Source organism: Macadamia integrifolia, chromosome 3 (genome assembly GCF_013358625.1).
Source record: "Macadamia integrifolia cultivar HAES 741 chromosome 3, SCU_Mint_v3, whole genome shotgun sequence".
Taxonomy (NCBI): Eukaryota; Viridiplantae; Streptophyta; class Magnoliopsida; order Proteales; family Proteaceae; genus Macadamia; species Macadamia integrifolia.
In genome coordinates, this window is record NC_056559.1 from 15,261,685 (window position 1) to 15,325,839 (window position 64,155).

Genomic DNA, 64,155 nt, shown 5'->3' on the forward strand with positions numbered 1-64,155 from the left:
CATCCACAAGGAGTGTGGTGGGTTTGAATTATGTATATGAATCATGTCCCATGACTGTTAATGGACATGACTTGAATGCACACTTGATTAAGTCAGACATGACCGACTTTGATATGATTTAGTTAATGGGCTGGTTGTCCGTTTACAGAGCCATCGTGCTATGTGCAGAGAAGATGATAATCTTCAAATTTCATGACGAGGGAGAATTCACCATTGTAGGGGACAAACACAAGAAGCCCAAGATGATTATTGTATCAACCCTCTAGATGAAGAAACTATTGGATAAGGGAAGTCAAGGCTACTTAGCATTTGTGACGGATGCTAAGTTAGAGATCAAGCTATTAACCAAATTGGATGTGGTAAGGGGAATTCCCCGATGTGTTTTTAGATGACTTGACAAGATTGCCCCCGGATCGAGAAATAGAGTTTGCGATAGACTTACTCCCAATGTCGTCACATGTGTTAAAAACCCCTTACGGCATGGCTCCTACAGAATTGAAAGAATTACAAGTACAACTTCAAGACCTTCTAAAGAAGGGATTCATCAGACTTAGTGTGTCGCTGTTGGGAGCACTGATATTATTTGTCAAGAAGAGGGACAGAAGTATGAGATTATGCATCGATTACTGAGAGCTTAACAAGCTAACAATCAAGAACCGGTATCCTTTACCAAAGATTGATGATTTGTTCAATTAGTTATAGGGTGCTAAAGTATTTTCCAAGATTGACCTTAGATCAGGCAACTTGTTTGAATTTTAGAAGTAACTGCAAGCGTACGGATCAGTGCAGCTAACTGGTCAAACACAAGGAGAGCAACCACTTTATTTTAGGCTTCTTTTAGTAATGTGAAAGTGTAACGATTGATTATGGTGATCTACTTCTAACTACCGTTCAACACAAATGCATCTAAAAGTGTCCTAACCAACACATCTAAGGAAATTGGAATTGAATTACAATAAAACTTGAATGACCTAACCATTCACATCTAAACCTAACCAATCATCATCTAGGAATTTAAATACTCAAATGATGCAATTAAAAAGGAAATAATTGAAAGTAAAAGTGCTGAAAAGTAAAGAAAAATGCAAATAAAGGGGACAAAGCAAGAGAGAGGCACACAATTAGGTTTCTCTACTTAGCCTAAGGGATGCACCATAAATAATATGAGCTTCGCTACTTGACCAGAGAGTTACTCTTTCAAGGGCTGCTCTACTTATCTTTAGGGGAAGGGATGCAATATAAATAAGAAAAGTAAAAGGATGGTTCCATAACTAGAGAGGGGCAAAGCCAACGCATAATCTAGCAATGAACCTTGGGGAAAAAGGAAAGCAATAATGTAAAACTGAAAATTTAAAACCTAATTTAAGAATGAAGGGTAGCAAGAAGAGGGAATGAGGGGAGGGGGGAGAGAAGACTTATGACGAAACCTACCTAGCTGAACTTCAATACTTGAATCCTTGATTTAAAATAACATGATTGATTTGAGATACTACCAACCCTAAAAACCAGATCTGGAATTAACCAAATCTTAAATTGCTAGGCCTGGAGTAAAAAAATCTAGAAGATAAAAACTAAACTTGAAAGAGATGCTCCACAACTTATTCTTGTCACCTAGAACTAAGCCTAGAACTAGAAATTAAAAATTACAACTTCAATATCATAAATAATAAAATAAAAGACTAAATAAAAAAAAAAGTGCTTGTATTCATTAAATAAAAAAAATACATAAGTGCTTAAACCAAAACCTAGAGAAAAGGTGTGCCCTTCTCCCCTTGGTCGACTCTCTTATATAGGGAATGAGGAGGTAGAGATAAAATAAGAAGTACGAGAGAGGTAGAGATAAAATAAGAGTTAGGGGATCCCTCCATCCTTGTTGGCATCTTGGAATATTCCTTATACCCCTGGAACAACTGCATACGGGCTGGTTCTGCATCTCGGTTTAGTTCTGGTCCATTATTCTCTTTCTGGCCCGAAAAGAATAATCGTATATACGGATGTCTAAACGAATGTGTAATTTTAATGCAACACATTCATCTTGCTCATAATTTCATCCTCTTCACAGCCATGGAAAGAAACAGGATCTCTTTATATGTAAAAATGGAGATACGGTGCCCGATAGTCCTTAAGGGCTTGTAAATAGAAAATCTGCAAAAAGAGAGTAAAACCCAAGGTAGCTTCATTGTAAATATGTAAAATGTATGGTTTCTACCTAAGATTTCACATATAAATGTGCTCATCAGAATTCCACCACACTTAGACTTTGCTAGTACTCGAGCAAAACAAAAAAAAAAGAATATAAATAAAAAACCTAACTCACTTTCGTAGGAATCACGATTGCACTTAGCATGTGCAACAAGCCTTTAAACCCCAAGGTCACCCCTAGTGGACAAGTTGTGTCTCGTGGGTGTTTGCAATGAATATACAACAAAATTTTAGGTAAAAAACAAATCCCAACCTTGACTAAAGGTAAGGACCGTACTGATCCGGAGCAAAGATAATTTCTCTTACACGTGATCTAGGGACCCCCACAGTTGAATTTTTATTACCCCATATTGATTTCAGGCACAAGTATATTTCAAAATTTGAAGCTCACCTTGTCTCTTTCAAAACATCCTTATCTTAAGGCAAAACCACTTGTAAGGTAATAGGGAACCAAGGACTAAGGCGTCGGAGTGTTTTCGACCAAACATGTTATTAAGGCATTGATAACATTTGCACATACTTTCCTGCTATGTTTTTATTTATTTATTTATTTTTTTAATAAACTCTATCATACTCCATTACTATTGGCATGAATAACATGGTGGAGCAAACACCAGACACCCAAGTTACTATGTAGCTTCGCTTTTTGTATATATCCATATAGACAGTGATGCCCGAGTTTTTTCAGAACTTTCTTCCCTAAGAGTTTCGATCAAGACACCCACACTTCCTAAGGCGCAATGCCCTGTCTAGTTCCAAGGAAATCAACTTTTATATCACTTTACACACTGCATTTAAAATTGTGTATTTATCAACTCATGCTAATCTAAAACGAAGGTCTCAAATCCAAATCAAGAGTATATGGACCCCACATACTTACATATGGTCCAACACCGTAAAACAAGGGTCTCTTATTTTTCAAAAGAGAGTCCAACCTCAAGACACATGCTTACATCTTTTTTCTCAATAGGATTTTTATACGTTTCAAGATGGATACCTTAATCAAAATTATTACTTTCATACATCAAGCAACCAAATGGTATCATCATTAGCCAAAAGCCAAAGTATGATTTCATCCTTAGCAAGCTCAAAAGAAAAAAAGAAAACAAAAACGAACAAAGGAGAAAAAAGCAAAAAGAAAAAAAAAATTGATTTCCCTCCCCCACACTTAAGTCATGGAATGTCTTCAATGCATGAAAAGAATTAAAAGTAAGGGCAATGCAAGGGGGTCATACCTGGGTAAAAGGCAATCATTTATGGAAGAGATTCATGGAGATCCATGACCTCTTTCAGAGCAAAAGATGGCAACTCAATGAAGGGTTTCAATCTTTGACCATTAACCTTGAAAGTTGCATCTGTGCTAGGGTTCAAAATCTCAACAACATCATGAGAAAAAAAAGGTCTGCACAACATAAGGACCATTCCAACAGGATCTCAACTTGCCTAGAAAAATATGCAACCAAGAATTGTAAAGCAAAACCTTATCATCAGGTGTGGAAGACTTCCTAAGGGTTTGTCTATCATGAAAAGCCTTGGAGCATCTCATTTGTAAAAACTTATTGCAAAAATGCTTGCCCCTTTCAAAAATGAGATAAATGATCCCACTATCTTTGTGAATGGCTTCCTTATTTTCCTTTAGAGGCTCGATCAACTCCTCCTCCTGATTGGAGTCAAATTAGAAGCAATGATGATTGAAAGAGTGTGATCCTTACCTAAGAAAGCATGCTTAAGATTGGAAGGCAACTCTTTCAACTTAAGCTTAGGGGGTTCAACAATGGAAGGCTTAGGCATTAATTTAGATAAGGCTCCAATGGGCTCTAAAGGTGATTGGAGACCCCAAACCTCAAACATAATTCCCTCATCAAAATCACCCAATTGTTCCATACACTTGAAATACATAATCAAAATCAATATCAAAATATGTCTCAATGGAATCTGGGATTTCCTGGAGCATATGAACTTCTTCTTCATCTAAATGAGGTTGCTTACCTAACCTAAAGGCATTAAAGTCGACTGAAGTGTTGCCAAAAGAAAGTTTCATAGTACCATTCCTGCAATTGATTATGGCATTACTAGTGGCAAGGAACGATCTATCAAGAGTGATTGGGATTTGGTCCCGAATGTTGGAAATTGGTTGGGTGTCTAAAACAATGAAATCAATAGGGAATAAAAATTCCCCTGCCTTAAGTAAGGCATCCTCAACCATCCCTTTAGGAATCTTAACAGATCCATCTGCCAACTGAAGAGTAGTTCCAGTGGCTTTTAATTCTCCCAATCCTAGTTGCTTATACACATGATAAGGCAAAAGATTCACACTTGTGCCAAGGTCAAGTAAGGCATGCTTAATGTAGGTGTTGCCTATGACACAAGCTATGGTAGGGCTCTATGGATCTTTATACTTGGTGCTATAGGCTGAGTAATTATGGACCTAATGTTGCTTGCCAAGAATGCCTTTTTGGGAACACTAGTGATTCTTTTGTGAGTACACAAATCTTTCAAGACCTTTGTATAGGCAGGGATCTGGGATATGGCATCCAAAAGAGGCATGTTCACTTCTATTTTTTTGATGACTTCTAAATTTTTTTCATGGAAGCAGTCTTCTTTTTGTTTACCAACCGATTAGGAGAGGGGACAGGAGGAACATAAGGATTGTTAGGATTTTACTCTTTTTTAGAAGAATCATGTTTGGTTTCCTCAACCAAATCATCTTTAGTTGCTTTAGGTTCATCAGAAGAACCTGGAATAAGAGGCACACTTGTGTCCTCAATAGAAGGAGAGTTAATAGAAAGAATAGATGGGAAAGATTTATGAACACCTTGTTGGTACTCTCAGCCACTTCTAAGAGCATAAACAATATTACATTGGTTTGAGGGCTCTTATTATGGACTCTTTTGAATTGAATTCAATTGATTTGGAACTGGTTGATGATTTATATTCACATTGCTGGGATTTGGTTCAGGCTGACTAGACATCTTTCCTTTTTCCCTTTCATGCAAAACATTAGCAAGTTGGGAGATTTGCTTCTCTATGTTATGTTGGCTTGTCATGAAAGTACTCATGAGAAGTTCCATACTTTTCTCTAAAGAAGAAAGCTTAGCCAAATCACCACCTCCTCTCATGAATCCTGGAGGTAGTGGAATAGCAAAATGAGTGGGGATCCTAAAATTGTTCTACTGATTGGGGGGCATGTTCCTTTGATTGGATTGTTGGGGAACAAACTGCCCTTGACTCAAGGGTTGAAAATTAGGACCTACTTGATTATTGGCTTGACTCCAAGAGAAGTTAGGATGGTTCCTCCATCCTGGATTATAGGTCTAACTATAAAGGTTGTTTTGGGACATGGCATTCACATTTTCAGCACCAACATTCAAACGATTCACACAAGAAATATTAGGGCACTCCTCCATCACATGCGTGGGAGATTGACACCAACTACACATAGACGTAGAATGATTTATTTGGTTCAGTTGGGTAGGTCCTGGTCCTTTGATTACTATGGCTTCGAGTCTCTTGGTAATACTCTCAAGTTGAGTCCCTTTAGCCATAACACCTTCTACAAGATAACCCTTATTTTTCCTCTCAATTTCTTGAGTAGGCTCCCTTTCTCCGATTTTCTCAGCCAAGTCCAACAAAAAGTTCCAAGGATCGTCTTCATCTCTAAAAGATGTACAAGACTCTAACAACTGCTTAGTCTGATCATCAATACCCTCATAAATGATTTGACTAAGTTACCATGTATCAATTCCATGGTGAGGGCATTCCTAGAGGAGGTCCTTAAATCTCTCCATAAATTTGGAGAACGACTCACTGGGTTTCTGCCTGAATTGAAGAATGTCACTTCTAATTTTATTGATTTTATATGCAAAGGAAAGAACATTTTCAAGAAGACCATAGAGCCATTTCTTAGCTTGGTCCTTAAGCGCAAAAGTTATGAACCTTAATTTTATAGCATCATCAATCAACTGTTGGACCTTAATTAGAACACAAGCCTCCTCAAATTCCCTAAGGAATATGTATGCATCCTTAGAGAGCAGTCCATGGAGGTGGGGCAATATAGTGATGTACTAAGATTTGAGCTCAAAATATTGCCCTGGGCTTTTGGTAGAACTATGTAGGAAGGTTGGGCTACTCTAGCAGGGTAGAACCTATCTTTTAGAGATTTAGGGGGAGGGTTTGGCTGTTAGTCTCCCATATTGAAAGGTATTGATGAGAGTATAAGTATAGGGTCACTACTTATTGGATCTCTTATTTCTAACTTATTCTCAATATTACGTACCCACCTAGCACTCATGCAATAGAAAACTACCCACAACTAGAACAAAACAAGCACAAAGAATGAATTTTATTTATTTATTTATTTATTTTTGGCTTTTTGGGAGCTTACCTGCAAAGATTTGGGGTTGCTCAATTCCTGAGGTACTTCTACAGGGCAAAACCTATCTTTATCATACTATGAGGCTTGGCAAATCCACCGATACAACTATTATTGCAAACTGTTCTTCTCAGGAATTCAATAAATGATAAAAGAAAAAGAAAACAAAGCAATCCAATTTACCAAAAGAAAGCGAAAAATAACATGGAACTGTCTCCCTGACAATGATGCCAAAAACTTGTTTGAATTTTAAAAGTAACTGCAAGCGTACAGATCAGTGCAGCTAACGGGTTGAACACAAGAAGAACATCCACTTTATTTTTGGCTTCTTTTAGTAATGTGAAAGTGTAACAATTGATTATGGTGATCTACTTCTAACTACCATCTTAACACAAATGCATCTAAAAGTGTCTTAACCAACACATCTAGGAAAATTGGAGTTGAAATTACAATAAAACTTGAACGACCTAACCATTCACATCTAACCCTAACCATTCGTCGTCTAGGAATTTAAATACTCAAACCACATAATTAAAAAGCAAATAACTAAAAGTAAAAATGCTGAAAAGTAAAGAAAAGTACAAAATAAAGGGGACAAAGCCAGAGAGAGACACACAAGTAGGTTTCTTTACTTAGCCCGAGGGATACACCATAAATAATATGAGCTTCCCTACTTGACCAGAGAGTTACCCTTATAAGGGCTGCTTTACTTATCTTTAAGGGAAGGGATGCAATATAAATAAGAAAAGAAAAATGATGGCTCCATAGCTAGAGAGGGACAAAGACAACGCATAATCTAGCCATGAACCTTGGGGGAAAGCGAAAGCAATAATGTTAAACTAAAAATTTAAAACCTAGTTTAAGAATGATGGTTAGCAAGAAAAGGGAATGAGAGAAGAGAGAAAAGACTTATGACGAAGCCTACCTACTTGACCTTCAATATTTGAATCCTTGAATTAAAATAACTTGATTGATTTGATACTACCATCCCTAAAACCAGATCTGGAATGAACCAAATCTAAAATTGCTAGGCCTAGAGAAAACAAATCTAGAAGAAAAAAACTGAACTTGAAAGAGATGCTCCACAACTTGTTCTTGTCACCTAAAACTGAGCCTAAAACTAGAAATTGAAAATTACAACTTCAATACCATAAACAATAAAATAAAAGAATGAATCAAAAGTAAAAGTTCTTGCATTCATTAAATAAAAAAAAAAAAACATGATATAAGTGCTTAAACAAAAACCTAAAACAACGAATTAGAGAATTAGAACTAGAGGAGAAAAAACCTAGAGAAAAGATGCGCCCTCCTCCCCTTGGTCGACTCTCATATATAGGGAATGACGAGGTAGAGATAAAATAGGAAGTATGGGAGAGGAGAGAGGAGAGGATGGTCTGAAGGGATCCTCTAGGATCATGTGATGAGGTGGAAATAGAAAAGAAGAGAAAAAAAAAAAAAGAAGAGAGAATGGAGATATGGAAGAGAATCAAACGATTTGGGTGATTCGGTGGAGGCAGGAGAGAAGAGAAAAATGAGAAAAAATAGGGGAGAAAAGGGAAGACCGCCCAAGTGTGGGCCCCTCTTGGATTGTTTGTGAGGTGGAGGAGAGAGAAGAGAGAAAATAGGAAAGAAAGTAGGGGAGAAAAGGTCTCCCATGATTTTTCTTTTTGTTTCCTTTTTCTTCTTTTTTTCTCTCTGTCTTCAAAATTGCACACAAACCCCCCTTGGATGATTTTTCTATGATTTTATTGTGCAATCTTCTATTTTATTAGGAAATTTCGTCCATGCCCTTTGTGCTTTAAGTGAGTGGAAAGAATCTTCAACAAAATCTCCTAAAAGATAGGAGAGACAGTGTAAATCGCACAAGGGAGGATAGAAAGTATGTCCAACACCCAAGGTGGATCCCTCCATCCTTGTTGGTGTCTTGGAATATTCCTTATACCCCTGGAACAACTGCATATGAGCTGGTTCTGCATCTCGGTTCAGTTCTTGTCCATTATTCTTTTTCTAGCCCGAAAAGAATAATCACGTGTATTGGTGTCTAAACGAATGTGTAATTTTAATGCAACATGTCCATCTTACTCAGAATTTTGTCCTCTTCATAACCATGGAAAGAAAAAGACCTCTTTATGTGTAAAATTGGAGATACAGCATCCGATAGTCCTTAAGGCCTTGAAAATAGAAAACCTATAAAAAGCGAGTGAAACCCAAGGTAGCTCTATTCTAAATATGTAAAATGCATGCTTTACTACCTAAGATTTCACGCATAAATGTGTACATCACTACCACTATCTCAGGATCAAGGATAGTGATGTCAGTAAGACAACCTTTAGATCTCGGTATAGACACTACGAGTTCTCGGTGATATCATTTGGGTTGACCAAAGCATCAGGTGCATTCATGGATTTGATGGACCGGGTATTCCTGAATGTTTTGGACAAGTTCGTGATTGCGTTCATTGATGACATTTCGGTATATTCCAAAAGTGCAGAGGAACATGCAATTCACCTAAAATTCGTATTGCAACGTCTGAGAGAGAAGCAACTTTACGTTAAATTCAGAAAGTGTGAGTTTTGGATTTCACAAATGGCATTCCTAGGCCACATTGTCTTAGATAAGGGTATAGAGGTTGACCCAAGAAAGGTGTAGGCAGTGCTAGAGTGTGACACTCCCAAGAATGTGGTAGATATTCATAGTTTTCTGAGATTTACCAGAAACATCAGGAGATTTATTGAGAACTTCTCTCGTATTTTGCACTAATGACCCGACTCAAATGGAAGGGTGTAAAATTTGAGTGGTCCAATGCTTGTGAGAAAAGCTTCAGAGAGCTAAGGTAATAGTTCGTATCAACCCCGGTCTTGACCATTCCAATCAGTACAAGTGGTATAGTTGTGTACAATGATGCTTCCAAACTGGGATTGGGTTGTGTGTTGACGTAGCATGACAACGTCATTGCCTATGCATCCCACCTATTGAAGGAGTATGAGAAGAACTACCTTACCCATGATTTAGAACTGACAGCTATGATATTTACCTTGAAGATTTGGTAGCACTACTTGTATTATGAGAAAAGTGAGATATACAGTGACCACAAGAGCCACAAGTATTTCTTTACCCAAAAGGAGCTCAACATGAGATAGAGGCATTGGTTAGAATTGATGAAGGATTATGATTGTACTATCCACTACCACCCAGGGAAAACTAATGAAGTAGCCGATGCACTGAGTTGGAAATCTCAGGCACCGACTCTTGCATCACTGACCACCAATGAGCATCTCATTGAGGAGGTAAGGAAACTAGATTTAGAGCTACTAGTGGAAGGTGTTACCTTGTCATTATTGACATTGGTGGTGCAACCTAGCCTAGTGGATAGAATTACTACAACTAAGGTTACTGATGCAGAGTTACAAAAATTGATAGCAAACTGTAAGGAAGGGAAACAGAAGAACCCGGATTTCTCCTTTTTTTTCTCTCTAAAAGATCATTTCTATTAAAAAGATAAAAAGATGGAATGTACAAGAAAGCAAAACAGCAACATACACAGATAGACTAAGAGAAGGACCCAAATTTCTCCTTGAATAAAGGGGGAATTCTTAAGTTCAAGGGAAATTGTGCATGCCTAGTGATGGTGACTTAAGAGATGCAATCTTGAGAGAGGTACAAAGCTCTCTGTACTCCATTCACCCGGGCATCACCAAAATGTACAAGGACCTAAAAGCTTCCTATTAGTGGAAGGGAATGAAGAATGATGTGGCCAAACACGTGTTGAGGTGCTTCACTTGCCAGCAAGTCAAGGCAGAGAGACAGAGGCCCCATGGGTTACTACAGTCACTACCTATTCCGAAGTGAAAATGGGAGAATATGGCATTGACTTTGTCAAATGATTACCCTGCACTAGCAAGAGTATGGATGCCATTTGGGTAGTTGGTGACCACTTGACCAAAGCAGCTCACTTCATCCCGATCAAAGTTACCTTCTCCATGGACAAGTTAGCCAAGTTATATATTAACAACACCATCCGGCTGCATGGTGTATCAATTAGCATCATCTCTGATCGAGATCTCAAATTTACTTCTAAATTTTGGACATGTGTGCAGAAGGCTATGGGTACACAACTGAATTTTAGTATGACATTTCAACCACAGACAGATGGGCAGTCAGAGAGGACCATCCAGAGCTTGGAGGACCTGCTTCGAGCATGTACCCTGGACATGAGTTATAGTTGGGATGAGCATATCTCTCTTATTGAGTTCTCCTACAAAAAAAATAGCTATCAGGCCACCATCGGTATGGCTCCATTTGAAGCACAATATGGTAGAAAATGCCAAACTCCTCTCTATTGGGATGAAGTTGGTGAATGACACATTTAGGTCCAGACTTGATATAGGCCACTAGTGAGAAGGTTGGTGTGATCAGAGAGAGAATCAAGGCAGCTTAGTCTAGACAAAAGAATTATGCGGGTATCAAGAGGAAACATATGGAATTTGACGTAAGAGACAAGGTCTTCCTACGGATCTCCCTAGTGGAAAGGAGTGATGTGGTTTGGTAAAAATGGAAAGCTGAGTCCTGGGTATGTGGGACCTTATGACATTTTGGAGAGGATAGGATTGGTGGCATACCGGATAGCCTTACTACCAGAATTGGAGGGCACCTATAATGTCTTCCATGTATCCATGCTGCGAAAGTACATACCTCGACCCGACTCATGTACCCCGTGAGTTGGATGAGGATTTTCCCTCTATGGAGTTTTCGATGAAGGTTGTTGATCGGAAGGACCACATCCTCCATAATTAAACTATCTCGTTCGTTAAGGTGAAGTGGATGAACCACCCGGAGCAAGAAGCCTCTTAGGAGCGAGAAGATGAAATGAAGAAGCAATATCATGGATTGTTTGACTTACTAGGTATGTTCAACTTTGAGGACACAATTCTTGAAAGATGGAGAGAATGTTATACTCATACCCTAACCCGGTCTAATTTGAACTTTTGTGATAGATCTTGGACTAGAGATAAAGAGTACCATTGGGCTTTGGATCGTGGAAGCTCATTGCAAGAATGGAAAGAATGACGCCACTTGCTTGTGCATTTTATGCCAGTCCAACTGGAGAGGATTCAACCTTCCCACCCCAAGTGGTAAGTAACATGACACTTCCCCACCTGGGCCCCAGCACGTAATATAATTGTCAGAAGACTATGCACACAACCTAGGGCAGCCCCTATGGGATGACCAAGGATAGACAGCAGGTAGTCAAGGCACAACATTGCCTTGTTGACTAACAGAAACTAGGCCACCGGTGACCCTAAATCTGATGGCCTAATAGGCTGCTGGTTGGGTTTCGATGCCTGTGAGCCCCACCACCCGCATCATGATCAGTTCTATATGACCTCGCATACCCTCCCACACCTTCCCCAGTGACTTGTACACCTTATGAGTCTAAGGAGGTGGGCTGGTGTTTCCCGAATGATGGAATAACCCACTTAAACTGGACAAGTACCTAGCCAAATGGACCTTGAGTCCATCACATACTATAAAAGGAGAAGTGAGTTCATTTCTCACTTCTCACTTGTCCAAAAACAAGGAGGGAAGAGAACAGAGGAGAGAAAGGAAGACAAGGAAGAGAAGGAATGAGAAGAAGAAGGAGGAGAAGGGAGGAGCTTGACCTAGGTCCCGGCTTCACTTCCCACTGCCAGTATCTTGTCGGAGGTTAGTTGCTACTTCCTCCACTACTCTCTCTTCTTCATTTGAACTAGAGTTTTGAACAATGGGAGTGAATCATCAGGTTGGAGGGGTAAGCCTCAACCCCGGCACCTCCCAAAACTTGGGTGAGTGTGTATTTTACTCTTCCATGTGTTTGTTGAGCTCAAACCAAGCTAGTGAGCTCCGGAAACACCTTGGGTCAAAAGTGAAGTTAGGGTTTTGATCTTCTGATCATCGTATCTCCCTAACAGTTCGGTGGAATCAGGATTTCTTTAGCTTAAAATGAAGGTAGGAAGACCCTCTACAAACTCTATGGAACAAAACTAGACAATCGGGCCCGAGCCGAAAGGCCCCAATTCCCACGATTCATTTTTGGGAATCCACCACAAACAACCATCAGAAACATCCTGGGCTGGATCTGATGGCATATTTTCAGTGAGACCCAGGCTCTTAGGAGCTCTCCACCAAGGCCACCGGAAACACCACTGATATTTCTAATAGAAGTTCCATATTTTCAATGACCAGCCCAGTACTGTAAAAAATTGATAGAACTTGGACCCTATGGAGCAGTCCTTGTGGGTCCCCCTTTGGTGTTCCTGACACACATTGATGTTCGATTCCCTTTGTACATAGGACAAAGACATGCACGTACAACAAAACCCCAAGTGGGTTGATACCCGGTTGATGCCCTTGGAATTTCATCTATCCAAGTACAACCAACATGAGGGATTATTGACTTTATTTTGTGGAATGTTTTTAGGAATTGCTCACATGTGTTAGGAATATTAAATGATTATTTAATTGTTGACATGATTATATTGATAATTGTGAACATGTTATTTGTGATGAATCATTATGTTTATAAAATATGGAAATTGGATATGTGATTATGTTGAGATGTGGATTGTGAGGCGGGATCCAATGTGATCGAGGTGGTTCTAGTACTATGATCATCGTGTGGATGTTGCATTCATGCATTGTGTATCTACATTAGATTTAAATATAGTCATGGATTGCACTTTTGGTCATGGTGATTCCGATATTATGTACTATGGGACTATACTTGGAAATGGATATGCTTTGTGACCGATGGGAATTCTGGTATCGCGTCATCCATAGTCAACTTCTTGTATGATTGTTAGGCTTAGAAATGGATGCAATGTGGCTGATGGGTGATTCCGGTATCGTATTCCATACTAATTGTATCATTATGCAAGGCATGTAGTATGTTGTGGTTAGGTGACATTCCCTATACTATGTCCCCTTGCCAGCAGGGGGTAAGGTATTGGATAACCCAATGGTGGAATGTTTGATGCCATACTTGCTGTATGATGTGATTGTTGTCGAAGGCGAGAATTAGTCCAGCGTGGCCGATGGTGATTCCAATGCCATGACTGCCAAGAGGGGGTTATCAGGGGTTTGCTGGGTGACTGATGGTCACAATCCGGGACCGACAGGCTACTAATCACGACTAGGTTTGTACAGCTGAGTGACCGATGTGCGAGTTCCAGGACTAGGGATACAACCTAAAGTGTCATAATAGCATGAATTCGACTTAGTTGTATGCTAGGTGGTTTAATAATCAAATGGATTACATCATATTCATCATGGACTATGTTTATTTTTGTATTCATGACATCATGGTATATATATATATGTGAATGTGTGTACATGAACCTCACCCCTCACTGAGCTAGTTGGAAGCTTACCCCTAGTATATGTTGCTTTTTAGAAGATGATGTAGATACCGTAGTACCGCTAGGGTGCAACTCTACTCCCTCCTAACCCGCTGAGGAGCATGATTTAGATTGTGCGTGTGATATCTATGTCTATTAGGCACCTTAAGACGAGTGGTCGTCTTTTGATATTTTGATACCGAATTGTTTACTGGTATTCTTTTGGATTATGATATGTAAGTCATGACTAGTTGTATATGACATAACATTGTTAATGGTATATACTATCGCTAGATGTTATCCCATCTCATTTATATTCCGCTATATTATATACTCTGATTCCACAGCAATTGCTCTTGTTTTTCATGTTGCATGGTTGTGAATGTTATGGTACTACTATCAGAGATCCTGGTAATGGTGTAAGATGGGTAAGCGTCTTACTCACACCACTGGTATTCCCATTAGGAGGAGTGGGGTGTGACACCCTATGTTATGGGGATGGTCTTCCCGCAAATTTTGGTACGTGTCGGGACTCGGGTGGGGAGGTGTCGGCTCACTTACCGCTTGGGTTCGAAAGGCTTAATTCCTCTCCAGTTGGACTGTCATGAAATGCACAAGCAAGTTGGGTCATCCCTTCCCTTTTTGCAATGAGGTGTTGCGAGCCAAACCCGTTGGTACTCCGTATCTCCAGTTTGCGATGTATCAGAAAAGTTCAAATTAGATCGGGTTAGGGCATGGGTGTAACAATTATGGTTTCTATAGTTAAGGTACTACTATCAGAGATCCTGGTAGAGATATACAATGGGTGAGCATCCCAATCACATCGTAGGTATCCTAGCAGGAGCATGGTATGACAGTAAAGAAGCTGTCTTACAAATTCTATGTTTATACCTATAACTAAAGCCTAGTGCAAATGTCGCAAAACTAAGCTTGAATCTGACAATTGTGGAACACAATTTTTCTTTGGGCACACGCATTATACCAAAAGATCAGGGAGTGACTTCCAATTCTGATGTCCGATTGACTTCTATGTGAAGATGCTCAAACATTTTTCTTTATCGTTTTTTATTTTCTCCAAATTCTAATTGAGGAAGATCTCAAAATAACTGCAAAGTCTTCGCACAAACACAAAATAGAATTTGTACTTAGCCACTTTTCTAACCTCTTCTGACATCGATCAATCCAAAGCTGGCTGACATCAAAGTTGTGTCACTAAACAGCCATCGATGTTAAGTTAGGAATGATACTATCGACTATAGGCTTCTGACTGTCAACAGGAATCTTCATGCAACCAACAATGAGATAATTTTGTTCGACATTCACTTAGGCCACCATCGATGCCGATTGAAGTTTGTCGATGTCGACATGGACATTTAGACTATTAAGTCTTGTTTTAGTGTGGATATAGTAATTTTATTGCTAAGGCTAGTTCCAAAGGGAATTGAGCTAGGCCAAGCCCATCCAGTATTTGCTTTTAACTTTGGGTGCCTATAACTTTGGCTCCGGATGTCCCAACAGATTGACTCAAAAGCCCTTTATTTTTATATTTCGCATACTTTTACTTAGTGTGATGATTGGAGATTAGATTTGTGGCTTGATTGGCCTCCAGGGTGGGTCCCATTAATCAAATATAGAATCTTCTCCTTATACCGAGCTTGGGTACGATAAAATTATTCGATATTCAACCCTCTCAGAACATTTCCAAGATGTAACCACAGCTTATCACATTTTCTTCTTCAGACGTATTTTAGTAATTTTGCATGGATAATTTGGTGGGCATGTCAAGTAGCATGAAAAACCTCCCAAATCCATAGATATAAATCCACTCAGCGTCAAGAGATGCTCATCATCGTCGTCAAAGCAGCCTATAGTGTAACAAAATGAGGTGTCTATAATTGAATTTTGAAATCTTCATTTTTTTTTTTCACTGGGGAAGGAAAAACCAACTCAAACCAATTTCTGGCCCTCGTGGAGTAACGGTGCCCTCTCACCTCGATCCTATTCACTGATGATATTTTCATATTAATGAATGCATCCAAGAGATATGTATGCAACCTCAAATCCTTCCTTGTGAAATAACAGAATTTCTCTGGGCAATGTTTCAATTTAGAGAAAAGCAAGATGTTCCTTGGGCAAATCTCTTTAGTTCGAAAGGATTAGATTGCTGAGAAGCTGACTGTTCCCATCTGTAAATTTCCTACTAAATACCTTGGTGTGGAAATCTTCTAGGGAAGACTTAAGAGGGATCCTCTCTTATCGGTCATGGATAAGGTCAAGGCTAGATTAGTTGGATGGAAGGGAAAACTTCTTTCCTTGGCTGGTAAAGTGGAACTGGTTAGATCGATGGTTTTTGGAATGCCTTTGCATAGCTTTTTTGCTTACTAGTGGCCGTCAACTCTGATTAAGTGCCTTGAAAGATGGATGAGAAACTTCATCTGGACAGGAGAGATTGACATCTCTAAGGCTGTAATTGTGAGATGGGACACGGTGCGCAAGCAGAAAAGGGAGGGCGGTTTGGGAATAAGGAGGCTCAAGGACATTAATCAGGCCCTTCTCACCAAGATGGCTTGGAATGTAAAGCACGAAGAATTAGATCTCAGTAGACTACTACGTGCGAGGTTCCTCTCCAGTCATGGACAGCTTAAGAAAGGATTTAAACCCTAAACCTCTATATGGCATGGTATTAAGAGAATGTGGCACTTTGTAGCAAAGAATGAGGACTGGATTGTCGGAAATGGGAAAAATACTGATTTTTGGACACATAATTGGATGGGCCCTAATCCTATCTTTGAGATTTCAGGTCTTGAGGTGGACGTTTTCAACAACCATTTCCCTTCTATGGACTCGTTCATTGAGAATGGTGTGTGGAAGCTGCCCTCGGTGGAATCTTCCCTTCTTAAGCATGTCTTTGATTCTATTAAAGTCGTGCCCCTCCCATCAATCTCTATAGAAGATACACTACAAGAAAAGAAGGCATTTGCGACACTTTTTTAGCGACAGACAAAATTTATGTCCCCTTAACAAATTATTTGGGACGGATATAATTCTGTCGCTACATATCTAGCAGTTGGGACAAATATCTTACTGTCACAACCTTTGAGACGGAAATTTCTGTCGCTACTGGGATTGAATTTTACATCTATTACGACGGATTACTTTCTGTCCTTAAATAAACTATTCGAGACGGATACAATTCTGTCGCAATATATGGGACAGAAATATTACCGTCTCAATATTTGAGACGGAATTTTTCCATCGCTATTATGATTGAATTTTACATCTATTTCAACGGATTACTTTCTGTCCCTAAATAAATCATTCGAGACGGAAAAAGTTCTGTCGCAATATATGGGACAGAAATATTACCGTCCCAATATTTGAGACGGGATTTTTCCGTCGCTATTATAATTAAATTTTATATCTCCTACAATGAATTTTAATTGAATTTATATCTATTACCATGGATTTTTTCCGTCTCTAAAAAAATCATTTGAGATAGAAATAGTTCCATTGCTACATATCTTATAGTATAACACAAAATAAAATGCATTAAATTTGAAAAAAATATTTATCATTAGAGACAAAAATTTTCTATCGCAAAATTGAAGATGGATAACTATCTGTCCATAAATTAAAGAAATTTTCAAATATGCGCGCTCAAATCTCTGAATCACGTTACATTCAAACAAATCGAAATCTAGATGATTACTTCAATACATATTTATCATTGAAGATGAATATTTTCCGTTGCAAAATTGGAGATAGATAATTAGCTGTCCCAAAATTAAAGAAATTATTCCTCCAACATCCGAGCCCTAATTCCCTTCCCACTTGCTGCGCGCTCAAATTTCTTCAAAATCCCTTTTCGTATCAATGCTTTCTCTCTTCTCTACAAACCCTCATCTCTCTGAATTCCCATGTTGCTGAGATTTAGGACCTCCTTTACCTTCGCATTCACTGATTCAAGAGGGGAAGAAGACAAGAATCGAGAAGGAGAAGAAGAATCTACGCAGGAGAAGGTTTCAGAGAGAGAGGGAGAGAGAGAGAGACATCACAGGAGAAGGGGTTTCAGAGAGAGAGAGTGATCCCAGGAGAAGGGGATTCAGAGAGAAGGAGATCACAGGTTAAGGGGTTTCAAAGAGAAGAAAGATAGCTGAGAGAGAGAGAAGGTTCCAGGGAGAAAAATCACAGGTTAAAGGTGAGGGAACCCATTTTATCCGATGGTGCAGTCTCCTTTAGTTCCTACTCAGCAGCAGTTTGGGGTAGTCAACTGGCAAGTTGCGAGGCCTCCATTATTACCTGTTTCATATGTGCAAGGGGCGTATGGTCCTATGGTGCTTCCTCCATGGTTGGTACCAGTCTCGATCTGGGGTCCTTATCCTATGCGTGAATAAAAACCTTTTCCTTTCTTCTGGTATTCAACAGACATTTACAGTTTCTTATTGGGTTGTTAGTCCATCTAAAGCAGGGACCTGTTAGTCCAGTAGCATCTCCTACCGCTAAACACATTGTTGGAGCAGGTTCAATTTATGGAGTGTCACAGCTATCTCCCTCAGCACCTGTGTATCCAGGACCTTACCAGATGCTACCTTCCTCTGCTGGACCTACTAGCAGCACTCAGAAGGAACACTCAAATCCTGAAAGACCTGGTCAACTTGAATGCCAGTACTACGTGAGAACAGGAGAATGTAAATTTGGTTCCACGTGTAGATATCATCATCCGCGGGAATGGATTTCACCAAGAACAAATTGTGTCCTCAGTCTTATGGGTCTCCCTCTACATTCGGTAAGTGTTACATTGATAACTCTTTGCTTATTCCTTTATTTAAGGCGAGAGTTTGGATTGTTTATTTTCTTGCGACTGAGAATTCCCACAACTAGATTCATGGTGTTCATTAATAAAATAACTTTGTGACATGCTCTTTTGAATATCAATCGTTTTTCCATTTTTCACATTCTTTTTTGTTTAAGTATCTGAATGTTTGTACAACTTCACATTCAGGCAATTCTAACAAATTTAGCTACCAAGGAAACTGGTTGTTGGTTTGGTACAGAGATTGTTGTCCCTTTATATACTTTGTTCTGTGCAAATGTTGAAACTTTTGGTTTTGGATTCTGTTTTTAATCTAAATGCCCCCCTCTTTTGGGTAGGAATCTGGAATTCCCTTTAGATGGGGAATTATCTCCTAATTCTTATCATGTGATGCAAGAGTAGTTGGAAGATGGTAGCTTGTGCACTGCCTTCAACATGTCGTTTTGAGGTTCTATTATTTGAGTATTAATCTCTCTAAAGTGAAAATCTAGGGAATTAGAAGATATAGTACATGCAATAAAGCAAGTAGTAATGTGAAAATGTTGGAACTGCTCGTTTTGGTTTGTGTCCTTTATAAAAATGCCCCCCCCCTAAATGTGGTTCTGATATTTATTAACCAATACCAACAAGACCAAATATCCAGATTAAAGAGAAATTGCAAAAAACAAAATCAATAATTTAGATGGCCAGATAATGCAGGTTGAGTTCTCCTCTAATGGCCTAGAATATATGACTGCTGAGAATTTCAACCTGATTCATGGGTTGGATACTTGGATCTGCTGGAATGATTGGAGTATGAGACCTCAAGTTTGACTAGTAACTGATCTTTTTGACATCAGGTTTTAGATTCAATACACCCAATAGTAGATATGAGACACAACAGATCAACAAATATCAATTATTAAATAACCTCCCAAAATAGCAAGTATTGAATCCAACTTGGAATAGGAATTTGGCATTTAACCAGAAAAATCAAAACTTGATTGTTGGAGAGAGTTAAGAGCACTGACTGAAGATGTATGGAATCAGAAAGTGGATCAGACCTGTATATGACCTATTATCAGAAATTTCACAAAGAGAAGGAAAGTTATATTGTGGGTACTGCTTGTTCTGCTGCAAGATATGATTGTGTAGCAATACTGCTGTAAGTTTAATAGAATTGATAAGAGAAGAGTACAAGAGAATAAAAGAGCTGCAATCTGGGCTTCCCATTGCAAAGTTTGATTGGTTCACCATAAGGAAGGTCATTGTTTCATCACAGCCAAGAAAACAAATTTCTGTAGAGTAAAATTGTGGGCTGTATTTGCTGCCCTGTATTTATTTATAACAACCACAAAAGACAGTTTTAAGTAGACTTGGATACTCCCTAGCTGTTCCCCCTTAATTACTAGCCATTCCATACTTCTAAAAATCTTAAAAAAATAAGATAACAACTTAAGTTGAAACCGTGAACCACCGGTTCAACCAGAACTTTTTAAACACTTAAAATCAAATGAAAGCAACTTAAACTAAGACAAAGTGGATTCACGCCACGTTAAGCCTGCTTAGATTAGGGCTGGGCCACATTAGGCCTGTTTCTTCTTGGACTTCCTATGCTGTTAAATCTTCAGTTCTGCATCACCCTTATTCGGTTAGAAAATCTAAATTTCCCTTGAGATGAGGAATTATCGACTAATTCTTTTTCATGTGATGCAAGACTAGTTGGAAGTGCTAGCTTGTACACTACCTTCATCAACATGTGTTTGCAGGTTCTATTAATTGAGTATTGATTTGACTCGATAGTTGGTTCATATGATAAATTTTCCTAAAAGAGATGATTATATAGAACCACCAGTTTCTATTGTAGAAGCTTTGAAAGCTGGTGTAGGTACGTGGATATAAAATTTGTTGGGGACCCTTTATGCCATGCATCTATATTTGCAGATTATTGGATGTATCAGTTCCATTGCAATTTGTGAAAATCAAAAAATTAAAATGAATTACTCACTAGATGGATGATCTCAGTTTGGTTGTGCTGTCTCTGGTGATGTTGTGTTTTCAGGTGCCACATTATGTCTCCTAGTTGTGATTTTTCTTTCTATTTGTAGTTTCTTGTTAATTTTTAGCTTGAATATCCACCCAGTTTTTTGTGTTTAAGAGGAAACCCTTTTCTCATTCCAGCAATATGTTTCTTAAATCAATGATTACAAGAAACTTGTTACTTGTTTCTCTGTGCTTTCATCTAAATGAGAGAAGGGTGGGGGAGGGAGGGGATAGGGAGGGGGAGGGGGAGGGTGGCTACTAGTGATGGGCTTTGGCTTATTCAGAAGCATATAGCTGCTACTAGGGATGGACTTTGGCTCACTCAAAGGCATATAGATATGTATATTGGAAATATTTTTTTATTATTTATTTATTTATTTGTATATCTTTAAGGATTTAAGGAGGGGTTTTCTGCATTAGATGGATAACTAGACAAGGTTTGCATACCAGTTCACTGGATAGTTTCTTCAAGAGTTTCAGTTGGCATTTAGCAGGGGGAGACTGATGTGCCCTTGTTTAGTTTTCTTTCGCTATTTATGTTGCCTTGTGCATTAGCCCTTGCTCAAATCAGAGTGGGTGAAGGTAGGTTTTTGGATGATTTGTTTTTGTATTATGATTGTCCCTTCATTCACTCTTCTAGTTTTGAAGACAAATCAATGTTAGTGTTACCTTAATTCACTAATGCTTTAAATGGTTTAAATTGTCTATGTACAATAATCTAATGGTCTCTTTGATGGAATCACATTCACAGGTTGAAGTTGCTACAATATATTATTGAATGTTAACGACGAAAATATTTGGGGGAAAAAAATAGTTTTATCTATCATTATGTTTGATGACGATGTAAATTTTAAATTTGTATAGATTTATCTCAAGTTATTAATTTTTGATGATGTAAATATTAAATGTCTACTTGGATCTACTAATGTGTAACAACAGGGTAATATGTAGACAAAAAACAAATATTTTTTTTTATTTACTTTTAGACCTTTAGCGATGGATTTTTACTGTCCCTAAAGAACAATCGCTTTTAAGACAGAATCTTCCGTCCCAATTGACAATAGTTTACGACAGTAAAATTCTGTCTCAAATAATATAGGCTCTTTTGTGACGGAAATAAACTGTCACTACATGGCCATGGCAACATCCTATTTGTGACAGAAAATTCTGTCTCTTATTTTTTTTTTGTGACGGAAATATCCATCACAAAAAATGTCGCAATTGACCCCTTAGAGACGGAAAAATTTATCTGTCTCTAAAATTATGCGACGGCAATTGTAACGACAGTTGTGCGACGAAAATTTTTACTGTACCTACAGGGTATTAGCGACAATATTTTAATATTTGAGACAAAAAATTTCCGTCCCAAAAACCCATTTTTCTTGTAGTGCGATATCAATCCATTGGTACAATCTACACGTAAAATGTTTAAACAATGATTTTCTTTAAAAAAAAAAAGTAAGGATAAATACGTCCGATCAAGTCTGATTTTAAACGATCTCACACGGATCTAGATTAGTATCAATTGATACCAATCCTGAGTTTTATAACCTTGCTTCCCAACATACTAGATATATTCGTGAGGTTAAGATCCTAAATAGTTTTACACCAAAAATAAATAAATAAATAAAAGAGAAAGTGTTTTCTATGGTGGAGTGTGGCTCTTAGGTATGTGTCATGTAATACCCTACTTCTTAAACCCGGTCTGATTACACGGTTGACCCGGTTTAACCATGCAGGACCTGAACCGGAGAGAGTTAAAGCGGGTTCCTTATGAACTTTGATGGCAAGGGTGACCTTAAACACCGGCTGGCCCGACAAGTCCGAGCCAATGCCCGAAGAGACGGGTGTACCCAAATCGTGTACATGCACCTATCACAAGGCCATATACGGATAAAGCAGGTATGTAGCCGTATTTTAAAGTGCATACGTATATTACATCTTATGCCAAGAGTGAGATTTGTGCCGAGGGCCTAATTCTGTCAAAATCCCAATTGTTGGCCAAGTTTTGGCCCTCAGGTGGGCGGACACAGGTGGGCGCATCCACCCACCTGAGTGACCCACCCATATGATTACTTAGTTATTTAAGAAGTATATATAGCCTTTATGTTTTTCTTTTTCTTTTCTCATTTATGACGCTCGGACGTTGGTGAGAAGAGTAAAGAGGAGAGAGAAAAGAAAGGAAAGAAGAAGAGAAGAGAAGGAAGAGGAAGAAGAGATGGATTTCAGCGGCGCCGAGGTTTGATCTTTCCATTCCGACGCCGGAAGAGTGATCTCCAACACTAGATCTACGTTTAGAGGTGAGCAAAGGCTGAGTTCCTCAAACTTTCACCATACCCAAGTAAAACCCTTGATTTGGGTAGGGTTTCTTGAGGTCTTGTAAATCCCCCTTGAGATGATGAATCTAAGGTCTAATAGATGATTTATGTGTTGATTTTGAAGGATTTGAAGAAGGGTTTCCACGGTTGCAAGAGCATTCGTGATTGGAAGTGATTTTGGGGTTTTGAAGGAGTTCTTGAGCAAAGAAGGTAAGATGGCTTTCCATTCCTTAAATCTAACCTAGATCTAGGTTAGAACCACCTTAGGAGACCTTGAATGTGTGAAGAATGGGTTTGGAAAAGCCCCATTTGAATCCCCAAAGGTTGGGAGAAGTTTGGGAAGAAATAGCATTTTCCCGCCAAGACCAGTGGGTCTGACTGGTGGGTCTGACGGGTGGGCTGTCCGACCCACCCGAGAGGCTCCCAACGTGATTTTTTCGTTCGATTGGATCAAAAACGGACGTGTGACCTTCTTTTAGGATTCTAAACATGATTTTGTCATTGGATCGTGTAAATTTTGATCCCAAAATGGTGAAATGCTAACCCCATTCACTTATGTTAGGTTCACCAAAGTGTACGCTTCTTGCAACGGATCTCACCCGTACCGAGCGTGAGTCCTTGTACACTACAGGTAAGTGGGGAGAGGACGTTTGGCCTTGTTTCAAGGCATTGTTTGGCATTCATTTAATTGTATCTAGATTAGCCATGTCATCATACAAATGCTATGTAGCTTAGCCATCCTTATATTTTGTGCTATGTGTGTTGTGTTTATTTTTCAATGCCAAATGATGATATGCTTCTGTGATGAATGTGGACATCATTGTGCATGATGCATTAATAGACTAGATGCCGTAGCCGACTTGGAAACGAGTGCAGTGGTGGCCCGTGGTATGGGATGCGGTGGCACTATGCAATCGTACTATGTCATATAGGAGCCTACGGTTTAGGATTATCACCTTCCCGTGCTACGACCCTTCCCAACAGGGGTTAAGGTGTTGGGTTACCATTTGGGGGGAAGCAGTGGTCGCGGTTGTCGGGTCACTGTGGCGGTTAGACATTATGCCCGGCTGGTCATTAGGACAGTCGGCAACCCCGATGGTATATTCAAGAGGGCCAATCGTACTGCTTTTAAATTGCTGGAGTCAGCACCTTTAAATTTCTGTCATTTACTTTATGTTGAGAGCCGGTGGTCGGCATGTTTTACTTTTCCGATTACTCACGGTAGGCCTTCTCCAACAGCCCTATGGGCGTATCGCGGGATGGAATTCGCGGCTCGTACCCAGAGTATACGCGTATTGTGGTTGTAGTAGCACTAAACCAAAGACTTAGTAATATTGTTTAGGTGGATGTGATTTAAAATGTATTGCATAGCATATAGTGCATATGGTTGTGATTTGTTGTGTGGACTGCTATGTGGTCCTTCTTTCCACTTGCTGAGCTAGTGAGCTCATCCTATGTGTGTACCTCTTTTAGATGATTTTGCAGGTCATCCATCTGAAGAGCACGGGTCGGGTCCCATAGTTGAGTTCCCTGAAGAGGATTGGTGTGCCCCTGAGGAGTTAGAGCGCGGCACTGATTGCTCGTGTGAGAGTTGTGTTGCGGGACCGCAGTTTTGATGCCGAGCTGAGCTCTACCTCCTGATACCGAGCTGAGCCTTGTTCTGATGCCTAGCTGAGCTCTACCTTCTGATACCGGGCTGAGCTCTATCTTTTGATACCGAGCTGAGCCCTACTTATATTACCGAGCTGATATGACTGATTTTTGATGATTCCTTTTGTGTACTTGATATGTGAATTGTACTCTTATTGTGTAAATATCATGCCTTCGGGCCCACATGTATTTAATTATTATATCACAATTCGGGTAGCAAGTATTATGGGAATATTCACAGGTAAACCAAGTCTTCCGCTGAACTGATGAGCTCTTTCTTAGTTGTGTGTATGCTGTGGTGGAATACTGTATCAGATGATCCTGGCAGGTTTGGGTTAACTGGTGTTAACCCGGTCATTGGCTCGGTTCTGTGTGAACAGGGTGTGACATGTCATTTTTAGGTTTTCAAGATGGCTAGTTGTCTTTAATGCGTGAGGCTGTTATGGATGGTTACCTCTTCTTTTTACTTAGTGGTTTGATGTCATTTCGGAACTTTTGGTGGGAGGTGGTGTCTCTGTTGGTGTGAGGTTGTTTTGATTGGTAACCTCTTCTTTTTAGCTTAGTGGTTTGGTGTCATTTTAGAACTTTAGGTGGGAGGTGGTGTCTCTGTTGGCATGAGGGTTGGGTCATCAAGGTTTGGCATTGGCACCCTTCTGCTTCCTTATGGAACTTAAAATGTGAAAAAGAGACATTAGGAGAATGATCCTCCTGTTACGTCTACTTTCAATAATGTTCTTATTTTCTTTGCTTGTGGTTTTTCAATAATCCTAAAATGACAAAAAAAAAAAAAAAAAAAGGATTTGCTCTCTATTCATTTTTTGGCTTTTCTGCTTCTTTAATGTTAGGTTTTATGAAGATGATTTTCCCTCTTCTTTCTCATCATTTCATTCTCTTCTTTATTGTTTTTCCTTCTTTGTTAACTCGATTCTTGTACTTGGGTTCTGGTTGCATAGGTATACCATCAATGCTTTCTCTTTGCCAACCAATTCATCTCTCAGTAATATTTTTTATCCGATAATGTTGAAATGAAATAGGGAACAAGAAAGAGGAGAAAAGGACTGACGGGGCCGGCTTTCCAATTATTTGATGCCACCTTAACAAATTATGACCTATTTATTGTGAATTATCATCCTACTATGGATGTTGAAATGTTTTTTGAGAACTTTCAAAAGAAATTTTATCACAATACAACACAAAGTAGAAGGATACATTGTAACACCTCTGCAACAAGGAATCAGATATCCTCATTGATTTTGTTTCCTACTTGCTACAATAAAAAACCAGCTATGGGCGTGGAGAAAAGACAATATTGTTCTAGTTTACAAGTAAGGACTTGAAACTTGTCTTTAAATAGAATTTTTTTAATTCACTTTATGCTGGTTCGTTCACAATTTCGTTGTATTAACGATTAAACCTTGTCTAGGGAGGTTGTGAGTGACCGAAGGCAGTTGGTGCCTTCTGCTAGATTCAGTTTGTGTTGGTGCCAAAATTTGAAAGCATGCATCCAATGACATGACAGTGGCAGTGTTTGCATAAGGAAGAAACGTGGGCTGGCCGAAAGGTTCAAGGAGCCCGTTATCCATAGGTACATGGAACCAGCACGTGAATGCAGTCATAGACATGTGCGTAAAAGCTCATTGGGACAGGTGTCATGAGCACATTGGGACCCAGCTTAATGGGGATAGTGGGTTAGTGGCGTACATGAAAGGACGGTTAATTCACAAATTGTATAAAGAGGAACAAGTCGGCCAAAAGGAGGGATCAACAAATCATACAACAGCCCAACAACAATACAACTCTTTCATTCATTTACTTTTCATTTTCTAGAGTTGAATGTAGAGTAGAACACTTTGTCTTATTTCAAATTATCTTCATAGCATCCATCTGCTGGACTCTAGCATCTTGTATTCGAAACTTCCTTTGACAAATATACTACTATTTTATTCCTTTAACCATTGGTGGTTTTGACTGTCAAAGTCCTTGGAGCAATCGGGGCAAGAGGAGTGTTAGGATTTTTATGTGGGCTTAACTGATACCGATTGATCCATTGGGCCCAAGTAATTATAGACCCACTCTGATTAGGAAACTCCTAGCTCTTTCCATTGTGAGTGGAATAGGGTTTTAGGGATTCTATTATAAACAGAATACTGACGGTCCATGCAGCCATTACTTAATGCCTTATTGGTTTTGGTAGCATGGCTTTCTCACAAGAGAAAGTGCACAGAAAGAGAGGAAACCCTAGAGTAAGAGGCTGCAGAAGATCTCAGGACTCCACTTGAGTAGTTCGTCATTGTCATCTTCATGGGAGTAATGTTTAACCACATGAGACAAAGGTTCATGATCTATGCACATGGGGCTTCTAAACTTACACAAGTATTTCTCTATTCCCATTTATAATTCATGTCATGGATGTCCCATCGATTATTATAGATATAGTAAATCTATATGGTTATGTATTTTAAGATCTATGAAGGAAGTACTTTATTGATCTTGGTTTAGGGACTACACCCATGATTAGTCTTTTGTGATTGATTGATGATTCTTGTATTATAAACACTATAGGGTTATTCATATGTTTAATATGGTAAAAATCCCCAACAAGGAGAGCCCAAATCGTTTGATCGAAGTCAGATTTACTAGTGAATCCGGTCAAGAAGGATTCTGGCATGCCCAAGCAATCTCTAGCGCGGTCAGTTGACCATAATGCACTAGAGAAGAATTTCATGCCAACCCTTAGGTTGGATCTCGATTCTCACAAATTGGAAGCATTCACCAACACCGATTCTCTCTTTTCCTCCAATGGATGATGATGCATTTGAGATGATCAACCAACTCATAGAGTAGCAAGAAATTAACAATGAGGCGAGAGAATGGGTTGTAAAGGTCCTATAAACACATTATGCAACTGATAAAGGATCATAAGGAAAATATTGCACTGAGTTGTTGCTCCAGAAAAAGGCCTTATTGCACTAATATTATTATATATTCATGTGCTATTCTATATTGCATATTGAGAATCAAAATATTGTACATTATTATTATTTCTTTTTTTTGTGGATATAATATTATAGGAGTTTATTTTGTGAATATATATATATATATATGTATATTAAAAAAAGTATACTATTTACAGCTGAATTTTATTTCTTGTAGCAAATAATGAATTTTTTGTGATGGTATTTGATGCGGAAAAATTTGACCGGACTATCTCTCCTGCAGTTCCTGGTGCTTTGACCGACCTGCACAGAAGAGATGACAAGGAGAGCCGGGCTAACCCGACGGGGGACTCTCTGATGTCTAAGTTAGACCTTTCCACAACAGATGCTCAAGAGAGCTTTTACAGTCTGAGAAGTGAGTCGTCGATCCCTTGTGATGGAGGCTTACCTTGGTATTTATAGGTTGTTGATGGAGGGCCAGTGGGAGACTATTGTGAAGAGTCCTGTTTAGGCGTGGAGTCCTCAAGGGGAGTGGCTCTATGATTCTGGGAATATTCCTAGAATATTCCCCTCTTAACTAGGAAGGATCAACCGTGTGACGTCATGATGACGTGTAGTGGATAGAGTCCTGTCCTCCGGAATAGGGATTACGTTCATTAACTGTAGGGGTGGACGAAAACACGTTTCTGGAATCCTTGTTGTTGACGTGGGCCGAGGTGGCAGCTCGGCCAGATGGAGGCCGAGGTGGCAGCTCGGCCAGATGGAGGCCGAGGTAACAGCACGGCCCGATGGATGTCAAGGTAACAGTACGACGTGATGGAGGTCGAGGAAGCAGCATGCCCTGATATAAGCCGAGGTAGTAGCACAGCCTGATGGAAGCCGAGGTGGAGCACGGCCTGATGGAGGCCGAGGTAACAGCACGGCCTGACGGATGCCGAGGCAGTAGCACGGCCTGATGGAAGCCGAGGTGGAGCACGGCCTGATGGAGGCCGAGGAAACAGCACGGCATGATTAAGGCCGATCTGATAGCATGGCCTGACGGAGGCCGAATTAGCGACTCAGTCATTTTCAGGTTTGCGTACATGCTTCAGCCGTGCTGAAGAAAGTGACATATTTTGCCTTATCAGTATTCATAATCCGTTGCATATACTAAATTAGACAACGGTATATTTCAGCGGTAAAAGTTTATTTTAAGCTATAATATTATTTCCATAGTAAAACTTTATTTTAAATGATGATATATTTTCATGGTAAAAATTTATTTTAAGCTACGTAATATGTTTACGTAGTAAAAATTGATTTTAAACAACAATATATTTCAGTCGTATAATATTGATTTTAAGCGATGTTTCACATAGTAAAAATTGATTTTAAACAACAGTATTTTTTCGTCATATAATATTGATTTTAAACCAGATTTTAATATTTCCATGTAAAAAAGCAGAACCTAATAACCTCATATTTTCATTGATTGTAACCATATGCGCCGTGGATCTTTACAACAGAATTACAATGGAAATTAACCATCGTCTGTAATACAATTGTTACAGAAATTTTCTATGATTGAAAAAAATTATTATAATAATGACAAGGGACCAGCCCAATCTTTTCGTGCCGACCTTTATTTAGCTATAGACACGCTAGCTTCCGTTTTACCATATAAAAATCCTAGAAAAACTATGACCATTTTCAAGTCTAAATTTTAAGTTGAGTCTCACCGAATTATGGTTACCACTACGAAATCATTAAAGATTGTTAGTGGTCACCGTTAAAGACTGGTGGGTTTGTGTTTTTTTTTCCCTGCTTTTCTTTTCATTTTATAATTCTTTTGGGCAACAGGGCCTTTATCTGATTGTATAGCCCTTGCACCACGTGGCCAAGCAAAATGTGCAAGGACATCTGCTGGATGGGATTTTTATTATATGAGAGTAGCATGTAATATAACGTGCTCATGCGTATCACACGGCCGGTCAGTGTTCTTTAAATCAGGTTTCCATATTTTATGGGAAAATAATAATATAATATTTCTTTATAATAGAGTCAGAGACACTAGAATTTTGTATTCCTCCAGCTGTCTGTACCTTTCCATCCAGTTAGTTAGATTGCGTCTCATCTCCTAGTAGTTCTAAATTGTGTTACTTAGGGGTGTCAATTCGTGGCCCGACCCGACTAAATTGATCGGGACCGATCATTTATAGACCGGACCGGCCCGGACCATTTATTAAACATGTCGGGCTTGAGCCCGGCCCGTTTATAAATGGTCGGTCTCGGTTTTGCTACTTGGACCGTCGCGCGCCCGACCGAGACCGATCGAATAACGCCCAACCGAGACCGGCCTATTGTGCACCGACTTGGCCCGACCCTTTAATGATTGTAGAATACCTATTTTACCCCCCAAATTAAAGAATAAAAAGTAAAAAGTAAAGATATGTTCACATTTTAAATAATGGTTATATTTGGTATCATTTATTGATTTATTGTCATTTTTTTGGGCTTGCATGAGTGGGCCGGAATATAATAGCACATTTTAAAGAGGGCCCGTTTAACATTAAACATGTCCGTAACCCGGTTAAGGCCCGACTAAAGCTCGATTAAGGTAGCCCGATTATAGCCCGAGACCGACCGACCGAATATAAAGTGTACCATGCCCTCAATAACTAAGCCCGATTAGTTAAATGGGCGGACACGGTGTAGCCTTTGAAAGTCTTCAAGCCCGATTAAGCCCGACCGAAACCGAACCGACCCGACCGGTTGACACCCCTAGTGTTACTAATTATATTGCCTGTTAGTGGGGAAGAGAGAGAACATTTTCTTTGATGTCTTATTGTTAAAATATAGCTGCAGACCCCAATCCATTATTCATCTTCAGTGGTCATGGCTAACTCCAAAACGACGATGCTCCTGGTATTGGTGGTGGTAGCGCCCGTGGCACTGGCAGTTCTTCTCTATAGACTCGCTGATTTCGATCCGGCGTTGCTTCCCTTGTCTCGATCACCGCCCACTGTGCCGCCGAAGCTATATGGCCGAGTGCTAGAATCGGCGGAGCGAATTGGAGAGGGGCTCTTACCAGGGCCTGAAGACTTTGCTTACGACGCGGAGACCGGACTCATATACACTGGTTGCAGTGATGGTTGGATTAAGCGTCTCCACGTGGCAGATTCGGCTGAGGAGTAGAAGGGGAAGAAGATGAGCCAGGGGTGGAGGTCGAAAACTGGGCTTTCACCGGTGGTCGACCGCTCGGACTGGCTTTTGGACCGGATAAGGATCTCATTGTCGCCGACGCTGACAAGGTGTGTGTTTTCTGTCTTTTTCTTTTTTATTTGACAGTCTGAATCCACCGATCTGATATCAACACGTTCGAAAACTCAGTTGTGCAAGCTAGCGGTGTCAATGGGCCGGGTTTTAAAACCCTAAAGTCTCTTAATTCAACCCAAGCCTGCCAGCCCTAATGGACCTTGATTGGGTTGGGCTCCTACTCAGCCAAGTACTATTGGTTCCTTGATGACTTGATCTAACATAATAGAAGCTAAAGAATATATATATATATATATATAGAGAGAGAGAGAGAGAGAGAGATTGTAGTAAAGACTTTTTACAGATCTATTCTATAAGTATTCATTAATAATTATTAACATATTTATATTATACAAGGTTGGGATGGGTTGAGTTGAGATGGGTTGGGTTGGAATGGGTTGAGTTGGGTTGGGTTAAGTTGGGTTGAGTTGGGATGAGACCTCAACCTAGGCCCAACCCAAATTGGCTCGGGCCTGAAATTTTCAACACTAGCCCACCCTATAGGCTGAAATCTCAACCCATACCCTATTTAGGCTCAAGGCAAATTCGAGTTGATCGGGCTTTTTTGATACCGCTAGTCAAAGTCAGTTGTTGGTTGTTATTCGTGCCGATCCTGATCAAACTCAGCTGAGTGGTCACAGACCGGATTGTGATCAACGGTAGGCAATTTGATCAACAAGTCCAAGTTCTAGATCTTAAGGAGCAAGGTGCGTTGCATCTTATTGGGTCGGGCCAGCTTATTATAGCACTATAGCCTTCAATTGGATTTGCAACCCTTGAACTTTTGACATGGTTTGGTCCATCGCGGCCCAAATTTATTTTCAAGGCTTTAGAGGGAAGGTTGGGCTTCGACTAGGGTATGATAAATGGACCAGCACAAAACCGGCCTTGAATCACACCCTTAACACTATGGGCCCATTTGATAACGTTTCAAGAAATGCGTTTCTGCCGTTTCTGTGTCTAAAAACGATAGAAACAGAACAAAAAGCGTTTGATAAAACTGTTTCGTTTCACTTGTTTTCAGAAATAGAAATTGAAATTTTTACTTATTTATGGTTCAAGAAATGACCCAGGTGAAACAAGTAGAACTTGTTTCGTCATTTCTGGAAACGACTCGTGGTCATTCTTTTGCTGGTTACTATCGACTTTCAGAAATATGACTTATCAAACACCTTCAATTCCGTTTCTATTTCTAGAAACGAAAATTTATGTTTCTGCCGTTTCTTGAAGTAGAAACGTTATCAAACGGACCCTATATGTTTTCTTACACGTTATTCTATAGAAATGTCCATTATTTATTTATTTTTTCTTGGTGTATAAGGGGGAGACTGGGGACCATGAGGGGTTAGCTAAGGGGGGCCACTAGGCCTTATTGTAAACCACTAGCATATTTCAAGAAGGTGGGGGTAACCCAGTACCTTGCCTGGAGTTATGTTAGAGCTCAACACATAGTTGCCTATCACTGAGCTAGAAACTTATCCCCCATGGGATGATGGGACTATCATCTTTATGTAATATATATAGCTAAGGGTAGGTTGTCAATTGGTCTAACTCCGGTTCTGAGTCAGGTTACATTTTGACAAGTTGAAATCAAAATCACACTGGATAAGACTTAGCCAAATTAAAATCTTGTTATAGTTGGTCCAGTTTAATCAATTGCTATTTGATTAATATTCGATTTCACCTTTGCACCCTCTAGATCTATTTATTCTACTTCATTTATTGAATTTTTAAAATCGTGATCGGTGAGGTGGCATCCCATTCCATAAAATATTAGGGATTTTGGAAAATAATTCTTGTCATTGATGATGTGATCACTTTTATATATGGTGTTTAGCATTTTTCTTTATAGTTGCCTTTTATTTTCTTATTAATAGATGTTTGCTCTGACGTGTTTGCTATTTACATAGGAATATATTTTTTGTATCCTTGTTATGTGAGGAACATTGTAGTGTTTAATGAATTTTGGTGTAGCTACATATTAGGTTAAGGGAAAGGGAATAGGGTAATTAAAAATAAATGTGGAGAAAGAGGTTTGCTAGTTTTTAAAATTTTATCAGTTCATACCGGGTCCAGGTGGTTTTTCATAAACGGCTTTTATTCGGCTCATAGCGCAAATTTTTTTATTTTGAAATGAACCTAACCATGAAGAGAACCTATGAAATCAAAATTGCACCATTTCTTTGCGGTCCAATTCGATTCAATTGTAAATGGTCAGTTCCGATTCTAACATTTGATTTCATTTCTGTTTTTTGACACCTTTATATATAGCCTCATTTTATATGTAAATACATATTTTCCATAGGCTACCTCATTTATAATGGAAAGTCTTTGTATGAGAAAATTGCCTATGTATTGTCCCATTTTGAAAGGACTTCTTATACAATCGATCATTTCGAGTGATATAAAAAGATATTGTGGCCATTTTGATTATTGGATAGAAAGGACATTTACTAAAATAAGAAAAGATACAAAAAAACATAGCCCAAATTAATCACGCATTTTTACTAAATAATAATAGTAATCTTGTATCAAATTTTAGAATCTAATTTAATCAATATCCTTTTGTATATGAATAAAACATTTCCATTATGTCCATGCACACATATGGTACTCTGATTATTATAGTTTACTCTCATCACTTGGAAAACTCCCTTTGGGTTGATCCTTGAATGTGAGTAGGGTACCAAAAGGTTTACCCGTTGATATAATTTTCATCTGATCTACCATGTGGCAAAGCTTTACCATGTGGCACATATATGGTACTCTGATTATTATAGTTACTTCTTTTTTTTTCTTTTTTGGGAGGGGGTGGGGTGGTTTTGGTGGTGGGGGTAGATTTATCTTCTCACAAGAAAATGAGAAATTAGTGGTCAAATTTGGCCTATTAAATTCAGTCTGGCTTAGATCCCTAGATCGAATTTAAAGTTGGTTGAGTTGAAGTTGTACATGATATGGGGCCAAAGGCATAAAGCTCTCAACCTAATCACCTATTTAGAATCGGTTTCCAACGAGGCTAAACACAAACCCGCCAAATGTGTAGTACTACAGTGCAGCCATAGGTTCTGTTTGGTATGCACCCTCAGAATATATCTTAAGCCATAGCATATTCTGAAACGAAAATATAGAAAAGAATTATTTTCAAAATGCATTTTAGACCCAAAATCTATTCTGGGAATACATACAAACATAGTCCTAACCTCCGAAAGATGTCATTATATTCAGTAGAATCAATGGTATCAAAATCTTGTAAGTATGTCAGTTCGAAACAGTTGGATTGAATTCAGAAGCTAGTGATGTGGCAGGGACTCATGAGTGTGAGTAGAGAAGGAGCAACGATGGAACTATTGACAGATGAGGCAGAGGGAATGAAATTCAAGATAACCGACGGTATTGATGTGGGGAGAGACGGAGTGACATATTTCACGGACGCATCATATAAATACAGTTTGAAAGAACACATGGAGGATGCCCTCGAGGGTAGGCCCCATGGTAGGCTAATGAGCTATGATCCTTCCAACAATAAGACCCAAGTGCTGGTGCGCCACCTCTACTTTGCCAATGGAGTTGCCCTCTCACCCGACCAGGATTTCCTCATCTTCTGCGAAACTGTATTGTAAGTGTTTCTTTCAAGTTTCAATGAATGATTCAACCAGATCTTGAATACTTTTAGTAATTTTTACTTAATTACATACTTTGCTAGGCACTTTAGGCTAAGCTAGGGATGCAGATTCCTACAATTTATTTTGGAATCATTCAATTTTTTTTTTTTTTCTTTAGATAATGAAGTAATAGAAAATCAATTAAGTTATCTTTTATAACAGTATTTAAAAATCATTGACTAAATTACATCTCTCTCACATGTACTTTGCTCTTGTTATGAATCCCCTTGTGTTTTTAGAAATTACATCTCCTCCGTAGTAGTATATTATTTTTTATTAGTAGACTCACTCCTTTAAATTTGTCTAATATTTCGATAATATCCATATTACCCTTCAATATGAGATGTACATGGGAAATTAGCCCATGTCGGTGATTATGCAGCTTGGGTGTGGCTCCATTTCTAAGAAGTTGATCTGAAATAACCTATAGGTAAGGATGTGAATTTGTAACCGAAACCGTTTACTGAAACCGAATCGATCCGTTTACACCGAAACCGCAAAACCGTTTAGTAAATGGTGTGGTTATGGTTTCAAGTTTCAAGCCGATTAGTTAAACGGGTCGGGTTGGTTTTAACCGCGGAACCCGTTGGTTTCAAACCGAATTGAAACCGTTTAAACCGAATCGTTTAAAACCATTTAAACTGTTTAAACCGATCCAATTAATCCGTATAACAATTAAATAAAGAAGGGGCGGTAATCCGTATAACAATTAACAATTAAATTAAGTGCCCATCCTACTTTGGTATGATTTATTGCAATTCAATTCAAGTTTAGGCTTTAGACCATGAACTTGTAATTCATATATGTTACTATGTTATTATGTTATCATAGGTGGGGTGTTTTGGCTGAATGACCTATCATTTTAATATTTTATGCTGTAGAAGGCTAGATTTTGATGTTGTATGATATAATTTCTAAATGTTTGAGAATGACCATGCAAAGAAATAGCTCTAGATTATCAAATTAAGACATGCCATCGTTAATATAGAATCTCTTATTTGTAGTTGCCAATTATTTTTTGATAAGCTTATGATCTTCAGTTTAGAGATGGTTGCAAGTTATAACATACCGATTGTGAACCGTTTTACAAACCGTATGGAATAAACCGAAATCGAAACTGTTTAAGACCGTGAAATCGACACCGTTTAGAAACCGTGGAAACCGAAAACGTTTACTAAACGGTCACGGTTTCAGAAAGTGGAACCATTTAGTAAATGGTGCGGTTATGGTTTTAGTCAAATAAATGTGAACTGAACCGATCCGCACCGTTTAAACCAAAACCGAACCGATTATCACCCTTACCTATAGGGGTGAATAGGTTATGCTAGCAGATTTTGAAAACTCTTTGGAATTGAAGTCCCCAATATGTGATTGTAAATAAAAATGTGGAATATAAAAAAATAAGTACAATCACACGACACAAGAAATTTATAGTGGTTCACTCAATTTGAGTCTAATCTACTTCATACAAGTTCCACTTGTAAGGTAATTCACTAGCTATTCCTTTTTAGTACAGTAGGTAGGGAGACAAACATTTACAAACTTTTTTAAAAATAAGAGAATCCATAAAATCTCTTTCAAGGATGAGAGGTCCTTACAATATCTTTCAAGGATGAGAGAGTTCTTAAAATCTCTTTCAAGGATGAGAGATTCTTTACAATCTCTTAAGAATGAGATGATCTTTATAATCTCTTAAGGATGAAACACTCCAACACACTTGTCTAAGTATGATCTAGAACAATGGGTAAACAAGGTGTCTAATTCTAGAGTTAACCTAATTCTTGGACAAAAACAAATTCAAAGTGGAACAGAAAGGTTTAGAGTTACTTCTTGTGTGGAGCGCGAATGAAATGCAATGTTATAAAAGAATACACCTTTGAAGTCTTCTTAATACTTGCAATGTAGATGCCAAGATGTAAATGAACACTTGTAGAGAACCTTGAATTCCTCTTGAATGGAAATGAAGAACTTAAACTCAAGAGATGGCATAGAACAATCTCACTTGTAATACTCAAATAATGCTCCTTCAAAGTTATGATTAATTGTTAACTAAGAAGTAGCATCAGAGGTATTTATAAGTGAGATTAGGGTGTTAAAATAGGCAAAAAATCTCATCCAAATGGTTTTTTTTTTTAGTGTCCCAATCAACCTCCAAAAAATAGCTGTTACAAAATATAGCCGTTGGAGGGTGTTTCAAGCAAACCAGTCATCAGACGGTCAACCTCCACTTGTGGCGGACGACCTGCACTTGGGGCGGTCGGCCTACTGATGATTCTGCTAGAATCATTTCTACAGTCATTGATTTTGATCGGGCAAACTTCTAATGACCATAACTTGGTCATATGGACTCCAATTAGGCTGATTCTAAGTTGGTTCCGAACTCGAAAACCTAATCTCATGAAAAGATCATATCCTGATACCAGCTCCCTAAATACCCAAAATGCCCTTGAACACAAAAGTACTATTTTTCACAGTAAATTACAGGGCTTCTTAAATCTAATGTGTTCCTTATAACTACGAGTTTTGGTCCATGCTAGAGTAACATGACTTAAAGGTCATGCTAAGCATGATGTGAACTAAATGATGCAATATCTAATGCATGCTTATGAGATGCAGTGTAGTGCTTGTGTATAGTGTGTGCATTATTACATTGAGCTACACTTAAAGGTCTTCTATTCTTCTTGCAGTTGGTTCTCAAGAGTCTTCATGTTGACCTTGCATTCTTGATGTCTTCAAAGTACTTCAATTCACTTCAAGATTTTTTGAGATCTTGATCGTATAAAGTCTGATACCGTCTGATACCTTCTTCAAGTATTGATACCAACTTATTGATACTCTTCATTTGGTGACTTCAATTCTTCCTTTCATTCATCAAATTCAATCTTTGATATGAAGTCTCTACAAAATAATAGTTGAAGGGAAATTATGGAATACCTTCATATGTTTGTTATCATCAAAACCAACTATAGAAGTGTGGGCATATCCCTAACATGATCCTCTTTCTTGTGAGAGGACATGATCAAGGTTCCCATATCCCTTTTGGTAGCCCAGCTTCTGTAGACGGGAATCGAAGTGGGGAATTTGGATTCAAAGGCTGGATTTTGTGGCCCGATTAATGATGGGCTTAAATCAGAGAGCATTAACTGGGGTGGTGACGATGGTGATGAGGATGCCGTGATGGCCAATCTAGCTATATCCGTGTTGCTGCCAAAAATCCGTATGAGCTGATCCTACATAAATAAAGAAGGTAGAGGCCCGGATGTTTATCCGGGGTTAGTCCTCCGATGCCCAAGTAAGAGATCGGCCGCACAGCTTTTCATAAGGGTAATGGTGAGGGTTTTTCTGCATATCTTTCTTCCTCTGCTCGGGCCCTCTCTTATAGTCCTCAGGGTTTAGGGTTTCTCTTTTCCTTGGAGGAGTCCTCCTTGGGTCCGCCTCCTTTCCTCTTCGAGTCCTACTCGGATACGTCTTATCTCCTTTGTGGGGAATATTCTCTCTACGTGGTTGACACGGTCAGACTCCTTGCAGACTCTAACAGGTGAGCGACACATGTCCTCTCCTTAGATATCACATGTTCTTAACCTACTGGGCAATCAATTTGGCCGTATCAGTAGCCCCCTTACTCTCACTAGGAGGCTCTTCCTGTGGGAGTAACCAAGTTTTTCATCATTTTTTTTTCGTTCATGCGTCCCTTCGGCCTTATTCCTTCGGCTTTGACCTTAGTTTTGCTTGAGACCAAGACCTTCGATCAGGCCAGCTCGGCCTTGGCCTGAGTGCCCAACCGAGGTAGGGACCTTCGGTCAGGTCAGCTCGGCCTCGGCCTAAGCTCCCAACTGAGGTAGGGACCTTCGGTCAGGTCCGCTCAGCCTTAGCCTGTGTCCCAACTGAGGTGAGAACCTTCGGTCAAGTCCGCTCAGCCTTGGCCTGAGCTCCCAACCAAGGTAGGGACCTTCGGTCAGGTCAGCTCGGCCTTCGCTTGAGTTCCCAATCGAGTTGAGGACCTTCGGTCAGGTCCGCTCGGCTTTGGCCCGAGCCCCCAACCGAGGTAGGGACCTTCAGTCAGGTCCGCTCGGCCTTGGCCTGAGCTCCCAACCGAGGTGAGGACCTTCGGTCAGGTCTGCTCGGCCTTAGCCTGAGTTCCCAACCGAGGTGAGGACCTTCGGTCGGGTCTGCTCGGCTTTGACCTGAGCCCCCAACCGAGGTGAGGACCTTCGGTCAGGTTGGCTCGGCTTTGGCCTAAGCCCCCAACTGAGGTGAGGACCTTTGGTCGGGTCCGCTTAGCCTTGGCCTGAGCTCCCAACCGAGGTCGTGACCTTCGGTCAGGTCCGCTCGGCTTTGGGTTGAGCCCCCAACCGAGGTGAGGACCTTCGGTCAGGTCCGCTCGGCTTTGGCCTGAGCCCCCAACTGAGGTGAGGACCTTTGGTCGGGTCCGCTTAGCCTTGTCCTGAGCTCCCAATCGAGGTCGTGACCTTCGGTCAGGTCCGGTCGACTTTGGTTTGAGCCCCCAACCGAGGTGAGGACCTTAGGTCAGGTCTGCTCGGCTTTGGCTTGAGCCCCTAACCGAGGTGAGGACCTTCGGTCAGGTCCGCTCGGCCTTGGCCTGAGCTCCCAACCGAGGTTGTGACCTTCGGTCAGGTCCGCTCGGCTTTGACCTGAGCCCCCAATCGAGGTAATGACCTTTGGTCCGGTCAGCTCGGCTTTGGCCTGAGCTCCCAATCGATGTAGGGACCTTCGGTCAGGACCGCTCAGCCTTACCCTAGGTTCCCAATGGCCTGAGCCCCCAACCGAGGTAAGGACCTTTGGTCAGGTCCCCTCGGCCTAGGCCTGAGCTCCCAATCGAGGTGAGGGCCTTCGGTCAGGTCAGCTCGGCTTCGGCTTGAGCTCCCAATCAAGGTGGGGACCTTCGGTCAGGTCCGCTCAGCCTTGGCCTGAGCTCCCAACCGAGGTGAGGACTTTCGATCGGGTCCACTCGACTTTGCCCTGAGCCCTCAACCGTGGTGAGGACCTTCAGTTAGGTCCGCTCAGCTTTGGCTTGAGCCCCCAATCGAGGTGAGGACCTTCGGTCAGGTCCGCTCAACTTTGGCCTGAGCCCCTAACCGAAGTGAGGACCTTCGGTCATGTCCGCTCGGCCTTGGCCTGAGCTCCCAGCCGAGGTTGTGACCTTCAGTGAGGTTCGCTCAGCTTTGGCCTGAGCCCCCAACCGAGATGAGGACCTTCGGTCAGGTCCGCTCGGCCTTGGCCTGAGCTCCCAGCCAAGGTTGTGACCTTCAGTGAGGTCCGCTCGGCCTTGGCCTGACCTCCCAACCGAGGTGGGTACCTTCGATCAGGTCCGCTCAGCCTTGGCCTGAGCTCCCAACCGAGGTGAGGACCTTCGATCGGGTCCACTCGGCTTTGGCCTGAGCCCCCAACAGAGGTGAGGACCTCCAGTCAGGTCCACTCAGCTTTGGCCTGAGCCCCTAATCGAGGTGAGGACCTTCGGTCAGGTCCTCTCGGCTTTGGCCTGAGCCCCCAACCGAGGTGAGGACCTTCGGTCAGGTCCGCTCGGCCTTGGCCTGAGCTCCCAACCGAGGTTGTGACCTTCAGTGAGGTCCGCTAGGCTTTGGCCTGAGCCCCCAACCGAGGTGAGGACCTTCGATCTGGTCCGCTCAGCTTTGGCCTGAGCCCCCAATCGAGGTAGGGACCTTTGGTCAGGACCGCTCGGCCTTAGCCTGGGTTCCCAACCGAGGTGAGGACCTTCGGTCAGGTCCACTCGGCCTTGGCCTGAGCTCCCAACCGAGGTTGTGACCTTCGGTTAGGTCTGCTCAGCTTTGGCCTGAGCCCCCAACCGAGGTAGGGACCTTCGGTCAGATCTGCTCGGCCTTGGCCTGAGCTCCCAACCGAGGTTGTGACCTTCGGTCAGGTCAGCTCGGCCTCGGCCCAAGCACCCAACCGAGGTGAGGTCCTTCGATTAGGTCTACTCGACCTTAGCCTAGGTTCCCAACCGAGGTAAGGACCTTCGGTCAGGTCCGCTCGGCCTTGGCCTGAGCTCCCAACCGAGGTGAGGTCCTTCGGTCAGGTCTGCTCGGCCTTGGCCTGAGCTCCCAACCGAGGTAGGGACCTTTGATCAGGTCTGCTTTGGCATAGATCTCGAGGGGTGGTAATTGGTGACGTGACGTGACGGTGCCATTAACGCTCGGGCAGTCGTACCATTTTTCTTCTATTTGTAAAGTATGGGGGTCCATTTTTGGGACACTTTTGTTTTTCCCTCAAAGAGCCTTCCTTCAGTCTAGGTGTTCCTTTTCCTTTAGTGCTTCATCTTCACCAAAAGTAAGTACGATGTCTTCTTCATCCACGTACAGTCCCTCGTCCTCCGAGAGGACAATGTCTCACCGTAGGTATCGGAGTCCAGGGGGGTCCGAGGGATGTCCTCAGACTCTTCCCCCAATTCGCCCTCTGCTCGTGACTCATCGTCCGTGGCCTAGCCGTCTGGGTCTGAGGGTGGCTTAAACGGTGAGAGATTTAGGGAGAGGGTGCTTGAATCCTGAGCCCAGAACCAGGACCCCCTTGAGGTGGAGGCCCTGCACATCGTTTCCACCATAGATGAGCTGGAGCTGGGGGAGCTAAGGGCCTCCTTCAGTATCTCGAATGCTTTCTAGCTCCGGCTACCGAAATCGACGGATCGAGCCAGCTACCGAAACTCCGAGGAGCTGTGCCTATATAAGGAGGTGTTTAAGGCCGGCCTTCGGCTTCCCTTCCATCCTTTCTTGCCCGAGTGTTTCGGCACTACGGGATTTGTCCGACCCAGCTGACGCCGAACGGATGGTGGCAGATGTTTAGCTTCGTCGTCCTTTTCTCTAGGTGCCAGAGGCCTCTCTCCCTCTCTCTCTTTGTCAACTGCTTCCTTCTTCAGGCCTGTAAGGGGCTTTTGGGCTGGTACTACTTTAGCCCTCAGAAAGACCTTCGGCTGCTGAACGGTTACCCAACGTCGATCCATGGGTGGAAGGAGAAATTCTTCTTCGTGAGGTCGTCCGAGGGGGTGCCCTTCGGCACCGTCTGAGATATCCCCGATTTGAGGACGGTGAATTCTGCCCCTGCCCTTCTTGGGACAGATGCAGAGTCGATGGCGATGGCGATGGCGATGGCGATGGCGAAGCATCAAGACACCTGCCCTCTAGTTGAGTCCGACAGCCTTAAGTCCGACGCCATTTTGTTCAGATTCAGGCTTAGCCCGGGTGAGTCTTAGGCCAGCCCAAGTTTATTTGCCTTGGGTACTTGTGTTTCATACTAACTCCCTTCGTCTTCATGCAGTGCAAATCTCCAGGGCCGAGGCTAGGGCTGCAACTGCAGAGAGGCAAGTCCAAATAAGGGAGGCCAGGGCGTAGGATGTGCAGTAGCAGCAGAGGCTGAAGAGGAAAGGGAAGAAGAAGGTTCCTCCCTCCTCCGAAGCTCCCCCACCGAAGAAAAGGTCCAGGGCTGAAGGACCCAGTACCAAAGCGGTTTAGGCCCTCGCTGCTCCGGGCCATAGCTTGTCTGCCCGAGACTCTTCCCTCGTGGCAGACTTCAAAAGCCCGAGGGCTGGGAATGTTAAGGCTGAGGTTGGCTTTGTCCCTCGATGGTCGGTTAAAGAAGATGACACCCTGTCCATCGGTCGTGTCGCTCGTGAGCTGCTACTGAAGGGTTGCCTCCCCCGAGATGCCGCCGAAGCACAACGACAAGGGACGACGGCCATGATAACTAGCGCCTGCATTTTCATGGCAGGGGTAAGCTTCGGTCTTCCAAACCTTGATTTATAATCATTGCAACGTACTGACCATCGGTGTCTTATGTAGGCCGAAAACCAAGTGGGTGAGCTAGCGATCCGGGGCCGAAGCCATGGCCCGAGACCTCGAGGCTTCCGAATGCGAGAAGTCAGTCCTGGAGGATGAGCGTTCAGTTCTCCTCGAGAAGGTGGAGCACCTGGAAGCGGACCTTCTTTGTACTCACCAGGAATGCGATCAGAAGCTTACGGAGCTGAAGGCGCAGATAACGGCCAGGGTTCAGGAGGTCGAGACCCGAGGAGCGGAGAAGTATAGGGCCTCTAAGGGCTTTCGGGAGGAGGTCAAACGCACCATCGCCCCTGGGTTCACAATGGGTGCTACTGAGGTCTGAGACTGGGTCCTCGAGCACTACCCAAAGGTCTCTTTCGAGGACAGCGGGCTCATCTTCGAAGAAGAGTGTGTTGAGGCAGCCCCAACAACCACCGAGGTTGCTGACGTTGACGGCGAAGGCTGTAGCAAGGAAGGTGAGGTTCAACTGCAACGTGAGGTGCCTTTGACTCCTAGTCACGATGGCTCTAATGGGGAGATCTCCACCATGCCGACGACGAGGCCGTGATCCCGACAGACACCTCCGAAGCCATTCTGCACCCTACCTTAGCCTTCGGACTCTCTTTTTTTGTTATGTGAGCCTTCGGGCTGTCCTCTCTTTTTTCTTTTTGTGATGTGAGCCTTCAGGCCTTTTCGTGTAATCTCGGCCTTCGGGCCTTTTTAATGAATGAATATTTCCCTTTCTTTGGATACCTTTGCCTTTTGCTTTTTTGTATTTTCTTTCTGATAAGGGATCTTTAGCCCGTAGGTAGGTGCAAGAAGGCCGAACCCCTCGGCAGCCCTAGGATTAATACGCCTCTACTCTAGTACAAGGCCTAGTTCTGCTCCATCGTTTTATCCGAGAGGTTTCCCACGTTCGAGGGTCGTGGCCTTAAGGGATCCTGAACAAGTAGGATTCGGTCGGTGCCCCCGAACAAGGTAAGGACCCTCGGTCAGGTCTGCTCGACCTTGGCTGGAGCTCCCAACTGAGGCCGTGACCTTCGGTCAGGTCAGCTCGGCCTTAGCCAGAGCTCCCAACCGAGGTTATGACCTTCAGTCAGGTCTGCTCGGCCTTAGCCTGAGCTCCCAACCGAGGTTGTGACCTTCGGTCAGATCTACTCGGCCTTAGTCAGAGTCCCCAACCGAGGTCATGACCTTCGATCAGGTCAGCTCGGCCTTAGCCAGAGCTCCCAACCGAGGTAGGGACCTTCGGCTGTATCCCTTCGTCAAGTTCCCTTCGGCTCTACCTTGATCAACAACCGTGGTGATGACCGAGGTAAGGACCTTCGGCAAAGCTAAAGCCATCAAACAGGAGAATACCTATCAATTGCCGTAAACCAGCTTACATATTTTTCATAAGTAAAATCATCCGAAGAGCTTAGGATGAGGAGTTACAACTAGAAAGTGCTTAGGAGCAAAAAATTACAAAATGTGATTGCTCGCTACTTCACTACTGGTAGAATTTTTTCAAGTTCTTCGAGTTCCACGATCGGGGTACCCTCTCTCCCCCCATAGTCTCCAGGTGATAGGAACCCAGTCGTATTACCCTTGAGACTCTGTAAGGACCTTCCCAATTCGGAGCTAGCTTTCCTTGATGTCTCAGGTCTGATACTTCAACCCTTCTGAGGACGAGGTCGCCCATTCTGAACTCGTTCTTTCGAACTTTGGTGTTGTAGTGCCTCGCAACCCTCTGTTGGTAAGCGGCCATCCTTTCTTGCGAGGTGTCCCTGACTTCGCTCAAGAGGTCTAAATTCACCCGAAGTCCTTTATCGTTTTCTTCTTCATTGTAGAACTGAATCCAATGGGTTATGGCCCCTACCTCCACCGGAAGTACAGCTTCGGTGCCGTAAGTTAAAACAAAGGGTGTTTCTCCGGTGGCTGATCTCTCAGTTGTGCAGTAAGCCCAGAGGATATTGTACAACTCATCTGCCTATAACCCTTTGGCATCATCCAGTCTCTTCTTTATTCCTTGGAGCAGGGTACGGTTGATTACCTCTGTCAGCCCGTTGGTCGGTGGTTAACCAACAGATGTTTTCCTGTGGTCAATGCCGATGGCATCACAAAATGAGCCGAAAGTCGGGTTGGCGAACTGAGTTCCATTGTCCGTTACCACTACTCGAGGGATTCCAAATCGATAGACTACCGCTCTCTTCCTGCGCTGTTGGAAGCACCATCCACGTACAATGCCCAAGCCTTTTCTTCTCTGTCCTCAGAAGATTCTTGGGGATCGTCAGGAAGCGTCGTCTTGGCTATGAAGTCTGCGAGGGCCTGTGCTTTTATTGCGGTTCTTGGTTTGTACTGGATGTCAAATTCTCCCAACTTTATGGCCCAGTTTACCAGGCGACCGGAGATATCCAGCCACTGCAGTATCTTCTTCAGGGGCTTGTCTGTGAGCACGCATACCGTATGCGATTGAAAATAGGGCCTCAGCTTTCTTGCCGCTGTCACCAGGGCGTATGCCACTTTCTCCGTCTTCTATATCTTATTTCGGCATCTAGCAGGGTTTGGATGACATAGTATATCGGCCGTTGTTGCCTTCCTTCTTCCTTCTTCAGTACTGCACTTACAGCTACTGTAGATACAGCAAGGTACAATTGTAAGGTATCCTCGGTGTTTGGCTTTGTCAGCAGTGGGGGTGCGGCCAGGTACTCCTTTAGTTGTTCAAAGGACTTTTCACATTCCTCCGTCAACTCGAACTTCTTGGATCCCTTCAAGGCTCTGAAGAAGGTGAGGCATCTGTCAGCCGACCGAGATAGGAATCGCCCTAGGGCGGCGACTCTGCCTGTTAGCTCCTGGACTTGCTTCACATTCTGAGGTGACCTCATATCTCGAATGGCTTGTATTTTCACCGGGTTGGCTTCAATTCCCCTCTCTGAGACAATGATGCCGAGGAACTTTCCCGAGGCTACTCCGAATGCACACTTTGTCGGGTTCAGCTTCATGCCATACTGCCTCAACACCTGGAACGCCTTTTCTAAGTCTTGAATATGTTGTTCCGCCTTCAGGATTTTTACCAGCATATCGTCCACGTATACCTCCATGGTTTTGCCGATCATCCCCTTGAAGATTTTATTCACCAACCTTTGATAGGTGGCCCCTGCGTTTTTTAGCCCGAAGGGCATGACTTCATAGCAATACAGTCCCCCCTCGGTCACAAAGGATGTTTTCGGGACATCAACCTCTGACATCTTGATCTGATTGTACCCCGAGTATGCATCCATGAAACTCAACACCTCGTATCCTGCCGTGGCATCAATGAGGAGGTCTATTTTCGACAGGGGGTATCCATCCTTCGGGCAGCCCTTGTTCAGGTCAGTGAAGTCGATGCAGATCCTCCACTTTTCGTTTTCCTTCGGGACCATCACCACGTTGGATATCCACTCCGGGTATTGGATCTCGTGGATGAACTGGGCCTTCAGCAACTTCTCTACTTCTTCATCTATTTTCTACTACCTTTCGGGGGTGAAAGTTCTCTTCTGTTGCACCGGCTTCTTTATCGGGTTGACATTCAGATGATGCTCTATTACCTCTCGATCTATTCCAGGCATGTCTGAAGCCGACCAGGCGAAGACGTCAGAGTTGTTTCGGAGGAATGAGACGAGTTTTTCTCATTGTTGCCTTGGCATTGTAGCCCTGATCTGGAATTGCCGAGCGTTATCCCCCTCTTCAGCCTCAACTTGTACCAGATCCTTAGTCCGGTGCCGGCTCTTACTGGCAACTCAATCGATCCCTCCACTTTTACTGGGATGCCGGAGAATCCTTGCAACGGGTGTTCGACTTTCTTCAACTTTCCCTCGTCCAGGTCCATCTTCTGGAAAGCCTCAAGGAATAGGATATCAGTTGAACTGCCATTATCCACTAAGATCCTCTTCACTCTGCAATCCACTATGGTCATGGTGACTACCAGGGCATCGTCGTGCGGAGTGTGCACCCCTTCCAGATTGTCGTCTGAGAAGGAAATAACCGTCCCCGTCCTCGCCTTCTTGTTCGACCATTCAGCCACATGTATGCTTCTCGCATAGGCTTTTGTTTTCTTGGCCGAGACTGAACTTTCTCTAGCGGCTAGGCCTCCACATATTGTCGCTATAACCCTAGTTGGGCTCTTATTCTCATCCCGGAGGCGATGGTCAGCTTCCTCGGGTGTCCCGTCCCTTCGCCGTTCCTGATTGCCTCTGCGGGCTGGCCCCCTTCTTTCATAGCGGCCTCTGCCATCTCTCCGACGGTTGTCCCTACGGTCATTACCGTCATGGGCATCCTCTTTTTCACGTTCCACGAATCGGCCTAGATATCCTCTTCGGATCATTCCTTCTATTTCCCCCTTGAGGTGCCAACAATCTTCGGTGTCGTGGCCGTGGTCCCTGTGGAAGTGGCAATATCTGTCCATATTACGTCTCTCGGGGTGCCGTCCCATCTTCCCTGGCCACTTCATGGCTCTGGTATCCGGGGAGTCCTTTATTTGCATCAGTACATCCGTTCGTCTCCGGTTCAGGGGTGCGTATTTCTTGAACTTCCTTAGTGGATTGGGTGCCCGACCACGCTCAGACTTTCGTCTTTTTCCTTCTTCAGAGGGTTTGTCGTCGCCCCTTGAGATCCTTTTCCTTCCCGTCTTTCTTTCAGCTTCTTCATCGGCTTGAAGGGTTTCTTCCATTTGGATGTACTTATCTCACTGAGCTCTCAACTCGGCCAGGTTCCTCGGTGTATGCTTCGCCAAAGACCTTTTCAGCTCCTTATCCTTGACGCCTCCCAGCAGGGATGTGAACTCTTCTTTCGGGTCCAGACCTCTGATCGTGATCTTCTCTTATTGGAAGCGCTTCATGTAGTTCCGCAGTGATTCTCCTTCATGTTGCTTGACGTTGGTCAAGTTCAACATGGTCTTCTGAAGGGGTTTACTACTGGAGAATCCCTTCACGAAGAAGTAACTTAGATCGCTGAAGCTATGGATCGACTTCGTCGGCAGACGGTTGTACCATAGCCTTACCGCTCCTCTGAACGTCAATGGCAGGGCGCGACACATGATTTTTTCGAGACTCGATGGAATTGCATAGTGACCTTGAAGCCTTCCAGATGATCGACGGGTCCCCAGACCCGTCGTAGGTGTCATAATTTAGCAGGAAAAATCCAATCGGGAGCGGGTCCCTCATGACCTCATCAGCTAGAGCCGTGTCATTAGTGAGGTTTGGCTCACGAGCTTCCGTCTGATTTTCTGCCACCTTCTTGATCTCATCTTTCAGGTCCAGGATCATCTGCTTTAACCCCGAGTCCTCGTGTCTCTGTTTGTCTCCTTGGCGTGGTTCCCTATGTCGGTCTTCGGCGGCACGCCGCATCCTTCCCCTGGGTATGGGACTTTCCCTCATTGCTCGATTTCAAAAATTATGACCGGACCTTATCGATCTTGTACTGCTCCGGTGCTCGTCTCGAGCTCTCTCGGGCTGGATATGGGGGCCTTGCGATGCGTCACCGGTCTTCTGAGAGACATCTTTGGAGACCTCCTTCATTGCTTCGGCCATTCGGTCATATTTCTCCTGGAGGGCTTCGAACTACTCCCTTGTCACATATTCCTGCGCTCCAGGAGGGGGTGGAGGATTACTATCTCCGCGCATTGAATATCCGATCGAACGCTGGTATCTCGCGAAACCTTCTCGATCATCGTTTCCCCTTTCTCGTCCAATTTTCATCGAGGGAGGGAGCCCTCCTGAAGGTTCCTCTTGCCCCATGTTTATGTTCCATGCTGCTCTCGTCTTCTTACGATTATAGGTTCTCCCCACCATTACTGTCGTTTTCCACAGACGGCGCCAATCTGTTGCTGTCGAAAATCTGTATGAGCTGATCCTACACAAATAAAGAAGGCGGAGGCCCAAATGTTTATCCGGGGTTAGTCCTCCGACGCCCAAGTTAGAGATCGGCCGCACAACTTTTCATAAGGGTAATGGTGAGGGTTTTTCTACATACCTTTCTTCCTCTGCTCGGGCTCTTTCTTATAGTCCTTAGGGTTTAGGGTTTCTCTTTTCCTTGGAGGAATCCTCCTCGGGTCCGCCTCCTTTCCTCTTCGAGTCCTACTCGGATACGTCTTATCCCCTTCGTGGGGAATATTCTCTCTACGTGGTTGACGCGGTCAGACTCCTTGCAGACTCTAACAAGTGAGCGACGCGTGTCCTTTCTTTAGATACCACGTGTTCTTATCCTACTGGGCAATCAATTTGGCCAAATCAATCCGTCATGGGGATCATGTGGCCTTGGGCCATTAGAGGAATCATAATGAAGTGAAGTTGATCATGGTGATGATCAGTGGAAGACATGGGTGTTGAAAATCTAGAGGAGAAATGAGATCTTCAAATTTCAGAGGACAATTTGGGTGAGACCACACACACGAGATGGTGAAGCATGTATGTTCTTTATAAATCTGCCGAACTGGTATGTGGTGATTCCGGATTAGGTCCTTGTATGAGGAGCAACGTTACTGTCCTTGCATTAACTAAAGAAATTAGATTGGGATCAGTTGAATCAGCGGATTCAAAAAATCAATTGATCTTGATTCTGACAGATGCAAATTCTTACAATTTATTTTGGAATCATTCATTTTTTTTTTCTTTTTCTATAGATAGTGAAGGAGTAGAAAATCAATGAAACTTAACTTTTGTAGCAATATTTATAAATATTTTGGATAATTTTTTTAAAAAAAATCACATATCTTTTAGAAATCTTTGTTGCTTATTGATTTCAACTTTTAGGGTTCTAATCAATCTAGGCATGCAGAGATCAAGGTTTTAAGAAATTGGAATGGAATTGGTTGATTAGCAGATTTGAAATGAAATAAACTGATCTTGATTCTAACTATTGCCAATTCTTATAATTTATTTTTGAATCATTCATTTTTTTTCTTTAGATAGTATATTAGTAGAAAATTAATGAAACTTATGTTTTATAGCAATATTTATAAAACTTTTGAATTCCATTTCAATTCTGAAATGCTCATGCAAAAAACTTTAAATAATCATAGATCTTTTAGAAATCTTTGTTGCTTCTTATTGGTTTTAACTTTTAGAGTTCTAGACCCCAAAAAATTAAAATTGGTAAGAAAAAGCTTGGTAGGTGTTGCTGCCGAAAATCCATATGAGCTGATCCTACACAAGCACAGACGACAGAGGCCCGGAGCTTTGTCCGGGGTTAGTCCTTCGACGCTCAAGTTAGAGATCGGCCGCACAGTTTTTTTTTCCAGGAGTAATGGTGTGGGTTTTGATGCTTATCTTCTTCCTTCCTCTCGGGCCCTCTTATATAGCTCTTAGGGTTTAGGGTTTCCCCTTTCCTTGGAGGAGTCCTCCTCGGGTCCACCTCCTTTCCTTTTAGAGTCCTACTCGGATACGTCCTATCCCCTTCGTGGGGAATATTCTCTTCACGCGGTTGACGTGGTAGAGTCCTTGCAGCCTCTATCAGGTGGGTGACACATGTCCAGGTGGGCGACACATGTCCAGGTGGGCGACACGTGTCCTTACCCTACTGGGCAATCAATTTGGCCGTATCAGGAGCCCCCTTACTCCCACCAGGAGACTCTTCCTGTGGGAGTAATCAAAGTTTTCTTTATCTTTTCACCAGGAGACTCTTCCTTCGGCTTCGGCTTTAGTTCTGCTTGCGATCGAGACCTTCGGTCAGCCGATGTGAAGACCTTTGGTCAGTTCAACTCGGCCTTACCTGAGCCACGAATAGAGGTGCGGACCTTCGGTCAGGTCCGCTCGGCCTTTGCCTGTGCCCCTAACTGAGGTAAGGACCTTCGGTCAGTTCGGATCGGCCTTGCCTGAGCCCTCGACCGAGGTGAGGACCTTCGGCCAGGTCCGCTTGGCCTTGGCCTGAGCCCCCAACCGAGGTGAGGACCTTCGGTCAGGTCCGTTCGGGCGCAAACCTCGAGGGTTGGTAATTGGTGACGTGACAGCGCCATTAATGCTCGGGTAGTCGTATCGTTTTTCTTCCATTTATATAGTGTGGGGGTCCATTTTGTGGGGCACTTTTCTTTTTTCCATCGGAGAGCCTTCCTTTGGTCTCGGTGTTCCTTTCAGAGAGCTTACCCTCGGTCTCGAATTTCTTTTAGTTTAGCAATACTTCGAAAGTAAGTTCAATGTCTTGTTCGTCGGGCTACAGTCCGTCGTCCTCCGAGAGGACAAGGTCTAGCCGTAGGCGTCGGAGTCCAGGGGAGGTCCGAGGGATGTCCTCAGACTCCATCGATTTGCCCTCTGCCCGTGACTCATGGTCTGCTGCCTCACCGTCTGGGTCCGAGGGTGGCTCAAACGGTGCAGGATTTAGGGAGAGGATGCTCGATTCCCAAGCCCAAACCTAGGACCCCTTAGAGGTGGAGGCTCTCCACATTGTTTCTACCATGGATGAGCCGGAACTGGAGGAAGTGAGGGCCTCCTTCGGTATCTCGGACGCTTTCGAGCTCCAGCTGCCCAGACCGTCCGATCAAACCAGCTATCAGAACTCCAAAGAGTTGTGCTTGTACAAGGAGGCATTTAAGGCTGGCCTTCGGCTTCCCCTCCATCCTTTCTTCGCCCAAGTGTTTCGGCACTACGGGATTTGTCCGACCCAGCTGACGCCAAACGGATGGCGACAGATGCTCAGCTTCGTCGTCCTTTTCTCTAGGCACCAGAGGCATCTCTCCCTCCTCTCTTCATCAACTGCTTCTTCCTTCAGGCCTGTAAGGGGCTTTCGGGCTAGTACTACTTCTGCCCCGGAAGGACCTTTGGCTGCTGAACGATTACCTGACGTCGATCCCCAGGTGGAAGGAGAAATTATTCTTCTCGAGGTCGTCCAAGGGGGTGCCCTTCGGCACCGTCTGGGATATCCCTGACCTGAGGACGGTGAACTCCACCCCTATCCTTTTCGGGGTAGACGCGGAGTCGATGGCCATGGCGAGGCGGCAAGAAACCTGCCCTCCAGTCGAGTCCGATAGCCTTAAGTCCGACGCCATCCTGTTCAGATTCGGGCTTAGCCCGGGTGAGTTAGGCCAGCCCAAGTTTACTTCCCTTGGGCATCGATATTTTGTACTGACCCCCTTCGTTTCTTCATACAATGCAAATCTCCAGGGCCGAGGCTAGGGCTGCCGCAGTGGAGAGGCAAGTCCAAATAAGGGAGGCCTGGGAGCGGGATGCGCAGCAGTAGCAGAGACTGAAGAGGAAAGAGAAGAAGGGGCCCTCCTCCTCCAAGTCTACCCCCTGAAGAAAAGATCTAGGGGCGAGGGACCAAGCACCGAGGCAGTCCAGGCCCTTGCTGCTCCGGACCATAACATGCCTGCCCGAGACTCCTCCCCCGTTACGAACTTCAGAAGGGCGAGGGTAGGGAACGTGAGGGCCGAGGTTAGATGTCCTTCAGTGGTCAGTCAAAGAAGACACCTTGTCAGTTGGGCATGTTGCTCGTGAGTTGGTAATGAAGGGCAGTCTTCCCCAAGATGCCGTTGAAGCTCAACGACAAGGGACGGCGGCCATGATAACTAGCGCCTGCATCTTCATGGTCGGGGTAAGCTTCGGTCCTCTAACCTTAGTTTATTTATCATCGCAACCTTCTGACCATCGGTGTCTTATATAGGCCCAAAACCAAATGGGTCAGCTGGCGATTCGGGCCGAAGCTATGGGTCGAGACCTCGAGGCTACCGAATGAGAGAAGTCGGTCTTGGAGAATAAGCGTTCGGTTCTCCTCGAGAAGGTGGAGCACCAGGAAGCGGACCTCCTTATGCGCCAGGAATGCGATAGGAAGCTTGCGGAGCTGAAGGCGCAGATGGAGGCAAGGGTTCAGGAGGCCGAGGCCCAAGGGGTCGAGAAGTATAGATCCTCCGAGGACTTTCGAGAAGAGATCAAGCGTGCCATCGCCCCTGGGTTCACAATGGGTGCTACTGAGGTCTGAGACTGGGTCCTTGAGCGTTACCCAGGGGTCTCTTTCAAGGATAGCGGGCTCATCTTGGAAGAGGAGTGTATTGAGGCGGCCCCATCAGCCACCGAGGTTGCCGATGCCGACGGCGGAGGCTGTAGTGAGGAAGGTGAGGTTCAGCTGCAACGCGAGGTGCCTCCAATCGAGAGACCCACCATGTCGAGGATGAGGCCGTGAATCCGATGGACGCCCCCTGAAGCCACCCTGTGTCTTAGCTCAGCCTTTGAGCTCCCCCTTTTTTTTTATATGAGCCTTCGGGCCTCTTCATGTAATCTCGGCCTTTAGGTCTTTTCATGTAATCTTGGCCTTTGGGTCTTTTTCATGTAATCTTGGCCTTCGGGTCTTTTTAATGAATGTATTTCCCTTTCTTCGTATACCTCGACTTCTGCTTTTTCGTGTTCTTTCGGGTAAGGTGATCTTTAGCCCGTAGGTAGGTGCAAGAAGGCCGAAACCATTGTTGGCAGCCTAAGGATTTGCACGTCTACTTTAGTGCGAGGCTCGGTCCCGCTCCCTTGGCTTATCCGAGAGGTTTCTCGAGTCCGAGGGCTATGGACTTTTAAGGGATCTTGAACAAGTGGGTTTTCACCAAGTGTTGTGTTCCCTTTCAGCTCCAGCCGAAGGGTCTTTTAAACTCTGGTATTGATCCGATCATCCAGCCGAGGGAAGATCCTTCGGCCATTGTCACTCCCTACCGAATTGAGGACCTTCGGTCAGGTCCCCTCGGCCGTTGGCCTGAGCCCCGAACAGTGGTGAGGACTCTCGGTCAGGTCCGCTTGGCCTTGGCCTGAACTACCAAGTGAGGTAAGGACCTTCGGTCAGGTCCGCTCAGCCTTGGCCTGAGCTCTCAACCGAGGTAGGGACCTTCGGTCAGCTCGGCTCGGCCTTTGCCTGAGCCCCCAACTGAGGTAAGGACCTTTGGTCAGTTCTGCTTGGCCTTTGCCTAAGCCCCCAATAGAGGTAAGGACCTTCGGTCAATTCGGCTCAGCCTTGCCTGAGCCCCCGATCGAGGTGAGGACCTTCGGCTATATCCGTTCGACAGAGTTAAGGTCACCAAACAGGAGAGTTCCTCTTAATTGCCGTAAACCAACTTTCGTATTTTTCATGAATAAGATCCTCCGGAGTTTAGGATGAGGAATTACAACTTGAAAGTGCATAGGAGCAAAAATTGTAAAAATTACAAAAACAAGTGTGCTTGCTACTTCACTACTGATAGAATTTTCTTAAGTTCTCAGAGTTCCACGATCGGGGTACCCTTTCTCCCCCCGTAGTCTCCAGGTGATAGGACCCTGGTCGTATTACCCTTGAGATTTTGTAGGGACCTTCCCAATTTGGAACTAGCTTTCCTTGATGTCTCGGGTCTGATACTTCAGCCCTTCTGAGGACGAGGTCGCCCATTCTGAACTCGTTCTTTCGAACTTTGGTGTTGTAGTGCCTCGCAACCCTCTGTTGGTAAGCGGCCATCCTTTCTTGCGAGGTGTCCCTGACTTTGGCCAAGAGGTCTAAATTTGTTCGAAGTCCTCCATCGTTTTCCTCTTCATTGTAGTACTGAATCCGGTGGGTTACGGCCCCTATCTCCACTAGAAGTACAACTTCAGTGCCGTAAGTTAAAATGAAGGGTGTTTCTCCGGTGGCCGATCTCCCAGTTGTGCGGTAGGCCCAGAGGATGTGGTGCAACTCGTCTGCCCATAGCCCTTTGGCATTATCCAGTCTCTTCTTTATTCCTTGAAGGAGGGTAAGGTTGGTCACCTCTGTCAGCCCGTTAATCGGTGGATAACCAACAGAGGTTTTCCTATGGTCGATGCCAAGGGCATCACAGAACAAGCTGAAGGTCGGGTTGGCGAACTGAGTTCCATTATCCGTTACCACAACCTGAGGGATTCCAAATCGATGAACTACCGCCCTCTGGAAGAAGTCCCTTACGTTCTTTTTGGTTATCGTCGCCAGTGCTTCGGCTTCTGCCCATTTCGTGAAGTAGTCTACCGCCACCACGACAAACTTCCTTTGTCTCGTGGCCAGGGGGAATGGGCCCAGGATGTCGATTCCCCACATGGAGAATGGTATTGGGCTCGATAGAGATGAGAGCTCGGTCGAGTGGTGCCTGGGAACGGGGGCAAACATCTGACACTTGACGCACTTCTTGACTAATGATTCTGCTTCCTTCCTCATTGTCGGCCAGTACAGGCCCTGCCTTAGCACTTTATGTGCCAAGGCCCGGGCTCCCAGGTGTTGGCCGCATATCCCTTCATGCACTTCTCGGAGTGCGTACTCGCCGTCGGTGGGATTCAGGCACTTAAGTTACGGCACAGTAAACCCTATTTTGTAAAGCGTCCTGTCCTTCAGAAGGAAGCGTGCTGACCTCATTCGTACCTTCCTTGCCTCGTCCTTATTCTCAGCGAGTGTTCCGTCTTTCAAGTATTCGGTTATGGCATCCATCCAACTGTGGCTGTATTTGTCTATGGGTAATACCTATTGGGGTCTTTCGGTACTTGGCTGTGGTAGCACATCAAAATACACCGATCGTCCGAGGTCAGTGAAGTCGGAGGTGGCCAACTGCGATAGTGCATCTGCACAAGCATTCTCTTCCCGTGGCACCTGCCTTATCTCAAAATCCTTGAAGGCTGTTATTCTTTCTCGCACTGTCTTCAAGTACCCAGCCATCCTTTGTTCCTTGGCTTCGTAGTCTCCATTCACCTGTCCTACCACGAGCTGTGAATCACTATGCACCACCAGCTCCTGTACCATCAAAGCCCGAGCCAGATTAATTCCGGCTATTAACGCTTCGTATTTTGCTTCATTGTTGGAGGCATCGAAGTCGAACCGTAGGGCGTACTCTATCTTGAAACCTTCAGGGCTAACCAATATGATTCCTGTGCCGCTTCCTACGCTGTTGGAAGCACCATCCACATGCAATGCCCAAGCCTTTTCTCCTCGGTCCTCGGCAAACTCCTGGGGATCATCAGGGAGCGTCGTCTCAGCGATGAAGTCTGCGAGGGCCTGTGCTTTAATTACGGTTCTCGGTTTGTACTGGATGTCGAATTCTCCCAACTCTATGGCCCAATTTACTAGGTGACAGGACATATCCGGCCACTACAGTATCTTCTTCTGTGGCTGGTCTGTGAGTACGCATACCGTATGTGATTGAAAATAGGGCCTTAGCTTTCTTTCCGCTGTCACCAGGGCATACGCCACTTTCTTCATCTTTATGTATCTTGTTTCGACATCTAGTAGGGTTCGGTTGACGTAGTATATTGGCCGTTGTTGCCTTCCTTCTTCCTTCGTCAGTACTGTGCTTACCGCCACTGCTGATACAGCAAGGTACAGCTGCAAGGTATCCTCGGTGTTTGCTTCGTCAGCAGTGGGGGTGCGGCCAGGTACTCCTTCAGTTGTTCAAAGGACTTTTCGCACTCCTCCGTCTATTCGAACTTTTTGGTCCCCTTCAAAGCTTTGAAGAAGGGGAGGCACCTGTCAGCCGACCGAGACATGAATCGCTCTAGGGCGGTGACTCAACTTGTTAGCTCCTGGACTTGCTTCACATTCTAGGGTGACCTCATATCCTGAATGGCTTGTATTTTCACCGGGTTGGCTTCAATTCCCCTCTTCGAGAGAATGAAGCCGAGGAATTTTCCCGAGGCTACTCCGAATGCACACTTTGCCGGGTTCAGCTTCATGCCGTACCGCCTCAGCACCTGGAACGCCTTTTCTAAGTATTGAATGTGTCGCTCTGCCTTCAGGCTTTTTACGAGCATATCGTCCACGTACACCTCCATGGTTTTGTCGATCATCCCCTTGAATATTTTATTCACCAACCTTTGATAGGTGGCCCTCGCGTTTTTTAGCCCGAAGGGCATGACTTCATAGTAGTACAATCTTCCTCGGTCACGAAGGATGTTTTCGGGACATCAACCTCTGACATCTTGATCTGATTGTACCCCGAGTATGCATCCACGAAGCTCAACGCCTTATATCCTGTCGTGGCATCAATGAGGAGGTCTATTTTTGACAGGGGGTATGCGTCCTTCGGGGAGGCCTTGTTCAGGTCGGTGAAGTCGATGCAGATCCTCCACATTCCATTTGCCTTCGGGACCATCACAACGTTGGATATCCACTCCGGGTATTGGATCTCGTGGATGAACTGGGCCTCTAGCATCTTCTCTACTTCTTCGTCTATTTTCTGCTGCCTTTCGGGGGCGAAAGTCCTCTTCTTCTGTTGCACCGACTTCTTTGCCGGGTTAACATTCAGATGATGCTCTATTACCTCTCGATCTATTCCAGACATGTCTGAAGCCGACCAGGCGAAGACGTTAGAGTTGTTTCGGAGGAATGAAATGAGTTTTTCTCATTGTTGCCTTGGCATTGTAGCCCCAATCTGGAATTGTCGAGCGTTATCCCCCTCTTCGGCCTCAACTTGTGCCAGATCCTCAGTCGGTTCCCCCCGTTGATAACTGGCGTCATCGTTTAGATCTTCTATCGGGAGCGCCTCGCCCGCCTTTTCTCTTCCCCACAAGGTAGTGGCATAGCACCTCCGGGATGCCTCCTGATCGCCTCGACATTCCCCGACACCGTTCTTGGTTGGGAATTTCATCTTGAGATGGGGTGTGGAGACGACAACCTTTAGTAGGTTCAAACCAACCCTCCCTAGGATGGCGTTGTATGCCGAGGTAATGCCTACTACCAGGAAGTTGATCATAACTGTTACTTGGCGATCTCCAGTGCCGGCTCTTACTGGCAACTCAATCGATCCTTCCACTTTTACTGGGAGACCGGAGAATCCCTGCAATGGGTGTTCGACTTTCTTCAACTTTCCCTCGTCCAGGCCCATCTTCTAAAAAGCCTCAAGGAACAGGATATCAACTGAACTACCGTTATCCACTAAGATTTTCTTCACTCTGCAATCCGCTATGGTCATGGTGACTACCAGGGCATCGTCGTGCGGAGTGTGCACCCCTTCCAGATCGTCGTCTGAGAAGGAAATAACCATCCCCGTCCTCGCCTTCTTGTTCGACCATTCAGCCACATATACGCTTCTCGCATAGGCTTTTGCTTTCCTAGCCGAGACTGAACTTTCTCCAACGGCTAGGCCTCCACAGATGGTCACTATAACTCTATTTGGGCTCTTATTCTCATCCCGGAGGCGATGGTCAGCTTCCTCGGGTGTCCAGTCCCTTCGCCGTTCCTGATTGCCTCTGTGGCCAGGCCCCCTTCTTACATAGCGGCCTCTACCATCTCTCCGACGGTTGTCCCTACGGTCATTACCATCTTGGGCATCCTCCTTTTCGCGGTCCACGAATCGGCCTAGATATCCTCTTCGGATCATTCCTTCTATTTCCCCCTTGAGGTGCCAACAATCTTAGGTGTCGTGGCCGTGGTCCCTGTGGAAGTGGTAATATCTGTCCATATTACGTCTCTCGGGGTGCCGTCCCATCTTCCCTGGCCACTTCATGGCTCTGGCATCCGGGGAGTCCTTTATCTGCATCAGTACATCCGTTCGTCTCCGGTTCAGGGGTGCGTATTTCTCGAACTTCCTTGGTGGACTAGGTGCCCGACCACGCTCAGACTTTCGTCTTTTGCCTTCTTCGGAGGATTTGTCGTCGCCCCTTGAGATCCTTTTCCTTCCCGTCTTCCTTTCAGCTTCTTCATCGGCTTGAAGGGTTTCTTCTATCTGGTTGAACTTATCGCACCGAGCTCTCAGTTCGGCCAGGTTCTTCGGTGTATGCTTCGCCAAAGACCTTTTCAGCTCCTTATCCTTGACGCCTCCCAGCAGGGCTGTGAACTCTTCTTTCGGGTCCAAACCTCTGATCGTGATCTTCTCTTGTTGGAAGTGCTTCATGTAGTTCTACAGTGATTCTCCTTCATATTGCTTGACGTAGGTCAAGTTCAACGTAGTCTTCTGAAGGGGTTGGCTATTGGAGAATCCCTTCATGAAGAAGTAACTTATATCGCTGAAGCTGTGGATTGACTTCGTCGGCAGACGGTTGTACCATAGCCTTACTGCTCCTCTGAACGTCAATGGCAAAGCGCGACACGTAATGTTTTTCAAGACCCGATGGAACTGCATAACGACCTTGAAGCCTTCCAGATGATCGACAGGGTCCCCAGACCCATCGTAAGTGTCATACTTTGGCAGGCGAAAGCCGATCGGGAGCGGGTCCCTCATGACCTCATCAGCTAGAGCCGTGTCATTAGTGAGGTCTGGCTCGCGAGCTCCCGTCTGATTTTATGCCACCTTCTTGATCTCATCTTTCAGGTCCAGGATCATCTGCTTTAACCCCGAGTCCTCGTGTCTCTGTTCATCTCCTTGGCGTGGTTCCCCATGTCGGTCCCTGGCGGCACGCCGCGTCCTGTACTGCTCTGGTCCTCATCTCGAGCTCTCTCGGGCTGGATTTGGGGGCCTCGCGGTGCTTCGCCAGTCTTCTGAGAGACAACTTTGGAGACCTCCTTCATTGCCTCAGCCATTCGGTCATATTTGTCCTGGAGGGCTTCGAACTGCTCCCTTGTCACATATTCTTGCGCTCTAGGAGGGGGCGGAGGATTACTATCTCCGCGCACCGAATATCCGACCGAACGCTGGTACCTCACGAAACCTTCCCGATCATCGTTCCCCCTTTCTCATCCAATTTCCGTCTAGGGAGGGAGCCCTCCTGAAGGTTCCTCCTCCCCCATGTTCATGTTCGATGCTGCTCTCGTCTTCTTACTATTGTAGGTTCTCCCCACCATTACTGTCGTTCCCACGGACGGCGCTAATCTGTTGCTATCGAAAATCCGTATGAGCTGATCTTGCACAAGCACAGATGGCAGAGGCCCGGAGCTTTGTTCGGGGTTAGTCCTCCGATGCTCAAGTTAGAGATCGGCCACACAGTTTTTTTTTACAGGAGTAATGTTGTGGGTTTTGATGCTTACCTTCTTCCTTCCTCTTGGGCCCTCTTATATAGCTCTTAGGGTTTAGGGTTTCCCCTTTCCTTGGAGGAGTCCTCCTCGGGTCCACCTGCTTTCCTTTTAGAGTCCTACTCGGATATGTCCTATCCCCTTTGTGGGGAATATTCTCTTCACGTGGTTGACGTGGTTGAGTCCTTGTAGCCTCTATCAGGTGGGTGACATGTGTCCAGGTGGGCGACGCGTGTCCTTACCCTACTGGGCAATCAATTTGGCTGTATCAGTAGGGATAGATCATTATATAAAATTAGCATACCAACAATGAATTGTTTATTATATTGTATACTAACTAACTAGGGAATTAATGCAAAATATTGGGCAGGCGAAGAAGTAGCAAATATCACATACAAGGTGAAAGGCAAGGAAGTGTGGAGACCTTCATTGATAATTTGCCTGGTTTCCCAGACAACATCCGTTACAACGTCAAAGAGGGATGCTTTTTGATTGGTTTAGCTTCGGTACGTAATACATCGTCAACTAGTGATCGAATTGAGTAATGAAATTGTGAAAAGGATCAGTTGCTCGTACGATCACTTGGTTATACGAGTCAGTATCCACACTTGTTCTTTCTCTTTTCAAATATACCCATCTTTACCCTCGTAATAGTAAAAGGTGGGATAGGTGTTGGATACTGATTCATATGACCAGGTGCTTGTACGAGCAGCGGATCCAATCTTTGAAATTGTGTGGTTTTTTTTTTTTCATTTGTTGTATTCTTGTGGACGCTGCAGGAAAAGACATCCTTCTGGGTTGCACTAATAAGATATCCTATACTTCGGAAGACACTGTGGATGTTGGAAAAAGTGGTGAAACTCCCAAACATGCAGAGTAATGGGGGAGTGATGTCTGTAAATTTGGAAGGAGAAGCGATTGCACTCTATTCTGATCCAAGGTTGTCTATGGTCACTGGTGGAATCAAGATCCGGAACCAACTATACATTGGTTCTTTATCCACCGCCTACATCAGTTGTGTCGATCTGAACCAACTTGTATAATTCATTAGGGAAAAATAAATATACATTAGCATAGTGTATTGGAATCTCGCATACTATCTAACATTTTATCTCTGCTACTCTTAAGAAATTTTTTATCTACTCGGGAATTGCTCGTTCAACCGTGAAATATTGATTGCTTGTTGAACCCTGTGAATCGCGTGAAAGTATGATACTCCAAATTCGGGGGTCAAAGAGTTTATCATAAAACATTCTGGATGGAAAATTTGTGAGTAAAAAGATCCGAGTGAATCAAATTTGGTCATGGATCTAAGAAATATGAGAATTCCCTGATCTCTCTCAATATCTCTCCAATTCGAAGATCCAGGATTTGAATTGATGTCCTTTCATTGATTTCTATTTCATTGATTCCTCCTAAAGATTTCATTTCAATTGGAATCGTTGAATGTCGATCGATGAGTGATGGTACTCCTAAACAGTACCCAGTTTGATATCAAAAGTGATCAGCGACTACACAAGTGGGGTGAATTCAAATTTAAAGCAAAGACTACAAATACAAACTATTTGCAATAAAAAAACTAATAATGGAAATTTGGCCATACACTTACGAACAATGTAAGGGGGTAAGAAAAGAATAAGCATGAGAAACTGAGAGATTTATAATGATTTGGAAACCTTCCCTACTTCTACTTCCAAGGAGATATTCACTCTAAGGCTTAACCACTAACTATCAATTACTTTATCGGGTAGCAATCAAAATTAAAACAATTTTTCCAAATGGATCACTATCAACTTCGAACTGTGATTCTACTTGCATATATAGGACATATTATACACACAAGGAACAAATTACAACTCTTTGAATGAAAGAGGGGATCAAGAAATACCTCTAACTTAAGAAATATAAATAAAAAACACACTCTCTAAACCCTAAAAGCCTAACTGATAAAACTCAAGTTTAAGAACAAATTAAAACACTAGGGTCAACCACCTTTGGTTCCATTTGGACTTGGTGACTTAATTGTGGGGGTTTTTAGGCTAGAAAGAGACATAGGATTACAAATAAATTACAATTATGTCTATGAAGCTTGTCTTCAATGCTTTGCTTCCAAATCTTGATATCTTCAACCCTAAACTTGATGAAGCTTCTCTCAAAGCTTCCTTTATGCCTTGCCATCGACACGCGCTCTTGATCAAGTGGTTCTTCTTTGATGAGAGATAACCATTTGATTACTTGGGATTTTACAGATCCTTACACATTCAACATCATGTTAATAATCCCGTAGATCATCATCTCAATGTTAGTTCTATCACCAAAACTTAAGGTAAATAGTAAAACACTCATATGTCTGCATGCCCCTCTATAACCAATAGGGTAGATTTGGGGTCTTATTGAAAGAAAAAAAAAAAGGATTTGGGGGTATTTAATTTGCTATTTAGTTATAAATTAATTAATATAATTTTTAAAATAAAAAAATACTAAAAATTTATAAAAAAAAATAAAAGATAAAATGAATTTTTTTCTGTTTTGTATTGAAATTTACTTTAATGTGATACAAATATTGTTAGTGTATTTTAAAATGAAAATGATCTTTTTTTTCACTCTACTTTTTTTTTTTTTTGCTAACAAGGAACTTCTTAAACCTATCCGGTTTTAATGTTCAAACCCAAGGGTAAACCCTGATTATATGCAGCCACACCTAACCCATGTTACAGATCAGACGCAAGGAAGGGATTAATATGTAATAGTTATAACTGTGTCATTATCATTTATAAAAAAATATTTAAAATTAAGAAAAAATTATAGAAAGTAGAGGATTAATATGTAGTAGTTATATGATGTTGAATAACTCATAATGTGTGCATTCTTTAATATAAGATGTTGATTAACTACTAATCTATGCATTCTTTTATGTAATAGTGTTTAAAGTTGGAGGACAATGTCTAATGCTGGAGGTGGAAGTGGAGATATTGCATGGTTACATGTAGATCGAATGTCCAATGGCAAAAAAATAAATAAATAAATAAAATATAGTTATTGTAAAAAAATGATTAATTTTGGATGTACCACTAGATTGAAGCAACATTTGGTTGGTGGGGACAAAGATGTTTCCAAATGCCCCCAAGTTCCTTATGAAGTGCAAAAAAAGTTGGTAGGAGCCTAAAGGTAGAAGGTTAAAGAGGGCAGAGAAATAAAGTTACATCAAGAATTTGATGAGGCAATCTTAGAGAGACACCCAACAATAGTGGATGTTGAATCTGATGACTCTGAATGTGAGTATATCTCTTGTTTTATTACTAAGGGCAGACTTGAGTTAGGAGCAAAATCCAGAAAAGAGGGGGGGTTCTTTTCTCCAGACTATGGAGCCCAAGATTCCAAACTACAATATCTTATTGGATGCACCTTTTAACCTACAAGATTTGGAGAATTGGAATCTCAAAAATTGGGAAGCAGAAGCTAGAGAAACTCCCCCAAATGTCAGCAAGTATTCATAGAACAATGTTATAATAAGCTGAGAAATACAACTCGGACACCGAAAATTTAAAGTCCTTTTTTGGAGACTTATTCTTGGAGCAATCCCTACAAAAGACTTGCTGACAAGATGGATGATAGACCCCCATATGTGGCTTCTGTCATTCCTACTAAGAAACAACCATGCATACATTTCTCTTTTGCAACATCCTCAAGAGAATCTGAGCGACGAGCCCATTGGAGCTACACACCGATCACCTCTTTGCACCTTCTTTCCAACGTTTCATTGTGTACCTCTTTAATTCCAACACTATCCCTGCCAATTATTTATAGGATATGTGGCTTCTGTCATTCCTACTAAGAAACAACCATGCATACATTTCTCTTTTGCAACATCATCAAGAGAATCTGAGCGACGAGCCCATTGGAGCTACACACCGATCACCTCTTTGCACCTTCTTTCCAACGTTTCATTGTGTACCTCTTTAATTCCAACACTATCCCTGCCAATTATTTATAGGATATGTGGCTTCTGTCATTCCTACTAAGAAACAACCATGCATACATTTCTCTTTTGCAACATCATCAAGAGAATCTGAGCGACGAGCCCATTGGAGCTACACACCGATCACCTCTTTGCACCTTCTTTCCAACGTTTCATTGTGTACCTCTTTAATTCCAACACTATCCCTGCCAATTATTTATAGGATTTCTTTCGCACTTTTATAATTATATATTATTTTATTTGGAAGCATAGAAATTCGATCATTTTCTCGAAAGAAAAGGCAAACCCAATCATTGTTTCTAGGAATGCTGGATTCTAGATTAACAAATTACATTAAACAAAACCACATGCATCAGACATTCCAAACCCTTGCTCAGGATACCTCCAACCCCCAACACAACCAATGTCATACTAGCGTACCCAACTTTTTTTGAAAAAAATTCTAAATTGTTTGGATGGGTTAACTGTTTATTTCACAAGAATGAATGTATCTCACTCATGGTTTTAAGTATCGGTGCGTATCGTGCCGTATCGGCCGATACGTATCTGTATCGGTAGGCATCGGCACGATACATACCGATACGCTACGGGGAATTTTGGGCCCCCTTTTACGTATCGCTGTATCGTGCGTATCGTACCGTACCATACCGTATCGGTACCGATACGTACGATACTCTACGATACGAACTTTTGAAAATCTGAAAATTCCCGAGAGTATCGGTACGTATCGGTACCGTATCGGTATGTATCGACCGTATCGTGCAGTATCGAGCCGTATCGTACTGTATCGGTACCGTATCGGTACGTATCGACTGAAAATATGAAAATTCCTGTGAATGTGCCTTTTATTGTTTGAAACAAACACTTCAAACTCTCACCAATAGTTTTCTATATTTCTCTTCTTTCTGCCCCTTTGATTG

At 43.2% G+C, this 64,155-nt stretch overlaps 1 long non-coding RNA gene, 1 other non-coding gene and 1 pseudogene across 2 annotated transcripts; all 3 read left to right on the forward strand.

Annotated features, from left to right (window-relative positions):
* Positions 1–5,943: 5,943 nt before the first annotated feature.
* Positions 5,944–6,050, forward strand: LOC122074974. Its single transcript, XR_006139117.1, has one exon. It is a non-coding gene; the product is annotated as a small nucleolar RNA R71 (small nucleolar RNA).
* A 12,347-nt stretch (positions 6,051–18,397) lies between these two features.
* On the forward strand, positions 18,398–21,761 carry LOC122073371. Its single transcript, XR_006138766.1, has 2 exons — positions 18,398–18,733; positions 21,534–21,761. It is a non-coding gene; the product is annotated as an uncharacterized LOC122073371 (long non-coding RNA).
* A 7,911-nt stretch (positions 21,762–29,672) lies between these two features.
* Positions 29,673–60,447, forward strand: LOC122073491 (annotated as a pseudogene).
* Positions 60,448–64,155: the final 3,708 nt, after the last annotated feature.